The sequence below is a fragment of the Lycorma delicatula genome, chromosome 11 (assembly GCF_047948215.1).
Source record: "Lycorma delicatula isolate Av1 chromosome 11, ASM4794821v1, whole genome shotgun sequence".
Lineage (NCBI taxonomy): Eukaryota > Metazoa > Arthropoda > Insecta > Hemiptera > Fulgoridae > Lycorma > Lycorma delicatula.
In genome coordinates, this window is record NC_134465.1 from 64,719,144 (window position 1) to 64,791,232 (window position 72,089).

The window sequence follows — 72,089 nt, forward strand, 5'->3', positions numbered from 1 at the left end:
TAACCTTTTTACAAGCGAGCGTAGGTTAAGTATGGTTAGATTATATTTATCTTTTCTCTGCAAATACCTACTGATTTGGAAGGAAAAATTGAAACTGGCTGTCGGATTCAGAAAAAAGTACGGAAATGAGTATCCGATAGGTTTTTCGGATGATTTTTTTAACATGTTTAAACGTACGAAATTACTAATATCTAATACGTAACGTAAAAAAACAATTGTAAGGAGAAAATAGAAAATTACCGAAATTACCTAAGCAAATTAAAAAAGAAAAAAATCGAAATCTTTCCATGTATTGAAGAATAAAGTTTCTGTATATGTAAAAGTAATAAATAATAATATATTAAATAGGTTATTACGTAAATGCAGATTGAATTGAGAAACTTCTCTTTTTCTTAAAGTCTGTTAAAAAATAAATCCGATACGAACTATATCTGATATAAATCATTATTTTTTAAAAAGTTTTTTAAACTTTTATTTCAATAAAATCGAATAAAAGACAACCATTTAATTTTAAATGGCGAAATCCTAAACAAATATGTAGGTTTTATGATAAAAATAATTAATAATTTTAAATCTTATAAATGCATCCAGTACCTATCGAATAGGTAAACATTTTTGTTCGTACCTATCCATTAAACTCAAAATGTTTTTATTTAATATCAATTTTGAAATATTATCTTCAATAATGTTTAAGAATTAGTGTAAATTTATTTTAAAATAAATTTAATTATATTTTCCTCTTTCCGTCAACTTTTTGGACTACGTTTTATATTTAGAATCTAATCATTCATCTTCCTTTACTTCCAATACTTTTTAAGGGTTTAATTAGCCTTTTTCTTTTACTAATTTTTTTTTTTTTGAAGCTTCTTCGTAGAAAAACTCTTTAACCGAGATTTTTGAAAACATTTTTCCGATTACTTCCTCATTTTCTAAGTACGAAATTTTATTCTTCTTTTATTTAAGTGTTTCTTAACTTTATCACGATATACGTTTTCAGTTTTTGTTTCTAGATAAGAGTTAAAGATTTTATTAGAAATTTTATTACCTATAAAAATTTATTTTATAAAAGTCAATTTTTTCTTGTACATTATTTTATCTAAGTTTCTTTTATAGCTTTTCTGAGGATGTCTATATATTTCCTTTATAGGACTATTTATATGCTATTTATTATTTTAATTACAAAACTCCTTTTTCATTCTTTTGATTGCCTTTAACTTAATCATCATGAAACATTATTGTAGTACGTAACTCTTTTAGACGCTGGTCAAATTTCTATATTCAAAACCCTTAATCTTGTGTTTTAAAGATATATATTTTTTTTTGTTATATGACAGACAAATTCCAGTTTTTTCACCCGATTTCTTAGCGCTATTTTTTGTTAAAACGTTCCATTCTATAATTTCATGATTAATTTAATAAAAATATTTTTTTTTTTAAATTTCATAACTGCATAATATAGTTACGGAATCCTACATATAATAAATACAAAATATAAATATCCTTTACATATAATAAATTCTTAAATTTCATCTTCTTTAAATTGTAATATTACATCCATTTTTATTAGCTATACTATGAAAAATGGTTTGGTATATATTTCATAAAATCGGTTCAGCCTTTCTAATATTAATGTAGTACAACTAAGTACCTCACAACCTTGTCTTAAAGAAGTATGTATAAATCTCCGCATCAAATATAATTTATATTAAAAAAAAATTTATAATAATTCTTGACAAAGTTTCTTTAGTATTAATAAATTTATTTATTTAATATTTAAGTTTATATATTTTGATAGAAAAAATTTTATAAATTTTTAATAGAATCTTTTGAATACGATGGAGTTGATTTATTCTGCATTTAAATAAAAATATTATTACGTTAAAATATGAAAAAAAAAATTAAAGATATTTTTTTTAGCATCAAATGAAATATATTAGTTTTTACACTAGATTGTATTAAATTAAAAAAAGATTAGTTATTTAAAATTTAAAAAGACCAGAGATAAAATATATTAAAAAGTTATATCTTTTACCTCATCGAACGTTAAAATCTTTTATTTAGTTTTTTAAATATTAAAAACATCTCTAGTTAGTATTATTATATATATTTAATTTTAAAATGTTATATCTTTGATTTACGAAATAAAAAGTCCTTCATTATTTTATCTTTCGTATTGTTTTATTTTTTCCAAATAAATTTATTTATTCTTCTTAAGTAAATCCTAATGATTGATTAATAATTAGAAAATTATTATTTTTAAAACAAATATAAATTAAAAAAAAAAAATACAGAATTTTTTTTCTTAAATTTTATTTATTTTTTTATATGTACATTTAAATAAGAATTAAAATTTTTATTTTTTGATTTACTATCGCATTATAAAATATATTTGATTTGTAGATCGGGATATAAACTTTATTTTACGTTATTCTGTTTTACTGTATTTTCCGTTATTACTTTTGATACAGGCTGTATATGTTTTAGGTTAGACTTTTTCTATATACCGCTATTTTTTTCTTTAATATCTCTGGTATATTATAACAAATGATTATTTCGTTATGTACTAGTTGAAAAATATGAGCTTAAATTTTTATTAAACAAAATGTAAAAAAAAAATCGCATTTTTTTCTCCGGTTTCCCTGGATAACTCAATAACTGTTCATTTAAAAAAAAAGATCGAGAGCGAAAACAGTTTTTTTATTAAATTTCATAACACACACACACACACACACACACACACACACACACACACACACACACACACACACAATATCATCGGTTGAAAATCGAAAAATATATTATTATTAATGCAAAAATAGTAATAACGTCAAAAAAATGTAAAAGAAAAAACAAGATTTATTGGCCGATAAAATTTAGGAATATTATTCGAGTACTTATATTTTTTGCATATGACCTTCAGATTTTGCCTCAAAAAACTTTTTTTATCATAAAGCAACACGTCTAATTTCAACAAAATCGGTCTGACAATTTTTGTAAGCCAGATTAAAAAAAAATTCGATTTTTCCAAATTGTGTAAAGCCTCAAATAAAGTCTCTAGGTACTTGAAAGTTTGATCACATATAAAAGAGCACTCAAACTTTCAAATGTATTTTGAAAATTTTAAACCGGTTAATTAGGAGAGGCTAGGGAATTTTTCAAACTTACTTGGAATTTTAACAAACAAAATTATGTTTTTTTTTTTTTTTCAAATCAGTGTATTTTAAGCTAAAAACGCGAATTATTACTAAATATCGGTCAATTAATTTACCGATAATTTATTCCAAACGTGCGCAATGGCGGTGAACTTTCATCGCTTACATCTCCGGAAATAATTAATGAATCGAAACTTTTTTTTTAAGAAGCGACTTTCCAAGTACTTTTAAGCTGTGTTTTTTAAAAATTAATTTAGATAAAATTGAATAAGATATTCAGATATTCAATTTGTTAAAAGAAAAAAATTGCAGGTATGTTTGAAAAATTCCGTAGGCTCTCCTAATTAACTGATTTAAATTTTTCAAAACGCATTTGAAATGTTGAGTGCTCTTTTATACGTGATTAAATTTCAGGCTCTAGACAATTTGGAAAAATCACATTTTTTTTAATCTGGATTGCAAAATTATTGTATAAAAACTTTCAGATCGATTTTTTTTTTTAATTTGGTGAGTCACTTTATCATATCAAAACGTTCTTTGAGGCAAATTTCTCAAGGTCCTATGTTTAATATAAGTATTCGAAAAAACTTCCACAAATATATTTTTTTTTTTTGTAAAATTTAAAAACAAATTTTTTTTTCTTTTTCTATCTTTTCTCTAAAATGAACGTTATCGAGTTATCTAGGAAAATAGGGGAAAACTGGATATTTTTACGATTTTTATTTTTTTGTTAATATAAATTTAAGCACACCTTTTTCAGCTGGTGCATAAAGAAATAATCATTTCTGATGATATTCCAGAGGTATTAAAGAAAAAATTACCGATCATATAGAAAAATACCAATATCCACATTTTATTACATATACCGTCCGGTTTATTCATCAATTCATTGTGTTGTTTCTTTTAGGAACTAAAATTAAGATAGATCTTAATTTTTGGTTTTCTGATTTTGGATTGGAAAATTTATAATTTTTAATTTGTTTCTCTTCAATTATCCGTTTTTCTTTTAACTATTTTTTAACGTTTGAGAACCAAGTCAAATCAGTTTTTAGAGATCGAATATTTTTTTTGGTTTACTTTAGTATATTCTTAAAAGATATCCGTAATAAGGAACCCCAAATTTGTTTAATTTTTTTTATATATTTCGGAATTATTTTTATTAACCAGGTTTCGTATCCATTTGTTAGCCCTAAAATCTTTATTAAAAATAGTTTTTTTTCCTTTTTTTTAATATTCTTAAGTTTAAAATTTCAATCTGTAAAGGTTTCTGCTTTATTTATTGAGTAATGTCTTATTTTTTGAGTTAATGAAGGAATTTTTTTGGTGTATATTACTATTTATTCCATACGCTTTCCCCTTCCTAATTTTTTTTAATGAATGACCATTATTTCTAAATCATTTTGTTCAGTCATTTAATTTTATTTTTCAACTTTTTGGATTTTTTCAAAATTAGTGTTTAAGGAATTCGCTGTATTTTTTATATTTATACTTAATTTAATTTGTTCTATGTAATCTATTTTCGCTCATAAAATTATATGGTGAATGTCTTTTAATTTATCAAACTAAAGATTCAAAAGTCTAATTAATTTTATTTAAAATAGAATATTCTTTTTTTATATTTTTCAATGAGTTAGTTTCTTATAAATATTTCGGGAGTCTCCATATACGTCATGTAGCTTTCTAATATCGAGGCCTGTAGGGGCAGCCGCGTCCCTTATTCATGACGTGTGAAGGAGATGTAGTCTTACAGGCTACACACTCAGGCCGATCATTCCTGAAAAGTGTGATTAATTGAACCCAACCATCAAAGAACACCGGTAACCACGGTCTAGTATTCAAATCTGAATAAAAGTAACTTATTAGGATTCGAACCTGGGAACTCTCAACTTCTAAATTAGCTGATTTACGATGACGAAGTTTATCATCAACCCAGCAGTTTTTTTTTTTAGTGAATCATCATTTGTTATAATGCAAAATTTTCCCATGATTTATTCCAATTCTTTATTAAGATTTAAAATAAAAAGAATACATTTTTAATGATTTAAGAATATTATTTAATAATTATTAACACCAATCCTGCTTTTTAACCGAGGGTTTTATATATATATATATATATATATATATATATATATATATATATATATATTAAAAAATAATGAATAACAAATTGGTAATTTTTCCGCTTGGAATTCGTAATAACAGAGAGTAAATTGTAACAATTTAAATACCTATAATTTAAAAAATAATTGATATAAGAAAATATGTAATTACTTTTATATTTAGGTTAATTTATTTACATCAGTTATTCAGAACTGAAATTAAGCGGTAAAAATTAAATATGTACAAACATATATATAACTCTTTAGGTTGTTAAAGAAATAAAAACAAACAAATTCAGTGGTATTAATTTATCAGTAATTGTATTACAAAAAACTAACTACATGAAATTCTGTGAAATCATGAAAAAAAAAATTCGTGAAAATTATAATTAATATTTTTTTAATAAATCGATAATTAATCATAGGTATTTCAAAATTTTTCTTGTATATTTTTCTTTCTCAAAAATCTTTCTTTAATTTTTAAAATTTAAATATATTTATTTATAATTGTAAAAGATTTTTATGGTTATTTTATTTTTAAATGGATTATTGCAAAAAAATTTATTTTTAAAGTAAAATTCAATGAACCAATATTTTAAAACTCTGATAAACTATTTTAAATTGGAGAAAAGTGATTTTTATTAACAGAATATAAAAATAATTTAATTGTATTTTTATTTAGATTAATTTTATATTACACGTAAATAATCATATATATTTTTGCTCGTTTATAAAATTTAATTCTAATTAATATTTTCAAATTAATTTTTTTTTTAAGTTTCGCCAAATTAAAAAGTAATTTATAACCTTTTCAATTTAGAACTAACTTCAGAAAGTAAAAACTAAAAAAATATATTGTTTTTAATACTATATTTAAATATTTAAAGCGTTTTATAAGTAAATGTTATTATTTTTATATTTTTTTAAATTATTTATTTAAATAGCTAACTTTTACTTTCCGGCGATAGAAAGTATAATAGTACTGAAATATTTTGTGATCTAATCCACTAATAACTGGATTGCAATCAATACGTTATGACGATTTGTGCAATCAGCATAAACTGTTCTATATCTTGTTTCATTACCACAAAACATCAACTTTATTTGAAATTTAAGGTTTAAAAAACCTTTTTTTAAAACTATTTTCGTATTGTGCAGTCTAATTTATTATTTTTGAAAAGCATCCCTCTAAAATAAATCATTTTCTCGAAGTGTTTAAACGATAAGAATCTAATGTAGCCTCCTTCAGTGCACTGTAGCATATTTTTTAATTCATGTAAAGAAATACTACGTTATATTAAATCGCGTATCTCGAGACACGATTATTTTATACTTTATTAATTCGACGAAATTTTGTAGAATATATATGCAAAAATTCTTTGAAAAATAAATAAAATAAAGTTATAGTTGTTTAATTAAGCTTTAAAAAACTTTGTGGTGGAGCGGTAGCTTTTCAGCCTTTAAATCGGTAGGTTCCGGGTTCAAATCCCGGTCAGAATAGATTTTTTTCTGTTCCATATTTCTTCATACAAGTTTTCGATCTTATACGGTAAATTAATTAACAACTATTACACTAAAATCAATCAATCCTATATTAAAAAATTACGACACAAAAAATTAGGTTTTTTTAATTATTTCTGTAGAATAAACTTATTTCTTAAAAAAATATTCGTATTGTTTTTGAGAAACGGGACCGCTCTTTACAGAGAAAAAAAAAATCTTCCAAATGGGTACGTTTAATTGTAATTTAAGTAAAATAATTTACAAAATCTTTCAGAATTGAATTCTATACAAATTTTTTCTTAAAATTACATTTGCTTCTCAACACAATTTAAACAAAGAAAACTTAGGACAAACCTAAAATTTTTGCTATTCGACTCAATTTCTTCTTTCTTGCACGAAATAAAGGAAGTATTGTGACCGCAAAAAATTTCGGTTTTAGATTTCAACGTAAATATCCATTTTGACCATCCCTGAATCCATTTTGATTAGTTTTGGCGTGAGGTACGTACGTATGTATCACGCATAACTCAAAAATGATTACATGTAATATGTTGACATTTTTGATTTAGGACTGTTGTAACATCTAGTTGGGCACCTCCCCTTTTGATAGTAATCGAATGAACCAAAAGTGTTCAAAAAAAGTCCAAAATCCAAAAAGAATTTGGATTTTGGACTTTTTCTTAACTGCTGTAATAAGCCCTCTTTGAAAGCTTTTCAAAGATATATCATAAGCGGTACTTATTTTCATTGGTTCTAGTGTTATAGCCAAATTAAATTTTAATTAATAAAATATTTCCATCTTACAAGGGAAGGCATTTCGGTTCGAATCTGAGTTCATCTCCTTTTTTTTTACTTGTTATTTTTACTTAAATATATTGATTTATTAATAATTATTAACCTCTGATTGCAAAAAAATTTTTGCAATAAATAATATTTCAATAATCACAATAAAAAAATATCAGAAGCTATTAATGAAATAAAATTTTATGTATTTTTTTATTTTAAAAAATGGGTATTTTTTTACACATAATTATTTAATACCTTTTACACATAATTTAATAGGCGTACAAGGAAGTCATATGTTGTCCACATCAGATTTTTTTTTATTTTTATTTTATAACAATTTTCTTGGAAATAATTTGTTTTCAAATCGTTTGTTTATAGTTTCATCAACGATAATATTCATTAGCGATTTAAATAAAAGTAAACGATCATAAATAATTAATCAATAAACATCTAACATTAGATAACATGAACAAATTAGTAACAAATACTGGAACACCGTCGCTAGATTATTTTCACTACGCACACAGTATTCCGTAAGGGATCTCACGTAATCAATACTGCTAAATTAAGATCTTCATTCCATTATCAGAGAGAAACGACAACAGTCTTTTGATGTATTTCTTTCTGTTGAGTAAACCCCGACATCTGAACCCAAGTTATATTGTCGTCGAATAGACCTGGAACATCGGACAATTTATGTGTACGTGATTTACAGATCAATTTACACTGCAAAGTTCTGTCGATGAAAGTCAAATATATGGGCGGAGCTTGTGTGGCTGATTCTCTGCCGAGGAAGTATGACTTCTGTATGTTGGTCTCTTTCTGATAAAAATTTTCTTGAAGACGTTCTGCCGGATGCTATGTAAGGCCGTGGGAGGATTTAGCAGTCAGAATTTATTCCATTGAGTACGTTGTTTGACACGGACTGTCTTCATGTAGTCGCCTTCATATGTTAATTCTAATCAAATGCTATTTGTGGTCACTTTCCTGGCAGCCTCATCAGCCTGTTCGTTTCTGAGGATTCCGCAGTGGTGAAATTATTGGAGGTGTAGTTTTAGAACATGTTGTTTTTTCAATTTATCATGTATGATTGAACATGAAAATTGACGTGGACACCGTATGATTTCCTTGTACGCCTATAAAACTACATATACTTCTTTTTTTTTTAATAAAAAGTACATACAATTTTATTTCATTAATAACATGATATTTTTTCTTTTTTTTGTTTTACTTAATTAATATTCATCGTAAAATTTTTTTCACAATTAGAGGTTAATAAACCAAAAATTTAAAAAAAGGAGATGAATCGTATTTGAACCGATGTGCCTTCCCCTTGTAAGATCCATACATTTTATTAACTAAAATTCTATTTGGGTATAACTCTGGGACAAATGAAAATAAGTACAACTTATGATATATCGTAGAAAAGCTCTCAATGAGGTCTTATTGTTGCAGTTAATAAAAATTCCAAAATCCAATTTTTTTGGGCATTTTGGACTTTTTTGGACACTTTTGGTCCAGTCGATTGCAATCAAAAGGGATGGTCCACAAATAGATTTTTCAACAGTCCTAAAACCAAAACTTCAACATCCTACAGCTAATCAGTTTTGAGTTATGCGAGATACGTACGTCCAGACATCACGCCGAAACTTGTCAAAATGGATTCAGGGATGGCCAAAATGGATATTTCCGTTGAAATCAGAAAACCGAAATTTTTCGCGATTACAATACTTCTTTGCACGAATAAATCAGTGGTATACAATTTGTTCTTGTAGAATTTTAGATTGTTCAATTTTTAGAGCAAAAATTTAGGTAAAATATTTGACTATTAATTCGAAAAAAAGAATTCCTTTTGATATATACTTATATAAACTTTTATCATTATTTTGATAACAGGAATACATCTATATATTATGGTAGAAATTTTATAGAATATTATTTGAAATTTCTGTAAAATATATTTATATAAAACAATTTTTTAGTGTTTATGTAAAGGATTAGATTTTATAATTTTACACTTTTTAGTATCAAAATTTTAATAAAGATTATTTTTTTAAATATATAAAAATTGTTAATTTATATAAAATTTTACAATTAAAAATTGTCATAAAATGTAAAATGCCTGAGTTCGAATCCCGATCAGGCGTGGCACTTTTCATACGCTACCAATTTTCGCCGGGTTAATAACCTCGGCTGTTGATATCCGTTCTCTCATATAAAAAATAATAATTTGAAATAATTTCTGACTATAATAATTTAGGTACCTAAACAGGTTCCTGTGTGCCTTTTTTATTTAATATATTTGTTAAATTATTATCAAAACTATCAAAAATTTTAAGGTAAGAGGTAAAAGAAACATAAAATTTTAACATAGATATTTTTTATGATATAATGCAAAGTAATAAAAAAATTTAGGAAATTTTTTAACCTTTAAAAAAGTTATAAAAATATAATTTTTTTTATCATGATTGCAAAAATAAATCTCTTGTTTTATCTCCTTTTCTTTAATATCATAATTTAAGTTTTAGAATAGAAATCTAGGCAAAATCTTTGCAAGTTTTTAATTCGAAAATAAAGCTTCTCTTGTATCTACGAATTCTTGAATCTTCTCTTGTAAGCTTCTCTTGTAATTTCCTTTTTATTATTTTGATGAAAAAACGCACTTATACAGCGTAAGTAAAACTACCTTAAACTTCTCTCTATCTTGTGTAGTGAGTGTGTGTGTGGGATTGGATTTTTGGTTAATTGATAAAATTAAAAATGTTATGGATATAAATAAAGTAATGATGTTTGCGATTTGCGGGAACATGCTTCATTATAGTTTCCATAATTATACCTAGTCATGCAAATAAAGAGATTTATTTTTTATTTTAATAACCTGTGAAAAATTAGATTTAATTTTTTATTCAAACTTTTGTAATCTGTTGGCTTTTTTTATTATTAATAAATTTGTATATATATATATATACAAACATATATATATATTACACGCACACGTATATATATATATATATATATATATATATATATATATGTGTGTGTGTGTGTGTGTGTGTGTGTGTGTGTGTAATCTCTTTTAAATATTTCTATAAATAATGAGGAATATTAATAATTAAATTCTTAATATACACGATTTACAACTTTCAACATATCTGACGTGGGCACTACATGACTTCCTTGTACACCTAATAAATTACATATATTTTTTATGTATTTATTATTTTTTTCATTCACTTTTTCTTTTTGTTATTACTGAACTATTATTTATTGTTAACCGTTTTTACAATCACAGGTTAATAAGTATTAATAAATCAATAAATTTAAATTAAAAAAAAAATTAGAAAAAACAGGAAATAAATTCGGATTCTCGCCCTTTCCCCTTGTAAGATCTAAATATTTCATTAATTAAAATTTTAATGGGCTATAACTCTGGAACCAATGAAAATAAGTACCACTTATGATAATATATCGTTGAAAAGCTTTCAATTCCGCCATATACTCCAGTTAAAAAAAAGTCCAAAATCCAAATTGTTTTTTTATTTTGAGCTTTTTTGGACATTTTTGGTCCAGTTGATTGCAATCAAAAGGGGAGGTGCATAACTAGATGTTAACAAAAATCCTAAACACATTCTACGGCTAATCGTTTTTGAGATATGCAAGATACATACGCATGTATGTACGTACAGACGTCACGACGAAACTAATCAAAATAGATTCAGGAATGGTCAAAACGGATGTTTCCGTTGAAATCTGAAAAGCGAAATTTTTCACGATTACTATACTTCCTTCTACTTCATTCAAAACAGTAAAAAGGAGAATTAATTTGATAAAATGATGAATTTAATAAAAAAATTTTCGACCACAAATTAAGTGTAATTTAAAATACGATTCGACTAATTTTCCTAGCCACAACTTCAGATTCTACATCATATCTAAATTTCAATGAAATTGATTTAATAGTTATGTAGAATTTTAATCCCCAATATTTTATACATATGCCGCTCAAATCTTTTCGAACATATTGAGCGTAACTCAAGAACGACTCAACCAATCTTTATAAAGGATTTACATGCATAACCTTAGATATACATATCAAAATTTCCAATGAAATTGATCCAGTAGGTTCAATTGAGTTTTGAGCCACAAAATCTTATACATAAGTCTATAAATAAGAACATCACAATTTATGTGAAAGGTATTTTTGTACTCCTTATTAATGCCCTTTTTTTTGAAAATTCAATTATATCATTCAACAATTAAATAGAAAATTTAACGTAAAATATATCCACCTTCTTATTAAGCCACAGCTTACGGATTTTTTTTTTTACGTAGAAGGAGGAAAGTGCAATCCGCAGTGCTGGGTGTGTAAGATTTCCCCCACTAAAACGGTGACCCGCTGTACCCATCTTCCCCCTTGAGACAAGATGCCCCGATACCCGTCGTGATAACATTACCCTGGGTAAACTGTTTTCTTCACGGGTTTCTCAGGACGGATCCAGGAGTCCCACACCCATCATCGGTAATAAAAGACCCAAGGGTCCCTAAGTACATCCACGTACGGGCTGACCCTTTCCCGCCATTCCCATCTATTCCGCCGATGTTGACTCTGTAGTCACTCTTGATATCTTCAGGACCAGAAACTGGCAATTAACATTTTACTCTTAAAGTATAATTCTTCTAACCTTTTACGATTTTGTCTATTTTTATTTTTATAAAAATGTCGTTTATTGTAAGCATATGAATATTTTTTTTTTTTTTTAATAAAATTTAATTAATGAATAATTAGTTAATTAAATTTTAAAAAAGCCTAAAAAGTAAAAGATAATAAAATTTTTTTAATTAAGTTTCCATTTTATCAACTAATTTTTATTTTATACCATTTTAAAGAGCATTTTATTTACTTATTTATTTTAATTTTGGTTTTTGTCTCTTGAAAGAACAATTTGAATTTCAATATAAAATTAGAAATAAGGGTCTGGAAATGCATTTCATTTTTTAATAATATCTTGCAAAAAATTTCATTCTGTTTTCTGTTTCCAAGGGTGAAAAGAAACCGTACAACAATTTAATACTGGGAACTTAAATTAAAAAATCATCCGATAATTTTTGATCTAAAAATTGAATAAAACGGTCTCAGAACTGTATCTGAAGTAATATTTTGAGAAAACTATAATAAAACACAGAATATTAGGTTTGAAAAAGACAATATTATAGGTTTGACGAGAAATAACTTCGTTGTATTAACAATAAACAAAGAAAAGCTTGTAGAAAAAAAATTAATATAGTGAGGTCAATTAAACGTAAAACAGAGTTTTAGAAATTTTATTTTTATTAAAAGAAATCAGAATAATAAAAAGTAAAACAATCCGAAACGTGGCAGTATAATAGTGTGTTAAAATATTTAACAAATATTATAATCATTTCGAGTGTAATATTGGAATATATCTACAAACAAAATAAATTATCAAAAAATAAATAAAAATAAAAAAGTATTATAAATTATAATTTTATTATAATTGTTCAAAATTTTCTCCTATTTACGTAATATTTCGAAATAGTTTAACTATTGCATCCTTTAACAGAATATAATTATTTTATTATAATTAAATATATTTTATTTTCTTGGAGAATATAGATCAGCAACAATATTAAACAGGAAATTAGGATCATGTCAAAGATGAATTAGTGGTTTTTTTTACAAATTAAGAGTTTTATATTTCATACGTTTTTCAACTAATTCATCTAAACGAAAAAAAACATATTTATGTGCGTACGAATGTATGGCACTGTTATGAATGTATGCCTTTTATCTCAATATTGATCAGATAGATTTTCTTCAAATTTAGCGTAAATTTTTCTACGTATGGAGCATTAATAATAATATTTTTTTTTTAATTAACGGGGTGGAAGCTACCGCAAAAAGGGCAAATCGATTTTTTTCAAAGGAATTTTTGGAAAATTTTATTAAAGCAAATTTTTTGCCTACAACGAGTATATAAAAAAAAAAAGTTAAAAAATTAACTCCCACCTCTTAAAACTGAAATATATGTTTTTATTCTTTTGCTCTATCTCCCTTCAGTTTAATTATTTTTCAACAAGCTATATATACTTCTTATATAGAGCTATCAAGAAATATCTATAATTACTTCCTTGTACGAAATAGGAAGTATTATAATCGCGAAAAATTTAGGTTTTCAAATTTCAACGGAAATATCCATCTTTACCATCCCTGAATCCATTTTGACTAGTTTCGGCGTGACATCTGTACGTATGTTTCTCGCATAACTCAAAAACGATTAGCGATAGGATGTTGCAATTTTGGATTTAAGACTGTTAAAAATCTAGTTGTGCACCTCCCTTTTGATTGCAATCGGCTGGAACAAAAGTGTCCAAAAAACCCCAAAATCCAAAATAATTTGCATTTTGGACTTTATGTTAACTGCAGTAATAAGCCCTTATTGAGAGCTTTTCAACGGTATATCATAAGTGGTACTTATTTTCACTGATTAAAGAGTTATATCCAAATTAAATTTTAATTAATGAAATATTTGGATATTTAAAGGGGAAGGCACATTGGTTCGAATCCGACTTCATATCCTTTTTGTTTTACTCTTTTTTTAATTTAAATATATTGATTTATTATTAATTATTAACCTGTGATTGCAAAATAATTTTTACGATAAATAATTCAATAACAATAAAAAAAAGATATTTATCAGAAGTTATTGATGAAATAAAATTTTATGTACTTTTCATTTTAAAAAAAAGTGTATATGTAATTTAATAGGTGTACAAGGAAGTCAAGGTGGTGTCTACATCAGATTTTTTTTTTTAATTATAGCCTCCTAACCAAAAATGCAGAAAAGTCTTTTTCAAATTTTTTTCTTCATACTTTGGCATTTATTGAACGGGGTGTTAGATCTAGACAAAACTTTAATTAAGTAAATTTGTTAAAGTTAACCTATGTATGAATATCTTTAAAAAAATAGTTTTTAAATGTTTCCCCACCTCTAAAAAATATGTAATATATTATTTATTGGGTTCTAAATTTTTTAATTTTCGTTATTAGTAGCCGGTAAAGTCATGCAATACTTTACCACATATTTTATCTCTTCTTTTGTTTAATGGTTTTTCTTTTTTACTACTTTTATCGAATACTTTCGCTGTGTTTTCTGTTTCTATAAAAGCGTCTTTTTTTAAAATTAATAAAAAGGTATAGTTGAAACTTTAAATTTTAGATACAGAATCTTGCATTTGAATAATTAAAAAAAATAGATTATGCTTAAAACACTTGAGCTTAAAACTAAAACGCGTTTTTAAGCTCAACTTTTCAGAAATCTTAAACATATAAGCTGAATTTTACAATTTCTGTTTCAAAATTCTGAATCAACAACATTTGATTGTATTTTTTATTATTTATTTTAAAAAACCTGCAAAAAATATTCGTTTTATAGATTTTTTATAAATTAAATTTTTCAATTTCATGTTTTTTCCTTCTATTTATTAAATTATTTCTTTAATGCATATCTAAGAATGATATTTCTTGGTGATGATTGTTAAATTATCAAATTGCTTTATGTATTTTTACTTTTAAAAAAATTTAAATTTAAAAAATATATGTTTGTTATTTCAGTTATCCAAAAAAATATTCTATTACTGAGTTGGTTATCTTTAGTATGACTCAGATAGCAAATACCTATCTTTAAAATTAAAAATTTTAATTATATACGTTTCTTTTTTACGAATTCTTAATCTCAAAAGAAAAAGTATTGTAAAACATGAAAATTATTATTATTTTTTAAATAATACGATATATTTTTATTAATACAAAAAGTAAAAAGTAAATGATGAGAAGAACTTCCCAGAAAACATGTTTCAAAATTAGAATTTAGTACTTTACTCAGTGGTGTTGCTAATATGAAATGATTCAACTTGCGTTTATAAGTATTTCCTAGTATTTAGTATAAATTATATGCTAAATATTTCCATATCAAATTTTTAATTAATACATCATATTAGGAAGGTCATTCATAAATTTATTACATAACGCGTTATATTTTTAGAAATTTAAACAAATTTATAAATATATTTATTTGTATATATGAATATGCGTAATTTATATATATATATATATATATATAAATTTATTTAATATTATATAAATTCCGTTGAGGTCTCATTTCATAGCAAAATACATCTAGTTTTGCCTCGCGTAGTTCATTAGTATCGAATTTGGTCACCAGCGCTGTCATCAGTGTTGGTAAAAATGGATATATTTTCTGGTGGATTTCATAGCTACATAGAAGGGAAAGTACGGTGATCAGTTAAAATCGAGTATATCCGGTTTTCACCGAATCTTGAAGAATTGATCTCTAAGGACCCCAGAAAAGCAAAAAATGGCATCGATCGTAATTGGGCATAACCGGTTTTTAGCGTATCTACCTTTTGATACTTAAGGAACCCAAAAAACCGGATGGAAATTTTCCGGATGTATATACGTGTATGTCTGTTCGGTGTCGCACTCTAAATCACCTTATATCTCCAGAACTATTGGACCGATTTTAACCAAACTTACTTAGATTACTTGTATATATAAGCCATTGATGCCATTAAATTTTCAACTTAAAAGGTCAAGCACACCCTTGACTAGAGCGCGCGCTCTAGTTAGAATCATTGAATTAAATAAAGAAAAAATATTATATTTAAATAAAATGATAAATATTTTAAATTGTGTGTATAAGTCGTGCATCAGAAAAATGCCGCGTGGTGGGAAAGTCCTTCAACTATGTTGTCAGTTTTTTTTTTACATATCGGTGTATATAAATCGAACTGAATTTAACTTTTTTTTATCTTTAAAAAATGTTCTGACCTTTAGAGGGAATCCAAAAGATGATAATATATTTCAGATGATTGTATTTGCTTGATGATTTCACTAGATTAGCTTGAAGCTTCTCTGATATAGAAACGGATTTATATAACGTATGAAAAACACCACGCACGCCTAACCGAGATTCGAACCCCGCATCAAGGTTAAAATTAAAGGCTGAGACGCTAATGCTCCGCCACAAAAATGAACAAAAGCAATGATAAATTTTTCGTTTTTATTAAAGTATCTCATAGTAAAATAATTCGGTTTGATTTTGGGTCGAACGAAATCAATTTTATATCGTTTTAAGAGAACTTGTCTTCTGATAAAACACCCAGTAATTTAGATTTATAGAAAACGGAAATGTTATCATTAATAGAAACTCAGTCCAAGAGTTGAACGATTTTCACCTCTACCCGAGACATGCTATGTATTATAAATAAATTTAAGTATTGTTTTCTATATTAATATTTTTTTAATATTTAAAGAGACTTTTTCGTTTATCCCCGATAATATCGAAATTTAGTTAATCAATCATAACGAAATTTTAATTCTAACTTTTTTATGACCCCCAGAATCTTTGCCACATTTCTAACCTCAGCAATTTACTATATAAATCATAAATAAATAAATAACCTGGAATTTCTCGAAATAAATATACTGTCCTTGTTTACATCGATTATTGTCTATGTTAATATCGACTTCTTCAAACAGTTATTCAGTAGTTTACTAAATTTCATGTCGTTGTCAATAAAATACAATCATTTTTAAATTATCATATTATAAATAAAATTAAAGGGAACTTTATTTTTATATGTTCAAAAAAGTATTTATGGTTTGAGGAATATCGATAGAGATATTCCTTGAAGAAGTCGATATCGATATCCAGATTCAGGATATCGATATTGACTTCTTCAGAAAGTTATTGTATTTTACCACGTTTAAGGTCGCTGTCTAATCTAGCAACGACCCGCGAGAACATATTCTCACGCGATCAAAGTAGCACTCTGTAGATTTTGTATCCTGATCCTGAAGATATTCATCAGGATAAGCCATTCAGGATAAAACATTCAGTTTCGTATTAATTTTCATAACGACTTTGTTGGCGAGGTCACAGTTAGGGAAAGAAATTTGTAAGGCTACTAGAATTTATAATCGCAGACTACGTGAATTTACGCCAGAGCGTTCTCAAAGCTTTAAATAACAACGTATACGTTCGGCTCAAAATCGTGTTTAACCTTTGAGAAAATCAGCGTCAAATCAGCTTTTGATTATCATTTTGAAATCGGTTATCTGAATTTGATAGATATTTAAATACATGATTAAAATATATAACCGTTCCAATGCCAAAGAATGGAATAATGAAAATCCTGGACTTTGCTGTACGGAAGCAAAGTAGTTTTTGAAGAACTTAATTAACTTTCTGATTTCATAAAAATCTTGATTTTTGAAATACATTGTTTATTTAAAAATTTTATTTTAAGTGGTAAATATTGTGAATAACTATAATTTTGAGAGCAACAGTTGGCAAAAAGTTATTTTCATTTTTTGTAGTTCTAGTTATATATAACACGGGTGAAACCGCCAAGGGAGATGTTAGCTCAGTGATAATTATGATGTTTTTCCTTTAATAATAAATACAGGTTTTGATATTTTAGATTTTAACTGCTTTCGTTTGATTTACATATATATTTACTAGCTGCAGAGCGTGCCTACGGCTCGCCTCCGCAGCTAGGCCCTCCGGGCGGGTGGCGTTTCCGACTGTTATTATTAGATGTTCAAAATTGATTACCTCGTGTAAATTTTTTTTTTAAATGATGAAAACTGATCAAGGAAAAGCAAAAAAATGGTTCGTCATTATTCAGTTAAGCATCCTTACTCATTAGGAAATAAGTTAATCTAAGTTAATTTAATAGCCGCCCTCCGTGGCGCGAGTGGTAGCGTCTAGGCTTTTCATCCGAAGGTCCCGGGTTCCAATCCCGGTCAGACATGGCGTTTTCACAAGCTACAAAAATTGTCATTCATCTCATCCTCTGAAGTAATATCTAACGGTGGTCACGGAAGTTAAAAATCAAAATCGAAATGGATAATCGATATCGTAATGGATAATCGTATTTTCAGTATCGATTTATTTTCATCGAAAATAATTGTGTTTTAAGATATGCTACGATATAGAATTACGGTAAAAAATTTTATTAATTTATTTTATAATTATTATTACTATTATTATTTATTGTTTATAGAAAAATCACATGGTTTTTTTGACGGACAATATATTCGATCTCATAAGCATGTTATTAGCTAAGGAGGGACGCACACGCAGGTAGACACACATCCAAATGCTCTTTGGTAGTGTAGGATATGGAATGAAATGTTGACGTAAAAGTTTTATTTACAAGAAGAGAAGTTAGCTGATATATCTCCATTAAAAATACTAAATCTCAGATATGTGCTATTTTCTTTTAATTTTGAGTCTATACTCTAAAATAAAAAAAAAATCTTTAAGATATTAGATAGAAATATTAATTCACAATTTCGATTAAATTATGTACTGTTACGTTTCATAAATTATAAATAATTAATTTTATGTATTTTTTTAATTGATAATAGTCTTTATAAAATTAATGTAATTTTTTTTTAGATTTTTTTTTAATGTTAAAGATATATAAATGTTGCAATCGCAGTTTGTTTCAGTTTAATATTTACAGTCTAATTAATTTTACGATATGTTATTTAATTATAATTATATTTCATAAATTATAAGTAAACATTGATTTTTTTTGTAAAAAAATGAAAACATAAATTAATTGTTAATAATTTTTAAAAGAAACATAAGATTAACTGTATTTTAAAAAAATCCCTTTCGGTATGCCGTAAGGCGGAAGTAGATTTCACCGGTGCTAAGTAAGGGATAAAAAACCATTTCCACCTTAAAGTTAAGAAAAGCTTCAAATTTACTCAATACGACAATAGTTGCATGTGAAAACATTTTCACATGTTTAGCATTCGGCAAGCCCCATCTTCTTACAATTCCAGCAACATTTTAGTCATCCCTTGCCGTAAGAGTTGCTCATATCAAAATCTGTTTCAGACAAAAGTTTTAGGTTATGTTTAAAAGATTAACGACCACTTTAAACCGATTCGATACTGTTCCTATTAAGGAGGTATGACTTTTTGTCTTCGAAACCTCATTTTTTCCACCCTCTGGGCCAATGGTTGGGGATACAATAAAAATTTACTTAAATAAATTTTAGGATTTTATTCAAAAAATAGTAAGAACTTTAAACGAATTTTAGTTTTTACTTAATAAAAAAGTTATAGCTATATTTTGTTTTTTTTTTTTTAAAGTCCCTCCCATTTCCATCCCAATGGTCCGATTTTGAAATCGACCTAGATTTTAGGTCGTTATATTTTATGTATCAATTTGAAAGTGATTGACCCAAAATTACGGCAGTTATCGTGTCCACAAGAAAGTGAATATATATATAAATTTATATATAAATCTTTGAACTGACCGTGATTTTGGGGTCTGTGGGATGGGAAACGCGAAGATATGTCGAAATTTTCCGGGAGTAAAATCATGGAATTCATTACAATAAGTAGCTTTCTTTTGAAATCTACCTAAAACATATTAACATGGTTTTTAAACATTAAATAAATGCCTACAGACGGATTTAAAAAATATATACTTTCAATTAAGGGAATATTGTAATATTTTTCCAGTAAAATTAATGATTTACGTATTTTATAAATTAATAAATATTTTTTTATAACAATTTTTTTCGTATAATTCTACAAAATAATTTATTGAAAAAAACAGCCTTTTTTATGATTTCGTTACCGTTTTTTAATAATTAAATGATTAAACCGTTTAAAAGTTTTTATTAATTTTTTAATATATATTTAAAAGGTTTTTTGTTATAATAACAATATAACTCATTCGATTAATTTTTAAATAATACTAATTGAAAATAGTTTTAATCGCCCTAAATTGTCTACATCCCGTTCATCGAATACATAATTATATGTTCAAATTATTTCCAATAATAACCTTCTGAATTGTGATTGATTTTGTGCTTAATTTTCATTTACCTTTAACATCGATGTTTATTTAACGTTATATTATTTCATTTGTTTTTATTTTAAATAATTAATATGGATTTTTAATCAAATCTTGTTTCGTTTATTACTTCTTTGTACAAAGTAAAAAAGTATTGTGATCGCGAAAAATTTCAGTTATCAAATTTCAAAGGAAATATCCATTTTGACTATCCCTGAATGCATTTTGATAGTTTCAGCGTGACGTCTGTGCATACGTACGTATGTGTCTCGCGTAACTCAAAAACGATTAGCCGTAGGGTGTTGAAATTTTGGATTTAGAACTGTCGTAACATCTAGTTGTGCAACTCTCCTTTTGATTGTAATCGACTAGACCAAAAGTGTCCAAAAGAGCACAAAATACAAAAAAAAAAAATTGATTTTTGAATTTTTCTTAAATCCAGAAATAAGCCGTCATTAAGAGCTTTTCAACGATTTATCATGAGTTGTAATTATTTTCATTGGTTCCAGAGTTATAGCAAAATAAAAATTTAATTAATGTAATATTTAGATCTTACAAGGCGAAGGTACATCGGTTCGAATCCGACATCATCTCCTATTTTTAACATTTTTTTTATGAATTTAAATGTATTGGTTTATTAATAATTAGTATCCTCTGATTACAAAAAAAGTTTTACAATAAATAATTATTCAATAATAATAATAATAATAAAAAAATATGAAAAATATCGGAAGTTATAAATGAAAGAAATTTTATGTACTTTTTATTTAAAACAAAAAAATGCGTATATCAAATTTAATAGACGTACAAGGAACTCATGTAGTGTCCACATCAGATTTTTTATTTTTTAATTAAATGTGGATTCTGTGATTCTGCTCTTATGTTAAATATTTAACATGCTTTTCACTTAATCCACCATGCAAATGCTGAAGAAGTTCTTTTTTTATCCTTGGAGTAGCATATTTCCTCATTCCTGACGTGATGAGAAATCTATCATTAAAAAGTTTTTTTCTTTTTTTATTTATTTATTATATTATATAATTATTAAAATACTGTTATACTCTACACGATTGTATCAGATCGATAAAGAATTTCGTGGTTTGGGAATATTTTTATTTATTCATTAATTTATATTTAATCTCCGATTTGATTTTTTTATAAAACCGTCATTAAAAGATGTATATTAATCTTGCACATAACACCAGATGTTTGAATATTTGATGGTAAAAAGAAAACACATTATGAAAAATTTTTGTAATAAATATAATGTTATATAAATTATTAAAAATAATTTAAAAAAAATAAGTATATATATTCAAAAAGAATAAATACTGAGAAAACATTTAAATATTTAAAACTATATGAACATTTCGATTATTAAACAGTCATCAACAGGTTTTTAACGTAATCATCATCAGTAAATACCGTAATAAAATTAAACTTAAATTGAGCGCGCTACATAATTGATCAATATTTAACAAATATAACTGCTTAATTTTTTTACTAACATGTTTCCTCCCCCTCGCCTCATTCCAAAGCCTTTACTTCTACGTGCTATGACTCATATAATAGTGATTTATAAAATGCAAATTAATATTGAAGATTTTTTTTATAAATAAAAGGAATGAAAAAGCTTTTTCAGGAAAAATAAATAAAATTACATGTTAAGTGAGGTATAGTTTTGTAAAAACCACGGTGTACGCTTGATAAATTCAACTGCTAATCTCAGTCTAATCCTACCTTCAATTTATTTATTTCTACACAACATAACTGTGACAGAATAACCTTTTGTTGTATAAACTATGTATTATGATAACTCAAAAATAAAAGTATTTGGTTTTGATAAAGGAAACAGTTGCGTTTCCGCTACACAAATCTTAGAAAATAATCATTGGTAAATATTACTTAAAAGTTTCTCTTTTTTTTAAATTATAATAATTTTTGATTAAAAAAAATTATAAAATATCAATATAAAAACCCCCCCACCCACTAAAGGTTTTGTTGCCGTTGGATTAAACAAAAATTAAAAAAATAGCTTCAACAATGATTGTGTATTTGTAAAATAAATGTAGAATAATTAAAATTAAAAATATTCGATATCAAGGTTTATTTAAATTCAACGATTATTTGCCAAGTTTTTAATGATTAAACACCAGAAGAAAAAGACATAGAATTGAATTGAATGCATACATAAAACCGTATGAATTTCCTAAGCCAAATAGCCAAATGTCTCATTTGTTTTCTCGAATTAAACCTTTAATAGCTTAATTTAGTGAATATTAAAATAATAAATTATTACAAAAGAAAGGATTTAAATACAATCAGTAAAAGATTGAAACAAATTTTAGAAAATCTACTATAACTGAAAACTAGTTTGTTAATTAGATGAACCATATTGACTTAGGACGTCGTATAAGCTTAAAACGGTAACATAAATATTTTTAATCTATTGTAATATTGTTAAAAAGATTGGACCCAGAACTACTATAAGTTACACATATTAACCCATGGGTAAAAAAAGTTGAAGATCCCTGTTGTAGCTAGTTGTAATACAAAGTAAAACGCTTTAAAATTAACATTAAATCTAAATTTAATGTTAAATTAACATTAACTTTAAATCGCTTTTAAATCGCTTAAAATTAACATTTAGGCTGGTTATTCTAATATACTGACGAAAATTGTTTAATGATTGAAATGCGTATTTGAGTAAAAATGTTATTTTTTTATGAACGATTTTTCTGATTTTTAAATAAAAGTAATTTATATATAAAAAAAAAAAAAATAGTACTAGAAAAAAGCTGACAAGAAACTTGTAGGACTTGCCCGGAACGCCATTTTCCGGGAAATTCCTACACTGTGGGTCGTTTTTGATGGACGGCTTACACACACATATACAGACAACTTATTTAAAATATTTATCACTTTATTTAAATATAATAAATATGTTTTCGTTTATTTAATTCAATGATTCTAACTAGATCGCGCGCGCGCATACCCTATTTAATTCGCGTTGGTGTGGCGGTATTAGATGCGACGGTCAGCAATTACTAAACTTATGTAATTTTACAACTTACATAGAACAAATTTCGCTCGCACGATCGGCAGAGTAGTGTAGACGCGAGTCTTAACGCAATAGGTACCTAGTCAACCGGGCGATCGAGTTCGGAACCCATCCAGACCGAGTTACTTTTTTTAACACCTTAAATATTATTCATTTATTTAATTCTACCGCTAACCTGTGACGTCACAAAGTTGTAGAAAACTACAACAGAATTTTTTGAGGTGAAAGTGCGATTTTACAAACTTTTTTTTCAAAATATTATTATTTTTTAATTGTTAACAAATCTGCCTAAGAAAAATATGACGTTAATTAGACGAAATTTCGAGATAGTGAGGGTGACCTTGTTCTACAGCCTCAGTCCCTTGACCTTTTAAATTATAAGTTTAATTGCATCAATGCTCGATATATAGAAGTAATCTGGCCAAGTTTGATCAAAATCTGTCTAGTAGTTCTGGAAATATAAGGTGATTTATAGGTCAACAACGAACACACACACACACACACACACATGTACATACGAACATTAACATCCGGAAAATTTCCATCCGGTTTTTTGAGTTCCTTAGGTGTCAAAACGTCAAGATCCGATGAAAACCGCATATGCCCAAATTGGACCGATTACAATACTTTCCCTTCTAAAATTATAGATCTGCTGTATCCTATTCCCTTGAAACAATCAATGGATGTGTTGAATAATCTATATTCTCTTAAAGTAGAGAAAACCCAATGGCAATTAAGTCTTCCAGTTTTATTCTTCTCTGTAACACCTGCCGATGAATGATAATGAAATTAAATTTTTGAAGCGTTTTAAAAAATTCCATCCCTTTTGATCAGGACTCAAACCCATTACCTTAGAATAAAAGGTTGAGACGGTACAACTCCATCACGGAGACCGACAATTTATTTTTTTTTGTTGTTTCAAAGCTTGTTTACAATCGATTAATTACATAAACCTTAAGTAATTTGGATCGCATCCCAAATCACATGATAAGGAGTTATTCAGCGAAACTCCTTAAAAATTACACTAATAGAAAAACATTTTTGTGCTAAGCAGATACAATTAGCATTTGGTCACTTAATACCATTAGATCAACATAGATATCAATAATATACCGTTATTAGAGAATAAAAAAAATAATAAAAAGACGAACCAATGAATCAAAAGAAAACTACATAAAACAATATTTAATTTAAAATAATAAAATTAAAAAATGAACAGATAATAAATAGTAATTACATCCAAATTAACTATAGACATAATAAGATCTATATGGACACTTAGATGTAAAACGTGAAGTCGGCTAAACTTTCTAATTTCATTCACTCATCTAATAGGTTTACTGCTAAGTGATTTGTGTGATAAGTTACCTGCCGTTCGTACTTTAAACTGAAATATTTTGTATATCCTTCAGCGCGGCTCGAAAATCCTAAATAATCCTGGATCCCATTACTCCTTGTAAACCAAGGTGCCTGTGTTACACATCTAGTTAGCTTATTTTGAAACGGTTGTATGATGTCGACATGGCTTCTGCAAGCTACGCTCTGCAGTTCGATCCCGTAGGCCCAGATAAGGTTTAGAATTTTTGAAATATCAAAAACCATATGGTTTTTCTTTTTCCTTTGTAACAAAAAGAAAGAAGAGTTTATTTATTTTTTATTTATTGTTTTTTCTATCGTTCATCTCTGTGTAACAAGATTGAGTTTCTCCTTTTCATACAGACGTCCTCGGTTCGAATTCCGGTTACCATTTTTTTTCACACTCTACAAAAAATTAATTTCGTTATTCACCATCTGCAGCTGTTAGAGGGTGTCAGCCAGAATAAAATTAAAAAAATCCCTTTCGGCACGTCGGAAGACGGAGGTAAATTTCACCGGTGCTAAGTAGAGGATAAAAAAGATTTCCATCTTAAAGTTAAGAAAAATTTCAGAGTTATTTAAGACGACAATGGTTGCATGTAAAAAAGGTTTCACATGATTAGCATACGACATCTTTTTACAATTCCATTAATATTTTGGTCATCCCTTACCGTAAGGGTTGGTTATATAAAAAATTGTTTCAAACAAAAGATTTATGTAATTTTTATAGGACTAAAGACCATTTTAAACCGATTCGATACTGTCCCTATTAAGGGAAGTATGATTCTTTTTTGTCTTCGAAACCTAATTTTTTTAACCCCCTGGGCCAATTGTTTTTTGTATAAAAAACATTTACTTACATAAATTTTAGGCCCTTACCCAAAGAATAGTAAGAACTTGAAACAAATTCGATATTTTACTTAATAAGAAGGTTATAGCAATATTTTGTTTTTTTGAAAAAGCCTTCCCATTTCCACCCATCTGGTCCGTTTTTGGCCGTTAACGAACTCGATCGAGATTTTGGAACGAGTTATGTTTAAAATACAATTTGAAAGTGATTGGCGGAAAATTACGGGAGTTATCGTGTCCACAAGAAAGTGAAATATATATATAAATTTATATATAAATCTTTGAACTGACCGTGATTTTGGGGTCTGGGGGATTTGAAACGCAGATACGTCGAAATTTTCCGGAAGTCAAATCATGGTACCCATTACAATAGGTAGCTTTCTTATCAAATCTACCTAAAACCGGCATTTAGAGGAATTAGTTTCTGTTTGGTTTTGTCTTCTTGAAGGTAATAATGTAATTCAATACATTTACGATTATCTACTCATTGTTCTGAGGGAACATATTGTAGATAGGTCTACAAATTATCAAAAAAATATTTTGTCATATATATATATATATATATATATATATATATGTATCGATTATCTTTAAATTGATGTATTGACTTAAACAAATAAACAATAATTCGTTGCTTTGTAACTGAACTTTTATTTTTCTATTTACACATTTTCTTACTTTTAAAACATAGAAACGACATTTAAATTTGTTTTTTTAATGTGTCCTTACTTTTTAACAATCAAAAACAATCTTTGTAAATTAGTTTTTCTTCATTTATATCTCACATGATTGCATTAAATTCACACGTGGCTTTTTCCAACTGCAGCCCCCCTCTACCGTGTAAGCCGGTCACTGGTCTATCTGCGCACAGCGCGGTAAATTCCATATTGAAAGTTTGGTTACTTTACCTATATATATATATATATATATATATATATATATATATATATATTTTCAAATAATTTACTTATGATTGATCACAATTTAGAAGTTTTACGTATTTAAATTGTTTTTGTAATTTAATATGTTTTTAATTACGAGCTAAATTTTTAATTTTATTTTGTTTTTTTAATGTTTTTATTTACAGTCGCATCAACAATTATAGTCATTAGCGACTAAAGTAACACTTTCATGTAGTATTATATAAAACAACAAAAATAAAAAATAAAGAAACAGGAACAATAATGAATAAACATAGGCAGGTAACAACAATAAATATAAAATAAAATACATAAATCAGACAAAAATTACTAAATCATATTCTTCATTCCGCTGTTGGAGAGGAACCGCAACAGACGTTTTACACCATCGATCTGGTTTAATAGAAACTATATCCGAACCCAGGTCTAAGTTTTGTCGGATTTCCAAAGATTGGGCAATCAAAGAGCAGATGATGTACGGACCATTTGACCTTGCAAGCCTCACAGATCTTCTGAGGAGAGCCAAACAGATGAACGTGAGTAAGCCTGGTGTGTCCAATCCTTAGCCGAGTTAAAATGACTTGGTCTCTTCTGTTGCTCGGGGAAAGAGGTTTCTCGAGCACATTCTCCCGGATTTTATGTAACGCCGTGGGAAGAATCAGCAGCCAGAATCTATTCCACTGAGCCCGTAATTTTACACGGACTGATCTCATGAAGTCTCTCTCACATGTCGATTGTACTCGGATGCCATTTATTGCAGCTCTCTTGGCAGCCTTATCGGCCCGTTCGTTCAAGAGAATGCCATAATGGCCAGGAACCCATATCAGTACCACAGTCTTATTTATCCTTGAAAGGATATCATGAATAATCTTTTTTTTTTATACCTTGTTAAACACCCCCAACATCCCCAGCCTCCGCCGTTAGGCTATGCGCAGGAATGTCAGAGTGTCGTGGCAGTCGACTGCCCCCTTGTCTTGCCTTTCCATGGCGTCCCGTCGGGGTCCTCTCAGCTTCATCAAGATGCAGTCCCTTCTGGACGACCACTACATCCCTCCACTGAGGGATGTAGGGCTACCCTTCACGGCCCTACACCAGGTTGCCGGCTGCGCCTTTCGCGCAGCCGACAAACCGTCATCATGAATAATCTGGACGATGGATTCAGAACGTCTGCAGCTCAAGATCTCAAGTACACTCCTAGAATCGGTAATTACTAGGAAGCTGTCATTGCTACCGGTTTCGATAACTTTCAAGGCGGAATAAATTGCATAGGCCTCGCAAAAGAAGACAGAAGAACAGGCATTAAGTTTATATAATATCTCGGTGTCAGGGAGTACAATAGGAATGCAAAGTTGGCGGGAGTTTATTTCTCCCTACGTATCGCAGAACCTGGACGGAGTCCCTTGCTGCTGGATGATTATAATCGGGCGTGTTTTTAGAAGGTTTATTTTAAATGACGGGTCTAATTTTTCAAGTTTTGTCTTAGTATTTTGTGTTTTAGGGACGGATTTAATTGCATTCCAATCCGTTATTAAACCAGCGTTATCAAACCCATTTTATGGGCTGACCGCGGAAGGCTAGGCTTATGCAACCTGTCCTCCCGACGTAATTCCCCTTCAGACCGTCCACTGAAGTCCTTTCGGTGCTAACGCTTCATAGGCTAGCAGGAATACGCCACAACGGGGCACTAAAGAGGAAGCAATGCGCCCCCTTTTTCGGAGGAGTCGCAATTGCTGATTTGTGTTAATTTTTATGTAAGGTTTAAAGGAAGGGTTGGATAGAAGCTCTTCATGCACTTCTGTTATGGCTGCCTTTCAGGACGTATCTCTGCTGGGCTCTTTTCCGGACTCCAGTCCGTGATTTTGGGACGAGTAGAGGGTCTTCCTTCTTCTTCATCTTCTTCTTCTCCCTCTTCTTCTTCCGATGACCGGAGTACAATAGAACAGCCACATCAGTCGGGCGAGACATTGCCTCTGTGTAGATGAGAGTGTACCTACTACTGTATTTCTTAGCCATGTTGTTAAATTGGTCTCTTGCAGACTGGAAACCTGTGTCCCGTTTAATTTTATTTTGTTTATCAAGAAACAACAATTATTTCTATTTAAAAGCCTCCTTCAATATATTAATTATTAAAAAAAAAAAAATCTGGATATGATGATGACTTCATCGTCATAAGCTTAAAGCGTAAAATTGAAGAAAAAAATTCAATTATAACGTAAAACATTCAAAACATTCTTTTTATTTACGACACACACACATATATATATATAATTATTTTTAAAATTAAAAAAAAAACTCGTTTACCCTTCACAATAAATTTAATAACAAATAATTTGTTTTATAATTTAAACAACAATTATTATATGTTGCAGATGATTTAAGATTATTTATTTGTAAATAAAAACAAAATATTTTTATATCAATGCGGGCATGTTTCAGTATCATTTGTTACGCAATATAATCATTAAAAGCGTATTATTATATTACAAACAGCTGTATCCTATGTTGGTTCTTAAGATACTACATGATATTTATATAATTTCCCCATTACAGCAAAACTATAAATTCAATAGTTATATTTATCTTAAAATTCTTATTTAACTAAAGATAGTTTAATTGTTATATAAATATATTTTTTAATGAAATCTAACCAAAAAATGATCCATTTATAGAATATTGTTCTACTTTTATTTATTAATTTTTTATTTTAAAATGATGATCTGCTTTTTAAGCCATCCATAAGCCAGTCAAACACAGCGTAGGGCGTGCCTATGGCACACTTCCGCAGCTAGGTCTCTCCGGGCAGGTCGCCCTAACGGACGGCGTTTCGGAATGAGATTATTAGATGTGCAAAATTGATTAACTCTTGTGTAAAAATTTTTTTTTGGAATGATGAAATTGATATAACGAAAGCTAAATCAAAAATTTAACTTTAGTAATCGATAATAACGAATCGGAATTTTCCGCTAGTGATCGGTACATTCCGCTGCCTACTTTTTGATTATAATTCATTGTTTTATGAAGCAAAACAATCCCATAAATAAATAAAAAATATGTAAAATTTTTTTTAAACACCACTCTTAAATTAAACGCAATAAAAGAAAAAAATTATTTTAGGACGGTATCGCAGAATGGATTTGACAAGAAACGTTTGAAGGGATATTTAACCACTGCAAACATTAAATTTTGTAAAAATATATTTATTTGAATTTGTATTTACATTAATACGACCTTTTTTGCTATAGTTGATAACCATAAAATACCATAAACCTTAGATTCATTATATTTGCTGTTTTATAATTAAAAATGTATTCGGGACGATTTTCCAATCCACTTTTTTGTTTCTATTACCATCTGTTCATAGCAGAATCGTATTATTTCCAAATAATACTCAACCGGAAATATAGTATCTTACAATTTACATTTAACAAACAATATGTTTTATTAGTACTGAAATGAAACTGTAATTGTTATTGTTTTTCAGTTAAAGGTAAGATTCGGTGCTAAATTTAAAATAAATGGAATATTGCAAGCAGCAAGACAAAAAATTTTAAGTTTTCATGAATTTAAGAAATAAATAAAAGCTTTTCTTTTAAATTAGCAGCAGAAGTAATCAATATTATAATATTTTTTCTTATCTTACTAACGTTAAATGAATAATGATATTTGTAAATCAAATAATTTGTGATGTAAATATTTTTTTATTTGATTTGTAAATATTTTAGATAACCTATAAAATAGAATATAAATATATCTAGAATATAAAATAAAATTTAACGAATATCGTGTGTTTATAATTGAATATCGAGGTTTTAAAGCTATGTAATATTTCTCAAGTTTCACGTGACATTGATTAATTATACATGAAATGAAAAGAGCAATTCAAACAGTTTTAGCTGTGCGTTAAAACTGCATCCATATCGTTTACAGCTGTTACGAGCTCTAAAGCACACAGATTATGGTTTGCATGCTAACTTCGCAATTGAAATGATGCACCGTGACGCTGAAGACTTTTTTTACCGTGTCGTAATCAGTGACAAATCAACATTTCATGTTAATGAAAAAGTAAATACTTATAATATGCGTATCTGGGGATAAGAAAATCCTCACCAAGTATTGTAGTGTGAACGAGACTCCCCGACAGTTTTCTGTACCGTATCCCGACGTCAAGTTTACGGCTCGTTCTTTTTCGCGGAAACAAGCGTGCTTCGAATAAACTTGATATGCTACAACTAAGCCTTTTTCCTCAATTTCATATGAACCGCAGAACCTTTTTTAGCAACAAGATGGTGCGCCTCCTCGCTGGCGAGGAGGCGCACCATCTCTTCATTCTTTAACCATTCACGTACAATGTTATGTACGTGAATGTAACCATTCACGTACATAACATTGTACGTGCAATGGTTAAAGAATATTTTCCCGATCGCTGGATCGGTCAACGGGAACCAAGTGACAGGGCTTGTTTTCCGTGGCCTACACGTTCGCCCGATCTGAGTCCGTGCGATATTTTATTCTTTGAGGATTTATAAAGGTCAGTGGCGGGTCGTACCTAACACTAGTGGAGGTGCTACTCTAGATAAGATTTTTCTGTGCCTTTTCAAGGTCATGGTTAAAGGTTTGTGTAAAATATTAGAACCGAAAAAAATTAATTAAATATAATAGCTGGAAGCAGATTAATAATCTAATTCTACACTTTATAATACTCAAGAACATGCTACTCAGTTTTTAAGCAAATTGTGCTTAAAAACCGTATTCGGTTTAGCTGAATAAATAATAAAATATCAATACAGATAATATTTTTTAGTATTATTAGATAACTTAATAAAATGTCCGCTTAAAAACACTATAGTCTAAAGGTGCTTAATTTTAATTTCTATGTACACAGAAACAAATAAATAATTCGTTTTTACTAATTAACTTCTCTCAACTATCCAGCGTATCTTTGGACAGATTTGGAATCAAAGAGCCCTTACTTTCTACCATCTTCTGATCATTACTGAAAAAAACAGCTAAACCATTTTAATATTCTTTCCACCGACTAAACTAGAAAAGGAAACGAACAAGGAACGTTTCATACACATGTGGAGAAAAGAAAAATACCTTCCGCCAGCTCGCCATGGTCGGCACTGCGGTAGCGACAGTGCTCTCTCTCTCTCTCTCTCTCTCTCTCTCTCTGTTACTCTCAGCCGCACGTGTTCTTCCTATATGCTCACGCGCAGAACAGCCAAACAGCACGCCGCTGTAATTGTGAAGAACACAGTTCCATACAAAGATTTTTGTATCTTTTTCATAAAATGGGAGCTGGTTACTGATATTAAACTTAAGGATTATACATTGTAAGAGTATAACGAAATAATTGAAGAAAAAAGAACTCATTATATAAATTTGATCGATAATATAAAGTGGAAGTAGGGGGTGCTGCAGTTTCACAGTGCCTATACGCGAGCCGCCAATGATGAAGGTTCAAGTGTATGTACCACCGTTACCGGCTGATCACAGGCATACCTGAGACAGGATAGAACTTAAAAGTACGGGATAAACTTTTCTATCGGCTGGATATGTGCAGCCTGACAAATAGTAGTGGTTAACGCGTCTTCCCAAATCAGCTGATTTGGAAGTCGAGAGTTCCATCGTTCAAGTCCTAGTAAAGCCAGTTATTTTTACACGGATTTGAGTACTAGATCGTGGATACCGGTGTTCTTTGGTGGTTGGGTTTCAATTAACCACACGTCTCAGGAATGGTCGAACTGAGAATGTACAAGACTACACTTCATTTACACTCGTACATATCATCCTCATTCATCCTCTGAAGAATTATCTAAACGGTAGTTCCCGGTGGCTAAACAGGAAAAAGAAAGGAAAGTCTGACAAATAGTACTCACAATGAACACTTATAGAAAAACTACGTGAGTTATTTTTTCATTTCATGTATAATTTATTAATTTACATAAATCTTAATAAATATACATAATTTTAAAACCCCGATATTCATTTTAAAATAAATGGTATTTTACGTTTGTCAAACCGGATTCTTTTTCAAACAAAGATTTAACGAATATTTAAAAATCATTCATGACAATGTAACAATCAATATTTGATAACCAGTTCATAAGTTTTATAAACACTACAACATAACAGAACGAGAAATTTAATAAAGGTAAGACCATAAGGAAACATCAAATTTACTTCTCGATTTTTACCCCTAAAATTTTAGTACGGTTTAATTTAATAGAGGTAGCAGAAAGCAGGACCAAAAGATTCGCGAGCCAAAAATCGCTAACGAACCGTTTTATGACCTATGTTTATATGAATTTTTTTTTTACTTTTGGCTGCAGAATTATCTCCAGAGATATTATCCAGCAATTTGGAATCATCTTATCGATTCCAACAAAAACTTCTGTATGTACATGTACAAATACATACATACATATATATATACATAATACATACATATATATGTATGTATACATATATATATGATACACACACACACACACTTGTTATTAAAAATAATTAACTGGATATAATGTAGTATATATAAAAGTATTTTTTATCTTTTTTTTATGATTTATTCATTAAGACAAAGTTTTTCAACTTAAATATAAAAAGTAACTTAAATGTGAAAAAAATGATAAGAATAATTTATTATGTACTTATTTGTATTTTTTGTTTTTTGTTTTATATTATTTTTTTAATTGGCTTTAACTTGGTTCATTTTTTTTTTTAATTTGATTTATTTTATTTTTTCTTTATTACATATATAAAACATAATTGTTTCATTCTTAAAAATAGGTTAATGGTGAAATTATTGGTAACAATTAAATTCAACTTTCGAAATTTTTTCCATATAATATATATATTTGAATTTTAAAAAAATGGCACTAATTCTAAGAAAATAATAAAATAAACAAATTAATGACTTGAAACTTTTTTATGTTTCCTATTATGTTAAGAAATTCTTTTATATTTATTCTAATAAAAATAATATACTCAAAAAAAAAAACAGGTTATTTTACAATAATGATTGATATTTATTGATTAAATATTCGATGCGTGTTTGTTTACTTATGTGTTACATTTAAGTGCACGTATTTTTACTTTTTTGTCATTATAGTTAAATTATTATTGAATAATCACTATTTCTTCTTCTTTTGAAATAATATTTAAAAAAAAACTTTTTCTTTTGAAAAAAAACTGGATTTATTTTAAATAATAATAATAATAAAAATATTTAGAACGCAATAGAAGAGAGAAGAACAAATTATATAAGTAACCTTTCGTGATTAGAATAAAAAGAACCTTTTAAAAAGAGCCAAACACAAAAATTATGCATCAATGGTGAGATCAGTGATACTGTATGGATATAAAGGCATAACACTTTACCAACCTGAAACCATTAATGAAAATGGAGAGAACACCTAGAACAATTCTAGGAACCAAAAAAACCACAGAAGGATAATACAGACTGAAATTCAACCGAGAACACTGAAAAAAAAAAATGAATATCATAAAAACGATAAGATAAAGATTCTTGGAGTATATATATTGAACGGACAAACAAAACCTAAATAAACAATATTCATTAAACTCTGGAAACAATAGAGTAACCATGTGAACAAACAATAAATGAAGAAAACATTACTGACTATAGAGATCTAAGAATAACAAATAAAAGATAGAAATTTATTCCTACAAACAAGTAAATAAAATTAAAATTGTTAAAAACCCACGACAAAATACGCATAAAGTAAAAAGAAATATTAATTAATAAGACTTAGAAATATTCAAAAGCCGTTTTGAATAATCATACGTACTGCAGCGCCCTATGGTGGCTTATAATCGTAAAACTAATCTAAGAACCTGCTCTGAGGTGATACCTCAAAAAACCGCATTAAAATCGGCCCGATCGTTTATAGAAACGCATCTACTGCAGCGCCCCCTGTTGGTCTACAGCCGTAAAACATATCTAAGATCTTGCTCCGAAATGATACCTATGTAATGCATAAACCGCATCGAATCGGTCCAGTAGTTTTTAAGGAATTATATAATACTCCGTTCCGTCGTAGGTAAAAATATATAAAGTTAAGTTTGAAACTGTGAGGAAGAAAAGAATCAAACCAAGGGAAAATGATAGGAAGAGATTAAACAAGTTGAAAAAATATTGGAAGAAAAGAAAAAGAAACCAGAAGAAATAATATTTGCTTGCTTCGTAGTTTGCCTAACAAAAAAAAAAAAAAAAAAAAATAGTATAATCAAATAAATACATATTTCAAACGAGATGTACATTTTAAAAGACTGTACATACTGAGATGTAGATATTAAAAAGGAATAATTAAAATTATTATTAGTCCAAAATGAAAGTTGAAGTAGTTAACATTCCGCTATCGACTTGGACTACCTAAAATGATATAATGTAGTGTTGTTTGTCAGTAGTTCTATTATATAATAGTTTATTTAATTATTTTTATTACTAAAGAAGAGACATTTATTTTTCTGTAATTACTGGTTATTAATTTAGTTTTTGTTAATTTAAAAAATATATATATATATTTTTTTTAGATTTGTTCATTATAGACCCAGACACAAGTTTTATTTCACCTTATTCTATTCTTTTTCTCATTTTCTAATATTCCTTTACCATTTCATTGTGCCGGTTCCTTTTATTTCTTTTGATCATTGACTTTTAATTCATGGTTTCCTGATTTTTGCTCGGAAACCTTGAAATTTTTGTTTTTTCCTCTTAAAAGATTTTCTTATCTGGTTTCCTTTCCAGAGATATGTTTTTTCTTAAGTCATTTCTGACTTCTGAGAACCAAATTTTTAATTAAAATTTTCTATATATATAAAAAGTGTAATATTTAGTTTAATAATTTATTTATGTGTCCATTCTTGAAAGATTATCTTAAAACATTAACTTTTTTTTTCTTATCAAATTGGAATTTTTTTAAATTTGAGTATTATTTTTTATTTTCAAAGTTTTGCTCTTTTGTGGGTTCTTTAAAATTTCTCATCTCTTTTTTTTCTTTCTTTTAAAGTTCTTTTTAATTTTAAACATTCCGATGGGTAAGGAATTCTCAACTTTATATTATTGTGTTTTAAAGTTTTTTTCTTTTTTTTTTATAAAAAGGATTTTTTGTTGTAACTATTCTATGTTGTACCGGGTTCGAATCCTGGTCAGGCATGGTATTTTCACACACGCTACAAATCATTCATCTCATCCTCCTCTGAAGTAATGCTTAACTGTGGACTCAGAGGTTAAAAAAAAAAAAAAAAAAAAAAAAACTATTTGTCGTTTTCTTCAATTTCCTAATTCATTTATGGTTCACCATATTTTTATGTTTATTACTTACAATTATTACTTTATTATGAATAAATTTATTGTTTTATTGTGATTTTAATTTTATTTTTATTGTATTTTAATTTTGGTTTTGATATAAAATTTAATTAAAATTTTTATTTTTTAATTTTATTTTAATCCTGGTTCTAAATTTCTTTAATTAATTGCTGTTCAAGTTATAAAATTATTAGATATGTCGTAGTTTGAATTATTTTATTTTTTATACGATTTTATTTTAGTCTTATCAACGGTTAAAGCGAGTAGAGTGTAACAGTAAATGTAACAGTAAACGAGTAGTCTTGATCGGACTCACGTCGACCATTCCTGAGATGTGTGGTTAATCAAACCCCAACCACACTTTTTCTTTTGGAAGGAAATTGATAATGTAATTTTGTGTCAGGTCTATTACTGTGAGAAAATTATTACTGAATTTGATACTAACTTACAATACTAGAATTAACGATAAATAAAAAAAATTAATATTTCATCGAATTGGACGTAAAATGGAGGACATGAAAACGCAACATCAATTTTCTACCATAACTCTGCTAATTGTAAACCAATTTTCATAAATGAAATGTCATTTTGTTCAAAATAAAAGACTTAACATTTTAGTAAATAACTAAATTTTGATAAAACTAATATTTATGGAGATATAACGGATTGAAAAATAAACATGACCACCATTTTGCAATTTGCAAAGGTATTTAAGTCCTGATTTTTTTGTTAATTTTACAACTTTATTACCAAGACGCTTACCAAATATTAATGTGATTCGTTTATCCGAACTTGAGATATAATTATTATATTAAAATAACAAAATAGCGGACAGGGGGAGAACGAAGGAGAAATTGCCATTTTTCCAAAATATATTTTTTGTTTATTCTTACAAGCAGAATCCGAAAATGTATAGCCAGCCCACCATTTTAGAAACACCTTTGTATAATTTAATAATTAATTCGTTAAGTGTACAATTCATTTCTATTTAATTTTAAGGTATACCAGATTAAAATTAGTGTCAATTCGGATTTAGCTGATAATTTTATAGCTAATTTAGGTTATTAATTAATACTACTTAAATGTGGTAAGGATTGTGGGTTAGTATCGGTGTAGTGGTTTCGTTCATTAGAAACAACTTTTAGCACGAGTAGGTAAAGATATTATATTACATAATGTGTGTGTGTGTGTGTGTGTGCGTGTAATATCATTATGATTATTGTTCGGTTATTTTCGTTTGTATTCGGAGTCTTCCTTTATTATTTTTCTGTTTTTATAGATCAGTTGCTTTTATAATACGATGAATTATTTATAAATATTCAAATACATTTTATTTTGGTTTAGAGAATACACTTTACATTTCTTGAATTTGATAAAAATGTTTAAAGTCTAACTTTTTCGAGCGGGTAGGGGAAATTTTTGAATTTTTCTTACATGATTTTTTAAAAAAAACGTTAGAAAACAAATAGGGGTTTTGCCAGCATTTTTATTTTAACTTCTACCAGGACTTGTTTAAATTCTGTTATGTAATTTAGTTTAGCCTTTTTTTTTTTTTTTTTTATTGAAATGTTAAAAATTCTCTTTGTCTCTGTTTCTTCATTGATTTTTATCAAGAGTTCATAAAAATAAATTCTTCTTTTCCTCACATTTTATAATTTTTTTGTTTCCTCTGTAGAATTCCCTATTTTTCCTAAGTTTCCAATCATATCCAATTTTTTTATTGAAGGGGATGTTACATATAGATAAAACTTTAGTATATATATATATATGAATATTTTTAGAAAGATTTTTCTTAAAATTTATTCAACACCTCTGAAAAATATATTCTGTTATTTTTGGTTTTTTTTTTTTGCTTCCTTGAACGAAGTAAAGGAAGTATTGTAATCGCAAAAAATTTTGGATTTCAGATTACAAAAGGAAATATCCATTTTGACCATCAATAAATCCATTTACACTAGTTTCGGCGCGACGTATGTACGTGTGTATGTATCTCTAATAACTCAAAAACGATTTTCTAATCGTTTTTAAATAGGATTAAATTTCAAAATAGGATTTTGAAATTTTGGATTTAGGATTGTTGTAACATCTATTTGTGCACCTTCTCTTTTGATTGCAATCGACTGAACCAAGAAAGCCCAAAATCCAAAAAATCTGGATTTTAACTGCAGTAATAAACCCTTATTGAAAGCTTTTCAACGATATATTATAAGTGTTACTTATTTTCATCGGTTCCAGAGTTATAGCCAGATGAAATTTTAATTAATGTAATATTTGGATCTTATAAGGAGAAGGTACATCGGTTCGAATCCGACTTCATCTTCTTTTTTTAATTTTCTTTTTTAATTTAAATAAATTGATATATTAACCTCCGATTGTAAAAAAAAATTACAATAAATAATAATTCAATAATAATAAAAAAAGAAAAAATATCAGAATTTATTTATGAAAAAAAATTTTATTTATTATTAAAAAAATTATTAATTTTATTTTATATTAAAAACAAAAACCGTGTGTATGTAATTTAATAGGCGTAGAAGGAAATCATGTGGTTCTCACATCAGATTTTTTTTGTTGGCTCTAACGCTTTTAAATATTATTAATTTTTTTTTGTATTTTTCTTTATAATTATTTAAAGATTTTTAATTAAAGTACCATTGACACTTGTATTATATTATGAACCCAAAATTTAGAAGTAATTTAACAAATTTAGTAGAACTAAAGTGTTTTTTTTTTATTGTTCATTTTGCTCTTTGATTCTAACCAATCAACACCGTATTCCTCGTTTAAGAGTTATTACAGCAAATTAGAAAACTGATATTTTTATTATGTATACCCAATATTTGATAGACATGTTTTTTCTGAAGTTATAGTAATTTGAAATACGATATAATGGAGAATATCATAATTTCCCTTGTTATTATTTAAACATCTGATGAAAGCAGTTCTTGCTTACTAATTAATAATATTTTTTAATAAAATAGAAAATGTTTTAATTAAACTAATAAAAATATTATTATAAAAACAACATTTATTATATTAATTAATATTAAAAAAAGATAGAAATTGATTTCATTATTAATAATGTAATAAATAAATAGATACATGGCATTAAGAATAGGCAGTTCAGTGAAATTTTATTATAAAAAAAGCCACTTAATAATTTATTTATATATATATATAAATAATGTAAGTTATAGGCAAAGCGTGATTATAAATAATAATAAAAAATAATCCGTCTTTATTTATATTCTGTAGATTAATGAAATTAGTTTCTTTGTTAGAATAGTTTCTGTTACTTTATATTTATTCTTATATGTTTATTTTTAATTTTTATTATTCGTTACTTTTCATAATCATTCAACTAACATTTTATTGATAGAAAGCTTAGAACTATTCTGTTACATACTTTTACAATTGTATAATATATTATTGTTATTTTTAATCATTTATACCCATTAATCTTTTTATTATTGGATCCTTGGATTTATAATAAAAATACTTCCTTTTCGTTCTATCTCTCTCTTACATCTTCTCTCTCAACAATACGAGAAAGTTGTCTTTTATTTATTTATTTATTTTTATTAAGTTGTATTTTATCCGATCTTTGTTCAACTCTTTTATATTATATGTTCTTAATCTGAATAATTCATTTTCATTTTTGTTTCCTTTTATATCAATTTTCTTTTGTTATTCTTATATGTTATTATAAATAATTTTATGAAGTCCAACGATTGAGTAGTACTAACAACTATATTCTTTGTCATTTTTCTATAATAAATAAATCCGTAACAAAAAAAAAACAAAAAAATCCCTTTCGGCACGCCGGACGGCGGAGGTAGATATCACCGGCGCTAAGTAGGAGATAAAAAGATTTCCACCTTAAAGTTAAGAAAAATTTCAAATTTACTCAATACGACAATGGTAGCATGTGAAAACATTTTCACATGTTTAACGTACAAGCATTTTCTTCAATTCCAGGATATTTTGATCATCCCTTGCCGTAAGGATTGGTCATATCAAAAATTGTTTCACACAAACGTTTTAGGTAATGTTTAGAAGAATAACGACCACTTTAAAACGATTCGATACTGTTCCTATTAAGGGTGGTATGATATTTTTTGTCCTCAAAACCCTATTTTTTTGCACCTCCTAGGCCAATGGTTGGTAATATCAAAAAACTTTACCTTATAAGTTTAGGCCTATTCTAAAGAATAGAAGGAAATTTAAAAAAATTTGATATTTTATTAATAGGAAAGTTATAACGATTTTTTTTTTCGAAAAATCCCTCCCATTTCCACCCACATGGTCCGATTTTGCCCATTACCGAATTCAACCAAGATTTTGGGTCGTTATATTTTATGTATCAATTTGAAAGTGACTGGCGGAAAATTACGGCAGTTATTATGTTCACAAGTGAAATATATATATAAACGTTTGATCTGACCGTGGTTTTGGGATCTGGGGGATATAAAACGCAAAGATATGTCAAAATTTTCCGGAAATTTAATCATGGTACCCATTACAGTAGGTAGCTTTCTTATGAAAACTACCTGAAATGGTGCTTCATTAAGTCGTAGAAAGTATATTTGATAATTATATTATAAAAAATATTTGTAAAAAAAAAAAAAAAAATTATATTAAATGCAAGTAATTTTATGTGTTTCAAATATGAAAAATTTGGTGAACTATTTAATTATTTTCCGAATATTAATAAAAAAAATTAAAAGCGTTACATATAATATATATATATATATATGTATATATATATATATATATATATATATATATATATATATATATATTTTAGAGGTGGAGGGTAAATTTTAAGAAAAGTAATTTTAAAAATAATCATATGTAGGATATACTAAACAAATTTGTTTTATTAATTTTTTTTCTAAATGCAATACTTCAATACAGAAAAAAATATTCTAGCACAAAAAAAAATTGGTAATGCTTGGTACTTGGGGAAAAAACAAGGAACTCTACAAAGGAAATAGATGTGATGATGAAAAGGAGAATCTGTTTCTATGAACACTTGATAAAGATCAATGCAGGAAGACAAAGAGAATTTTTATCATTGCAAAAAATAAGGCAAAACTAAATTAGATAATAGAATTAAACAAGATCTGGAAGAAATTAAAATAAAAAAACTGGCAAAAGTACTGCATGACTTTCCCGTCTATTAATAATAAACGTTTAAAGATTTATGTCAAATAACAGAAAAAACAAAATGTATATTTTTTTAGAGTTGTGGAATAAATTTTGAGAAACATTTTTCTAAAAATAAAAAATAAATAAAAAATGTGTTAAATTTAACAAATCTGGTTACCTAAAGTTCTCTAGTTCTCTATTTATCTAATATACCCTTTAGTAAAAGGCTAAAATAAGAAAAATAACATTTTCAAAAAATCTTCTCCGAATTTTAGGTCCGGAGTCTATTTTTTTTTTTTGTCTTCAGTCATTTGACTGGTTTGATGCAGCTCTCCAAGATTCCCTATCTAGTGCTAGTCGTTTCATTTCAGTATACCCTCTACATCCTACATCCCTAACAATTTGTTTTACATATTCCAAACGTGGCCTGCCTACACAATTTTTTCCTTCTATCTGTCCGTCCAATATTAAAGCGACTATTCCAGGATGCCTTAGTATGTGGCCTATAAGTCTGTCTCTCCTTTTAGCTATATTTTTTCCAAATGCTTCTTTCTTCATCTATTTGCCGTAACACCTCTTCATTTGTCATTTTATCCACCCGTCTGATTTTTAACATTCTCCTATAGCACCATGTTTCAAAAGTTTTTAATCTTTTCTTCTCAGATACTCCGATCGTCTAAGTTTCACTTCCATATAAAGCGACACTCCAAACATATACTTTCAAAAATCTTTTCCTGACATTTAAATTATTTTCGTTTCGCTTGTGCTATTCGGCATTTTATATAGCTCCTGCTTCATCCATCTTTAGTAATTCTACTTCCCAAATAACAAAATTCTTCTACCTCCATAATCTTTTCTCCTCCTATTTTCACATTCAGTGGTCCATCTTTGTTATTTCTACTACATTTCATTACTTTCGTTTCGTTCTTGTTTATTTTCATGCGATACTTCTTGCGTAGGACTTTATTTATGCCGTTCATTGTTTCTTCTAGATCCTTTTTACTCTCAGCTAGAATTAATATATCATCAGCAAATCGTAGCAACTTTATCTTTTCACCTTGTACTATTACTCCGAATCTAAATTGTTCTTTAAATCATTAACTGCTAGTTCCATGTAAAGATTAAAAAGCAACGGGGATAGGGAACATCCTTGTCGGACTCCCTTTCTTATTACGGCTTCTTTCTTATGTTCTTCGATTATTACTGTTGCTGTTTGGTTCCCTAATTTTTTTTAAATGTTGAACATTTTATTCCAGTCTACGTTATCGAATGCCTTTTCTAGATCTATAAATGCCAAGTATGTTGGTTTGTTTTTCTTTAATCTTCGTTCCACTATTAATCTGAGACAAAATATAACATTTCGAAAGATTTTTTTGCAAAATATTTAAATTGAAAGAGAAGGGTAGAACAAAAACCATATATTTCAATTTAAAAAGTTCGGGCTGATTTTTTTTTTTTTTTAATTTTTGTAATATTTATATAAAAATATTTCTACACTGTATTTGTATTAGTATAAAGTGTATTTGTTTAAAGATTATTTTATATTTTCTGATATAATTTTATTTAAAATTTGGGAAAAATCTATAGAAAAGACTATCTATAAGAAAAATATCTGATGTGGACATCACATGACTTCCTTGTACGTCTATTAAATTATACATACACATTTTTTTTTTTTAAATTAAAATTACGTAAAATTTTATTTCATTAATAATTCTGATATTTTTTCATAATTTTTTATTGAATTATTATTTATTTTTAATATTTTTTTTTACCATCGGAATTTAATAATTATTAATAAACCAATATATTTAAATTAAAAAAAGGCCTTCTTCCTCTTGTAAGATTCAAATATTTCATTAATAAAAATTTGATTTGGCTATAACTCTGAAACCAGTGAAAATTAGTACCACTTTTTACATATCGTTGATAAGCTCTGAATGGAGACTTATTATTGCTGTTAAGAAAAAAGAAAAAATCCAAAATTTTTGGATTTTGGGCAATTTTTTGATACTTTTGGTTCAGTGGATTGCAATCATAAGGGGAGCTGCACAAATAGATGTTACAACAGTCCTAAATCCAAAATTTCAACATCCTACGGCTAATAGTTTTTGAGTTTTGCGAGATACATACGTACGTACGTACAGACGTCACGCTGAAACTAGTCAAAATGAATTCAGGGATGGTCAAAACGAATAATTCCATTGAAATCTGAGAACCGAAATTTTTCGCGATCATTTCCTTTACTTCGTACAAGAAAGTAAAAATCCGCTTACAAAATATCAAATGACAATTATCTTACTTGTTGGTGAAAGTAGTCGTTTTAGTAAAAGAATTATAATCCTGAACAAGCACTGTGAATCACTGACCAGTTTGTTTACGTCTAACAAAGTCAACCTTGAGAGACTGAGACCAAAAGCCTTATGTAAAAACATGGCTCTGAAAACACCTGACTGCATACCATAATCGGACGAGACAATCAAAACCAACCACTTTGAAAGTCGCTAAGTTTTTGTACTCAAAATTGGCCTACTTAAAAAACTAAAAGATATTTTGCACTCTGGTGTTTTAATTATTAAATGTTAATTTTTTTAAATATTTATGCTATAGATGTTTTGCGGATATTAAAATTATTTGATTTGTTTCATAAACCTCACATAAATTTTAATTCATCAATACAATAATGTAATTTGCTAAAAAAACTAAAAAAAAATCAGTTTTTCTGCAATTACTCGGTAACTAATTTAATTACAGACGTCGTTGCGGTCTTATAACACTCATTACATCAGTCCCCAGATAAAGGCAGCATGCACCGAATACACTCACTCAATTTTGAAAGGAGTTTTAAGAGAATAAAGCGTTTTCAGTATTCAATGACATTCAAACCGAGAATTACGATACAGAATTCGTATGAATCTTAAAACGCTTAACATGTCAAGGGCCATCAAATAAGCCCATACCGATTTCGATCACTCGATTGCTAAAATGGTTTTGAGGGAATGCAAATTAAATTAATTTAAATTAATAAATAAGAAAGGACGTGTATATATGCAGTCCATTTTCTTTACTACTGAACCATTTTATTAAAAAAAAAAAAAAGGCTATTTCGTTTTCGGTTAGCATTTTGCATGACCATCAACAAGGCAAGGACAAATTCAGAACCGAGTAGGAATCTGCCTAACGTAACCAGTTTTTAGGCATGGATAGTTCTACCTTGCTCCGTCTCTTTTTCTGTTTAGCCTCCGGAACCAACTTACGGTATTACTTCGGAGGATGATATGTATGAATGTAAATGTAGTCTTGTACAGTCTCAGGTATACCATTCCTGAGATCCCCAAAAAACACCGGTATCCACGTATTCAAATCCGTACAAAAGTAACTGCCTTTACAAGGATTTCAACCTTAGGATTCTACATTGTCCTATCACGCGTAAAATCTTTTATGCAATGTGAAAGTGGTGAATACCTAAGGGTTGACCCACAACTAAAATTGTTCCCTTAATATGTTATTAAGAACGTACGAACCGACAAAAATTATAATCTAAATTATAAAAAACATAACCTAAAACGTCCTTGCTTTTTTTCCACCCTATCCACTGGTTTTTTATCTACAACAAAGCAAAGCACAGCCCAGGGGGTTTTTTACTCAAAGTCAAACGGGCCTCCCCATCTGCCGACCATAATTCTAGTCCTACAGGTCAGACCGCCGGTTAGATCTTTTCATTGCCTGCCTCTTACCCTTAGGTCGGGGTATCCAAGCCCAACTATTTCGTTCCTGGACCTCACCCTAGAAGCCGGGACTTGGTCTTAACCCCAATGCCTCTAGTGAGATCATTCTGTTTAGGGCACTCACACCGGGTTGTAGTTTTTTTCGCGAAGGGAAAGGTTCTTGCTTTTGAATATCACTAGGCTAACGGCTACAAAATAAACCGCCAAAAATTAATTCACGACCAAAAGTTAAAAAAACATGGAGAAGTTATATTTTGCTTCTTATCAATGAAACATCGAAATGAACGTGCGCATTTCTCATAACAGTGTCATGTAACCATATACTTCTGGCTGTGGCCCATATTCTTGCGGTCTACTATAATAAAAAATCTAACGTTCTGGTACTGCGAAATTTATGATTGCAGCCCTGGTTTTATATATATATATATATATGTGTGTGTGTGTGTGTGTTTGTGTCACAGATTAATATGCCAAATAACCGTGAAAATTGTTTAAAATATTTTTATAATTTATTAATTAACGAGCCTTCAGTAAGAAATATAATTTGTTTACATCAAAAATTAATTTAAATGTCAGGAAAAGATTTTTGAAAGTATATGTTTGGAGTGTCGCTTTATATGGAAGTGAAATATAGACGATCGGAGTATCTGAGAAGAAAAGATTAGAAGCTTTTGAAATGCGGTGCTATAGGAGAATGTTAAAAATCAGATGGGTGGATAAAGTGACAAATGAAGAGGTATTCCGGCAAATAGATGAAGAAAGAAGCATTTAGAAAAATATAGTTAAAAGAAGAGACAGACTTATAGGCCACATACTAAGGCATCCTGGAATAGTCGCTTTAATATTGGAAGGACAGGCAGAAGGAAAAAATTGTGTAGGCAGGCCACGTTTGGAATATGTAAAACAAATTGTTAGAGATGTAGGATGTAGAGGGTATACTGAAATGAAACGACTAGCACTAGATAGGGAATCTTGGAGAGCTGCATCAAACCAGTCAAATGACTGAAGACAAAAAAATTATTAATGAAAACTTTAAAAAATAATATTTTTCATTTTAAAATGAAAATAGATCTTGAATGTTGAAGTATGAGGCCAGAATGGTGGTAAAATGTCACCTTATGTTAATAATTTATGGCTTACTCTGTTAAATGTATATGTCTATTTAATAGTATATATGTGTATGTATTTGTGTACCTTTAATACGATGTGGTTGGGACAACTCGATGAACGTTTCCTCCATTTTAGTGGTACCCCATGTAATATGCCCGCATCCGTATTTAGAAATTTAGTTTTATATTACGTTACAAATGAATAAGCTTTTAAAAAAATGCTAGCTTTTGGTAATTAGCATATATATATATATATATATATATATATATATATATATATATATTTTTTTTTATATGTATTTTAATTAAAGATATAATAAATTAATTTGAAAATACCCTTATAAAATAGGCGAAAGTGGTCAGTGGAATTAAAAACTAAAAACTTTAATGTCCTTGAACCAACATCTAACATTTTGAAACGAAAACATGCTACAATAAAATCGACGATCAAATCCAGTTAATTATTTATCGAAATCGCTTCTATAATATTAGATGTACTTGTGTCAACACCGAGTATGGAAAATATATTTATAAGAGAAACATGTATGAAATCGATCGGAAAATGTGTAGCTAAATATAAAACTAGAAAAACTTTTAGTGATTTTGTATTTTTAATGTTTTTCATAGCTTTTAAATAGTTTTAAACTGGAAAACTTGGGTTTTTAATTTTTAATGCTATATAGATCATTGAAATTTGTAATTTTAATTGTTTTTACGGCAGGTTATATGTAATATTAGCCTTCAAATTATTATGAAGTCCGAATTTCCGTGATTCTGGAACGGAAATTATTTGGTGTTTTAATATACTATAATACCATACGAGAATTTTACATTGACTGTCCAATATAAAGAATTCTTATAAAAAGGATTAAATTCTTTTATAGATTTAAGTTTTTTTTGTTTTTTTTTTTAATTCATATAATGCACAAAGATAGATAAAAAGTAAACAAAATAACTTTCTCTGAAAGTAAAGATGTTTATTATCAAATAAAATCCTTAAAGTGAGCAGTGTAAAGGGATGTTTCGGACTTATTATATATTTATTTCGGTGGGCATGGAATGCTAATGTGCAATATTCTTCTTTTTTTTGAAAGGGCGAAAAATGTATCACGTTTTCATCACCCAGAATATAAAAGAAAACAAACAACTAAAACTACACCAAAAAGAAAAAAATTAAACAAACAAACAGAGTAAAATTAACATCACAGCTAAAATATCACTTAAAAAACTAATATCACAATCGTAAATTTGAAATAACATATGTTATATGTATTTTAAATAAACGTAAACATAAAAAATGGTGGAGTGTAAACAGCCTCTTCTCGGTAACAGAAAAATTAAAGAACTAATAAAAATAACCTAACAATTATTTTTTTTTTGTCTTCAGTCATTTGATTTGTTTGATGCAGCTCTCCAAGATTCCCTATCTAAAGCTAGTCGTTTTATTTCGGTATACATCCTACATCCCTAACAATTTGTTTTACATATTCCAAACGTTGCCTGCCCGCACAAATTTTCCCTCTACCTGTCCCTCCAGTATTAAAGCGATTATTCCAGGATGCCTTAATATGTGGCCTATAAGTCTGTTTCTTCTTTTAACCATATTTTTCCAAATGCTTCTTTCATCATAAATTTGCCGTAACACCTCTTAATTTGTCACTTATCCATCCATCTGATTTTTAACATTCTCCTGTAGCACCACATTTCAAAAGCTTCTAATCTTTTCTTCTTAGGTAATCCGACCGTTCAAGTTTCACTTCCATATAAAGCTACGTTCCAAACATATACTTTCAAAAATCTTTTCCTGACGTTTAAATTAATTTTTGATGTAAACAAATTATATTTCTGACTGAAGGCTCGTTTTGCCTGTGCTAATCGGATTTTATATCGCACCTGCTTTGTCCATCTTTAGTAATTCTATTTCCCAAATAACAAAATTCTTCTACCTCTATAATCTTTTCTCTTCCTATTTTTATATTCAGTGGTCCATCTTCGTTATTTCTAATACATTTCATTACTTTCGTCTAACGATTATATGAAAACAAAAACAATATGGTTATAACAATATTAAATTGTGTGTAGAATACTGATCCTACGTAGAAATAACAATATCCGATGTAATAAATTTTTATCATTAACTAGGATTTGGCGAATGTTCTTTGATAATTTAAATTCACGACGTTTTTGCAATATAAGGTCGCATGATATATGTAGTCCACAAGGATGTGATCCACAATCAGCAGCAGTAGCATCGTATGCATATTGGCGCATTTTCTACTGATATCAGTATAGCCGTGTTTAGCTCTCATATGTCCTAACGGCAATCGTCAGAGGACCACTTCCTCCTGGCCAAATTTTCCGCATAAAGAGTCCCGTGGAATCAGAGTATCTTTGATAAATCGAAATTTATTATCTACTATATCAGTGCAGTCAGTTTTCTACTTTACAAGGATAATGTGTTTTACACAGTTTATAAAGTCCGTTGTAGTAACACGAGTGGTGAAGGACGGTTGACGATATGCGTCTTCAGCATGCGGAATATGCACGTTCATTGTACGGAATTCCCACGTGGCTAGGGATCCAGGAGAAGCTCATTTGTGTGTTAAGGGGGTTCAACTCAGCGATTGCATCATAGATTTTAGTGACGACAACATTTCTAGAACAGAAATCTTGTAAAAATTGGAGAGCACTACACGAGCCACTGCAGATAAGGATTTCGAGGTATTTTGAGTTAATGAAATTCAAAGTAAAGAGACTTGTAATATTAGGTAGACCGAACTTGTAGGTTGTCATTAATAATAGACGCACATCCAGCGGTATCATTTTCATTTGATCCACCTGTGCGTACTACTGCGTCTGGGTTTTTCTTACCGAGAAATTTATAAAATATTTCCTAAAAAGCAATAGGTGTTGTTGGTTTTTATTTTCTTGTACACCTTGTACGAAATACAAGGAAGTATTGTGATCACAAAAAGTGTCGGTTTTCAGATTTTGACCCTCCCTGAATTCATTTTGACTTATTTCGGCGTGACGTCTGCACGTACCTATGTATTTCTCATAACTCAAAAACGATTAGCCGTAGAATGTTGAAATTTTGGATTTAGAACTATTGTAACATTTAGTTGTACACCTCTTCTTTTGATTGCAATCGACTGGATCAAAAGTGTCCAAAAAAAACCGAAAATCCTAACAAATTTGGATTTTGGACTTTTTCTTAGCTGCAGTAATAAGCACTCATTGAGAAATTTTCAACGATGTATCATAAGTGGTACTTATTTTCATTGATTTCAGAGTTATAACCAAACCCACCGGGTTGGTCTAGTGGTGAACGCGTTTTCCCAAATCAGCTGATTTGGAAATCGAAGAGTTCCAGCGTTCAAGTCCTAGTAAAGCCAGCTATTTTTACACGGACTTGAATACTAGATCGTGGATACCGGTGTTCTTTGGTGGTTAGGTTTCAATTAACCACACATCTCAGGTATGGTCGAACTGAGAATGTACAAGACTACACTTCATTTACACTCATACATATCATCCGCATTCATCCTCTGAAGTATTATCTAAACGGTAGTTACCGGATGCTAAACAGGAAAAAGAAAGAAAGAATTACAGCCAAATAAAAGTTTAATTAATGAAATATTTGGATGTTACAAGGGGAAGACACATCGGTTTGAATCAGACTTAATTTCCTTCTTTTTTTTGTTAAATTTTTTATTTTAATATAAATATATTGATTCATTAATAATTATTAACCTCTGATTGTAAGAATGATTTTACAATAAATAATTATTCAATAATAACAATAAAAAAAAAATTAGAAGTTATTAGTGAAATAAAATTTTATGTACTTTTAAAAATGTGTATATGTATAGGCGTACAAGTAAGTCATGTGGTGTCCACATCAGTTTTTTATTCTTTAGATTTATTTTTCATCATCTGTTTTTAGTGTTATACATTTTGAGTTACAAATTTTTTTAAATTAAAAAAACCACATTAATTTTTTTTATTTTCGATAAAAACGTAATTTTTATTACAAAATAAAATTTTCTAATATTTTGAAAATAAATTATTATTTTCCATAATATTAGGTTATTATAGTAATTTTGTTTATTTAAGATCAAGCATTGGGAGAGGGTAAAATAATAAATGTTTTATGGAAGCACGTGAAAAAAAGTACCTAGACAGACGAAGATTTGAACCCGGAACATTATTATCTAAGATATTTTATAAATTATGTAATAGTATGTTATTTAATATTATTATTATTATTATAACTATTAATTTTGTTTTGTTTATGAAAAATATAACATTAAATATAGTTTAAATCAAATCAATTCAGTGTAGCCTTACATCATTTATAAAAAGGAAGTAGTAAAATGTTATATAGTACGTATGAGATTGATATCTTCTTTTGATAACGTCAATTAAAAACCTCTACAATACGTTGGGTTAAAAAATCATGAAAAATATTACTATTAAAAAAAAAAAAAAGAAAAATAATAGAACAGGTTTTTTTTTGTCATTAATAAAGTGGAAAGATTGGTGGTACTTAAAATTTCGTAAACTATTTCCATATTTTATCTTAAAACTTTATACGCGGTTGATGTTTTTTTCTCTTTATTTTGTTTTTTCATCGAGAAAGATTTATCTCTTTGAATTCTTTATTTTATATTTTATATAAAACTTGCATCAATATTTTGATAATGTATTGCATAAATTAAAATACCAATTAATTATATACCAAACAACAACGAATCAAAAGGTTGTGTTACAAGATAAGAAAAGTGATAATTTTTAAAATTTAAAATTTCCAAAACACTAAATCTTAAATATATATACTGCTTAAATCAATATTAAAAAAACAAAACCAACAGCTTATTTTATCAAGTTAGAAATAAATATCCCAAGGTAAATAATTATCTTTAAAATTATTTATTATTTTAAAAATATCGATATCATATTAATCTAGATTTTATTTCTATAATTATTTATATTTAAATTAGTTTTTTGTTTTTAAAAGAATAAAGATTTCTTATTAATAGAAAATTCTGTTTTCTTATTTTATCTAGCTTTTTCATTTAATAATAATTAATATCTTTCACTTTAATCTGTTTTTCTTGGTGGTCTCTTTGATGAGTTCTTTCTATTATTAAATGTATGTTTTAGAAATGTACATTCCAGATAGTTGTTAAAAATAAATGACTATAGATTATAAAGGACGATAAATTTACGTTGATTTTCAGTTATAACTTATTTAAGAAAATGATTTTTAAAAAATTGATCTTTCTCTCTTCTTAATAACTGTGTTTTTTTTACATATTAATATATCTTAATTTTTAAAATCACGAATTAATAAGCGATGACTCCAATAAAACAAGAAAATTAATTTTTACTTAGACTGAGGATAACGTATAGTAATATTTTGTTTTAATTTCTCTTTCTTTTAGGCTTTTCTTTTCTGATCTTCCAATATATTTTTTTCATGTTCTTGCTTTGTTTTGTGCCTTCTTTCTTCTGTTCAGACGTAATTGATTTTTTTTTATCCTTCCTTGTAACTATTGAAATCTTCTACCTGTTTATAAATGGTTTTTATCCGCGGACCCGAATCGCGAACCAAGTACTTGAGTATAAAAGTCATTACACAAATAGCACACTGGAACACGTGATATTCCAGTGCCAGCGGTGAGACGAGGAATGCCGCGACTGTACTGCCGCAACTGGACATCTCGAGGTGTGGACCATCGTTGGAACGATGTTACACAGTTCGGTGGACTTCGACACTGTGACGGGTTTTGTGTCGGGAATACTGCAAATGAAATATCGGGATGCGAGGGGGTGAGCGACAGCTCCGTACGGAGCTACCGTTCGCCCGTGCTTGCACGGATGGATGGTGGTGATGAAGTGCGGGGACTCTTGAGCCTAAAGACTGAGTCTCGGCGAGGCCGTCCCTCGCGGGTGTCCCCATTAGAGGCGAAGGACAAAGGACGAAGTCCTGGTTGCTGGGTGATGGATGCCAGGAAGGGAATAGCCAGGCCTTGCGTTTCCCTCATCTGGCGGCTAGAGGCAAAGGCACCTCTCGGAACCGAGTTCATGCTTAATTGGGGGGTCTGGTTTCGGGTGACAGGGGTAAAAAAAAAAACAGCACCCTGCACCATAGATTAGGGTATTTTATAACAAAACATCATTTTCCTGTGTTAAATAAATAAATATTAGTGTAGATAATATTTTTATAATACGAAACTTACTTACTTACTTACTTACTGCTAAACGCTACAGGCAGATGTAAACCCTGGCCTCCCAAACATAGCTCCACCATCTATCTACCTCGATCCTCTGCCTGGCTTATCCAACTGAAAAAGTCAAGCATCCTCAAGTCACATCACCCATCCATCTATTCCGTGTTCTTCCATTTCTTCTTCTATTGTATATCGTTTCCCTGTATGGATATACAGGGAGAGGAGAGGATGGCAATGAATCCTCATTGCCATCCTCTCCTCTCACATCTGTATATTATATTGAAGTTCTTTTTATCAATTTGTCCGCTAGCATCTTATTTCCTGACCCGCCACCACGTCCGTCCTGCAACGAATCAGCTTCAACGCCACCTCCCTCATCCTCCGCGATGTCAACATCGTTCTTATATTCCATGTCGCTACTCTCTATTTCATATCTTTACCTCTTTACCGTACTCCCTCATTCATATTCATATTCGTACGCTGTTTAATTCTTCATAAGTTCTGCCTCTATTCTGAGAATCCCGCTAAATCCCATCAGGGCTATGAACGGGGGATGTGTGGCGACCGGAATCGTCTTAAGGCGGGTGTCTTACTCTAAGGGATTGGGATGTACATTCCGAGGCTTGTTTCCTGGTTTCATAGCAATAAATTCTTTACACGGTAGGGATGTGAATCCGACGTAATATCCCCAATATGTATTACCAGGGTACGTTAGTTTGGAGTTCCCTTTTGCTAAAAATCCTTCTATTACAGCTCACAAAGTACATCCTACCCTAGATTTTCTTCGGGTTTACTCATTGGGCTCTTCCGTCCTCCCCGCTGTTGGGAATTTCTTCCTCAACACTTCATTCTCCATAAAATCAAACAATAAAAAAATAACCAATAAACAGTCAATAAAATAATAACAAACAAGTAATCAAGCGAAAAAAAAAGAACTAAACAAGAATAACATCACTAGATTTGGGGATAGTAACTACAAACTGTCATTCAATAGCCCCTATGTCAAGAATACGAAGACGTTTCAACCTTCGGACGTTCCCACTTTTATCAAAGAGAATGATCGCTAAGTGGTTGACGAGATTTTCTAAACGTTGGTATCACTGCGCTGTGTCACAAACTTATGAACCATCGGAAGCTCTATTCTTTAATTTCATCATTCCGCGTGATCCATGGCGCCTCTGCAGTTGTTTTCGTTACTTTGTTTTGGAAGCATTGTATGATACTTACATTACTGTCCATTGCTGTCCATCACAACTTCACGCGATTAGTCCAGATTGGTAGTAAGTTCTGTAAATCAGAATTTTGTTTGACAACATGAGGTGTGAGTTTCTCCGTAGCAGCCAAAGCAATTCCCTATACTTCGCGTTCAGTTGTTTTTTCTTTTCATCCTCAAGTCAAACATGTTTCAGGTCAAACGCCGGTCTAAGTGAACTCGTAGGTACCGCACACTCTCTGTTTTGGGATCAAGATACCATCCGTGTTCACGCCGAGTCAGTGACTCCTTTTCATGACGAATGTGACGCGTTTCGATTTATCCTGATTGTCTTTAATCCCTCATTTTTTCTTTGCCATGCGCAGACAAGTTCCAGTGCTGTTTGCAGCCCTCGCGAAGCTAGTTCAGGATCTTCGTTAACGACAAGGATAGCAGAGTCATCGGCAAATGTGGCGACGTTGCAACCTTCCAGGGTTGGAAGGTTCACAGTGAATATTGAATATAACATAGGACCTAGTACACAGCTTGACGGACACCCGACCTAACATCGAAGAGTTTCGATAATAATTGTTACATCTTACCTGAGTGAAATGTCCCTCAAGATAATTCCATTGAACAAGGTGGTAGGGTTGAGGAAGTTTTAATTTTAATTTATAGATCGAGCAAGGAAACTGTATCTTGTCAAAGACCTGTTGAATATCTAATAACGCCTCCGAGCAGAATTTTCTTCACTCCTTCACTGATGACCTTGATGATTTTGCAGGAATATTGGATGGTAGAGAAACCATACCTGAACCAGAATTACCTCCTCGCCCTCCAGAACTGGCCTAAGCCTGCGAAGTAACAGTTTTTCAAATAATTTAGATACGACCGGAAAGAAGCTACTCGGCCTGTAAAGAGAAGCTTCGTAGGCAGGCTTCCGTGGTTTCAAGATCATTATCACCTGAAATAGCTTTCACGTACTATTAGCCTCAATGTTGGATTCGATTCAGGCTAATTGCTCAAGTTTGACCGAAAATAAAATGCTGTTTTTACAACGGTAATACACCTGGGGTTGGTGTTCTATAAACCCTTGACCGACGCTTAAAAATGCTTCTACATGTACCACATTCACCGGTTTGGTTCGCAGCGATTACTTCCTTTTCTAAACTTGAATTATCGGCTTACTGGTAGAAGATTTAGTTCCAACTATGAGGTTAAAGCTGAAACGACCTCTTCTAACCCTAGTTGAACAAATCGCATAATACTTAGGTATTAAAAAGTCAGTCTAAATGTATCGAACTGCACAGTAAGTACGTTGGAAAAAAATTCTAAAAAATCTTATGTTTTCTGTGTAACCTTCCAAACGGCTCTGTAAAATAATTCCAAAAGTTTTTGTTAATAGAAATATCATACTGTCGAGTTACATTTTCCCTCAATGTAATAAAATTAAAAATTAGAACACGTGTAAAAATAAATAAATGAATGATTTATAAATAAAGCCTATAAAAATCTAATTATTCTGGTGTAGTAATTTAACTCGATTATCCGAACAACCAGTTCGGATTAATGAGGTATAAATATACACATAGGTATATATTACTCTAAAAAAATTTAATTAAAAATCAATTTTATTTCCTTTCCTTCTTTCTTCTTAATAAATTATACGTTTAATTAATATGACTTCTAAATTACTTCTTTGCTTTTTTTTTGTTTCGTAAAAGTGACCCTTAATATTTTCTCACAGTCCACATTAAAATAAGAAAACAATGAGTACAATAATAATAGTAATACTAAAATAAAGAAGCCATTTAGTTATATATATAAATGAGTAAAGAACTAAAACTGGTTTGATTTGTTGTTTATATGTATAGCTTATATATATATATATATATATATATATATATATCTTTCTCTACTAAACGAAACTCTCTAAAAACTTTATATTAAGTCTTTCATCTCTGTCATTTTATTTGTTTCAGCGAGTATATCTATATTTTATCTCTTTCTTTTAACACTCATGAGCCCCTTTTTACGTTCACACGCACTTATACGTAAAAAATTTGTTTTATGAGTATTTTTTTTTATATACAAATTTTTGACCTTTTTATTCAACATTTGTATTAGTCAACATTCCACAATTATTTTCTTTTTCTTCTTTTATTAGTATTTTTTTTTTCTATTAGTTGTTTATATTTGTATAAATTTTTTTTCCTAATAATCTTGTGTATATAATTGACAGCATCTCTGTCCACTGTTCCCATGAAAAAACAAAAAACAAAAAGATTCGAGAACTTCCTGATGTCCTAGAATGTTGAAATTTTTTATAAAACTTTTTTTGCCGTAAATTTAACCTTTTCGAATGTAGATTTAAAACGAAAAAATTGGGAATATTTGAGAAAGTTAAAAAAATATTAAATTTATTAAAAAAGAATATCAGGTTTATTTTAAAACATAAAAAGGAGGATTCACGGCGAATGTAATAAAATTTCAGGACGTGATCTACTAGTGAAAATAAGGAAGAAAATTCAAATAAACATAGGTTCGTTAGTTAGTGTCGGCTGATGAAATATTTCTCCGCTTTCATAAAGTTTAAGTCAGACTGGAATTCTTAAGCCACCGGGTTAGTCTATCGGTAAACGCGTCTTCCCAAATCAGCTGATTTGGAAGTTGAGAATTCCAGCGTTCCAAGTCCTAGTAAAGTCGGCTATTTTTACACGGATTTGAATAATGGATCGTGGATACCAGTGTTCTTTGGCGGTTGGGTTTCAATTAACCTCACATCTCAGAAATGGTCGAACTGAGACTCTACAAGAATACATTTCATTTACACTCATACATATCATCCTCTGAAGTATTATCTGAACGGTAATTACCGGAGGCTAAACAGGAAAAATAAAGAGAAAAAAACTGGAATTATTGAGGACAAAATTAAGGGGTAAATGTAGTAGCGTTTCTAATGAAATATGACCTAAATTTTTTAAAAATATAGGTCTCAGTACTGTATTTTTAGTAGTTTCTCTAGAAATTTTTGGTAAAAGATAATAAATTGGTGATCAAAAAACACACTATTTTAAGTTTGACCTTTTTTTAAATTTATCAGGCAACGAAAGACATTTTCAGCAGTTTACTTATTTATAAGTTTGTATTTGTTTTTTTACTGAACTATTTAACTTTTTTGTGATATAATATTAAATGTTTTCTTTAATTTAATGCTTAGGTAAATTGTGCCACATTTTAAACCGTTTTTTTTTTTTAATAAAATTCGAAATTTTTACGTACATATTTTTTTTCCGTGGATTTTATTTGTGAATGTATGTGAAAAAAATTATATATATGTATTTTTTCGACTTTTAACATTCCACGCCTCTGACACGTAGAATATTATTTTTTGATTTTCTGGTGACCTCATCCTTAGTAATCCCCACCCGGAGATCCGAACGGGGGACCATTTTACCTCCGGAATATTTTACCAAGGAAGGCGCCTCCATAATTGTTATATGAAAATGCAGAGAGCTACATTTTCTTGGAAAAAAATCAGCTGTAATTTTCCATCGCTTTCAGCTGCGCATTACTCAGAGGATTGAGTGATGTTGATATGGACATTTAAGTCGTCCTGACCTACCCCCTTAACAACTGCTGAAAGTGCTAGTTCCCTCTTTCAGGAATCATTCCTTAGTCTGAGTACCTAAGAATAAAAGATTAGAAACTTTTGAAATATGGTACTGTAGAGAATGTTAAAAATCAGATGGATGGATAAAGTGAAAAATGAAGAAGTGTTGCGGCAAATCGATGAAGAAAGAAGCAATTGGGAAAATATAGTTAAAAGAAGAGACAGACTTATAGGCCACATATTAAGGCATCCTTGAATTGTCGCTTTAATATTGGAGGGACAGGTAGAAGGAAAAAATTGTGCAGGCAGGCAACGTTTGGAATATGTAAAACAAATTGTTAAAGATGTAGGATGTAGGGGATATACCGAAATGAAACGACTAGCACTAGATAGGTTAGCACTAGATAGCTCCTGGAGAGCTGGGTAAAACCAGTCAAATGACTGAAGACAAAAATATTATATATATTGGCTTTAGATAGAAGATTTGTTTTATGGAAGAAAACCTACATGATCATATTTTAATATAAAACAAAATATGATTTTATCTACATATACAAAAAAAAAGGTTTTTTTTTAAAATACATGTGTATACCGGGTGTTTCAAAAATAGGCGGACAAAATTCTACAGTGGTTTTCTTATATTAAAATAAAGAAAAAGGCTCCGATACACATGGGACCGGAAATGCTTTGTTTTCCCACTAACCGCCCTTTTTTTTCCACTAAATTTTTATCTCGAGAATGATTTGTCTAATCACGTTGAAATTTGGTTCGGTACTTACTAAGAAAAAGACCGATTACTAAAAAAATAAACAACCTTATCTAATAATATTTTTCAAAATTCCGGCTATTTAAATTGTTTAAATTCATTAAGTAATGCGAAAACGATCAATTTTATTAAAAAACGACGAGTCAAAAATGTTTTCTTTTTTAATTTTAAACAAACTAGCACACTTGGTTTTTGTTTACTTCCTTCATAAAATAACAAAGCATTTTACTAAAAATTAATACATAATTTGAACAGAAAATACAATGGTAATCATTAATAGGAAGAAGTTAAGAAAGATAAATATTTTGAAAAATAAATAGTATTTTTTTTTTAAACATGAAACAACAAGCTCACAGTAGGCACCTAAAAGATCCACAAACAGAAAGAAAAAAATCACAACAGGTGCTCGAAATGACCTTCATTTTTTATGTAATGCACGATACAACACGCCTTTACATTGAGTGGTGTACTCGTTGAAAAATCCCAGGTAAATTCCCTATGATGTTACACGATTCCGTAATTCTTTGTCGATGAGTTTACATCAACGATTTTTTAAAAAATATTTTAATGTAAGAAAACCACTAAAGAAGTTTGCCGGCCTGTTTTAGAAACACTGTACATATGTACAGTATTTATTAAGTGACTATTTAAGGAGATCAGCCCTGTAGAAATAAGCGGAATATATTTGCATAATTGTGTGTAAACCTCATGTAAGTGTGTAAATAAATGTGTTTTTGTATAAAGATGAATTTCATTAATTACTTGGCTTGAATGAATAGTTAAACATCTCTTAAAGTTAAATTATAGTCTGACAGATGAAAAATTCATCTAAATTTAGACCGCTATAATTTTTTTAATAAATCATATAAAAAATGTAACATTTATAAAATCAAGCTTTCGTTTCTACATTAATTAATTTTGAACCGTATGTGTATCTCGAATAAATCAAAAACGATAAGCCGTAGAATGTTGAAGTTTTAGATTTAGGACTGTTGTAACATGTAGTTGTGCACCTACTCTTTTGATTACAATCGACTGAACCAAAAGTGTCAAAAAAAACCCCTAATCCAAAAAAAAAATGGAAAATTATAATTTAGGATCGTATTATTTTTGGATTCTCTAGTTTAATTTCTATTTAATTATTCTAGAATTTATGTTTCATTTTATCTACATTAAAGTTAACTACAGAGTGACTGAAAAATAGACCCTCACAAGAACAACATATACACTGAGGCATACATGTCCGATCTTTAATAAATTGCAAAAAATCCTTATCTTTTAGTTCATTACTCCTCTTATATTATCGGAAAATATTCGGAGTTGATCATCATTTCGTTTATTTGTTTTTTTTGTCAATCGTTTAATCGCTCTTTGGTTGATAATTTGTGTACACGCTCTGTAGTTTTCAAATTTTCTCTCTTTATATTTATAATCTTTTCTTAATGTTTTTTTATTTTTTCTTTGTTGCAACATTTTTTTCCTCTTTATTTTTTTAAATTTTTTTATTTGCTACATTTTACATTTTCTTCCTTTTTATTATTATTTTTTTTTTTTGGTTTTAACATTCTGATCAAGCAATACGAGTAAAGGGACTTTTACTCTATGATAATATTTCATGTAAGATTGTTGAGTTAATAATTTTATAAATATTTGATGTTAATAAAAAGTAATATTTCAGCAATTGTGTAACTGTCCATTTTATTAAAGATTGGAGGAAAGTATCTCACTTTCAAATTAAATATTTTTAAACGAAATGCAGCAAAAAATTTGTATATATGTAATTTAATAGGCGTACAAGGAAGTCATGTGGTGTCCACATCAGATTTTTATTAATGTAAAATTACTAAATTAAACGAAAGTTAAAAATCGTTAAGAAAAATTTATTATTAGGTAATAGCATTAATTTGTTTTTTATATAATAAATATTTTATAATAATTTTACTATTAAACGAAAATTTTCCTTTTATAACTTCGACTTTTAATTTACAATTTATAAAAGTTGTCATTCGTCAGACAAATTAATATATCATATACATTTTCAAAATGTATTGAAATTTCTTTAATATTACAAGTAAATTTATAAAAAAAAAAAAAACAAAAAAAACTGACAACAAATTTATTATACTTTCCTGGAACTGGTTATTTATTCTTATATAATTAAAAAATGATGTTACTTGAAAATAAACCAAAATAAGTATATAAAATTCAAAAAATCAATATTTTTAAAATCTTGATCAGCTCCCCTACCCACAGTATTGCCCTGAGAGTTTTTTTTTTTTGTAATTTTTACTACTACAGGATCCGGCATATAAACCTGACGATTTTTGAGAGGTAATAATTAAACTGTGTTTTGTACTATTAAAACATTAAATATATCAAATGAAAGATCAATTTTTGCAATTATAGTGAATTACTTACATAATTTTTTTTTTATTTGAATATTATGTCGTTCAAATGTTTTCCATTACTCTTCACACACTCACTTAACCTCATTCTAAAATTTGACATTGGTCGCTCAATCATCACTTGTGGAACCGCTTCAGTTTCTCGTTGAATGGCCTCCTTGGGTTCTGCAATTGACTGCGGTCGACTACTGAAGACTTTATGTTTGAGATACCCCCGCAGAAAAAAATCATAAACAGCCAGATGAGGTGAACGCGATGGCCAAGGAATGTCGCCAAATCGGGAAATCAAACGTCCAGGAAAGGTTTCTCGCAGAACATCCATTGCGATTCTCGCCATATGGGCGGTGGCACCGTTCTGTTGAAACCAAATTTCATGTCCTTGAAAGTCATTCGGTTTTGGTCACAAAAATTCATTCAACATGTTTACGTATCGATGAGGTGTTACTCTGCGATTTAACACCTCAAAAAATACGGGCCGATTATGCCAAACTTTGAAACCGCACACCACCACACTGTAACATAATTACTGTGAAGTGGTTTTTTCAAGAATTTGCCGTGGATTATGCGAAGCCCAATAACGGTAATTTTGTTTATTCAAAAATCCTGACAGATGAAAATGCGCCTCGTCACTTAAAAGAATAACGGCATCCTGGTGGACATTTTCGAGGATGACCTCGCAAGCTGCTTTGCGAGACGCCCAATCATTTGCATTAAGTTGCTGCACTAACTTCATCTTATACGGATGAAATTTCAGGTCGGCATGAAGAATTCCACTTACACTTCGATCAGAAATGGCTAGCACAGCACCATGTCTCGCTGCTGAACGTCGTGGAGACCGCGTAACAGCTAACCTTGCAGCGTTAATGTCTTCAGGCGTTCTCACAGTCCGTTTTCGTACTGTTGGTTACATTTTTAAAGTAGACGATGTGTTCCTAAAATTCTTCACCCGTAACAATATCGTATTTCTACTGGGAACAGACGCGTGTCGATTTAAATTGAAATGTCTGCGAAATAAATGCTGTGTTACAATAACCGAGTCATTATTTTTAAAATAGGCTTCAATAAAAAACGCTCGTTGTTCACCCGACCACAACGTACTGACTACTGAAATAGCATGAATAGATCTGTCGATGTACAACAGTCCCGCCTTCTCATTGACAGTGATGCCAACATAACAATTACTACAAAATCGTCAGATTTATATGCCGGACCCTGTATTATGCGTAGAAATGCATAAAATAAATAATGGTTAAAATATATGCAATAAATAAAAAAGAACATTATAGATTTTTGGTGAAGGGGTAATTTTAGAGCAAAACTTTTTAAAACAAAAGTGAGATAAGCATAAACTTAATATAAAGTGGGAATTTTTGCAAAATTTTTAGAAAATATACTACAAAAAACTATTTTATTCTACCCTTTTGAAGATACTGAACCGAAAATTTTACCTACAAATCGTCTCATATATATACGAATTTCTTTAAAACATTTCATCAAAGTCGGTTTATCCAGTAAAAGGTTGTTAATTTTATTCAGCATGGCCCGTTGGTGCAAATAATATAAAAATATATTAATTTTAATTCCACTTACCAACTAATGTAATTAATTATTATGTTCTAGCGCTTTCGGGAGCTACATCAAATAATCTTAAATAAAAAAAAATTCTAATAAAATAATCTTAATCTCCATCAAATTAATACATGTGAAGCAAATAATTATATACAAGTTTATCAGATGTTCATGAAGATGGAAAAATAACTTCCGAAAACGCTAGAATATAATAATTATACATATTAAGCGGAATTATAATTTATATATTTTTAAAAGTTGTTAAGCTTCAAATACGCTAACTCACGTACAAAAGTACGTACAAACATTACCCTACTGGGTCATGAAACTGCAAGAAATTAAAAAAAAATCCATACCCGTTTTGATTGATTAAAATACTTTTCTTCTTTCAGCATAGCTCTAGAACTATGATGCCAGGAAAGTAAAAAAAGAACCGATTTAATTATATAATGAAATGAATTATTGTTTAATAATTATGGTTAAAGTTAAATTCGTTAAAAGCATATGTATATATATATATATATATTTATCACAAGTAGATTTATAATGTTAAAGTCATGAGAGGAACAGATACTGGATCGGACCATTACTTAAAGTTAAAATAAAATTCACCCCACATAAAAAGAAAAAATCCCAACCTAAAACCAAAAGAGCTTATGATCCACATAAATTAATAAACAATGCCATCTTTGAGGAAACAACTAAAAAAATCAAATTAACTAATAAGATGATAAAGGACAAATAAAATGATTAAATCCCAAAAATTAACTTGGTCAACATACAACAAAAAATGCCTTTCGACTAAAACAAAACTTAAACATTATAAAATTGTAGTTCAACCAGAAGTCACCTACGGAAGCGAGACCCTTTTCAAAATCACTCAGAAAACCCGAATTGATAAAATTCTGAAAATAGAGAGGAGAATTGTGAGAACGTGTATCAATAAAAAACACCAAAAAGAAGGCCGATGGTGGATTGTGCCAAATCAGGTGGTGTATCGATAAATAGAGCCTGTTACTGATACTATGCGGAAAAAAAGAATCTCTTTCTTTGGTCATCTCATAAGGACACCGGAAACAAGACTGTCAGGAAATATCATTGAAAAGCTCTGGTTCCAAAAGCTAGAAGTAGGATGAATCAAAGAAATTAGAGAAAATATGAAAGAATTGGGAATTTCCCTGACTGACCTACAGAATAAAACTGGAAAAATTACAAAGCTAAAAGACAAAAACATTAGATTTAAACAAAAGACAGACAAACGACAAAATACAACGAAGAGGGTGTTTGCAGATGAAGAAAAGAAAGCAAAATCTGAACGGATGAAGAAATACTGGGCAGCTCGGAAGAATAAAATAACACGCTTTTCTCAGAAAAGTTCTAACTAAAATTGACTTAACTGGTCTCATGTTGGCCGTAAAAGCATATTAATAATAATAATAATAATATTTATATATATATATATATATATTTTTTTTTATCTTTAAATAGTTCATAATTGCTCTCTGTACGTTAAGTTTTACCTATATATATATATTTAAATTTTGAAATTTTTTTTCAGCCAATTTGCCAAATATAGAATTAAAGAAACATTCTTACTTTTTTTTTTACTTTTTCCCTTTACAATAGAGCGCTTTCGTGCTCTAACATATATATGATTCTATAATATATAATCATATCTATATGATTCTATCATATATCATATATAATCATATCCAGGTTTCACTTTACTTTGATCTGAAGGTACCTATAATTTTTTCTCAGTTAAAGAGGTTTTCAATTTACCTAGTTTCCCAAACAGCCAAATTTAAAATAACCGTTGTCTCATTTACAGAGGGCCCCACTAAGAGAGGTCGAAATAAACCTTTTTTTCATTTATATAGGTAAAAATGTTTTCGATAAAAATGCATATTTTATGTGTATAATGTAAATGTAGAACCTTTTATTCGTTTTATGAATTTTAAGCAATACAAAGATAAACGATAGAAAATTTATGGTTTGAATAAATTTGTTAATTTAGTTTATATTTTAGTGCTACTTGCCGTTTTATTAAATATTATAAATCTGATCAAATATGTCTGGATTACTAATATTTGAAATTTCATAATAATTATGTAATGTCTCTAATGATTTTTCTGCGTCACGCTTTGACACTCTTTCTAAATATTCCTCAGAACTCTCCTCTTCTTGTTCTTCTTCTATTTCCAAAGAGGAGAAAGAGCATACAGAAACAATGCACATCTTCAGTTACTCCTCCGAAACGAATTCATCACCGATACGTAGAAAAGCCTCAAAAATTGGCGGCTGGTTATTTTCGTTGCTACTAGCAATCTGGTCCTATTCTTCAAGTTTCATACCACAGTTCTCTTCCTCCACTTGTAAGCCTTCACGTTCAATTTCCGTCACCTTCAGTTCACTGAGAACGAATTTTCTCCTCGTTTTGAATTATTCTGTAGAGGGTAGACTTCAGTACATTAAGCTCCGCACACAGATCCACTATCGACGCGAGTTTCCACTATCATAAACTGAAAATAGCTTTAGTTTATCAGCGGCTGTCAATGAATTAAACTTTCGTTTTGACATTTTGAGCACCTGTTTATCATAGAAAACCTTAGAGGAATGTAAAACTAAATGCGTTCGGAAGAAATTCGAATAAGTTTGTAAACAAAGTGTTCAAACTAATATTCAGAATGGTAAATTATTAATAATTGTCTTAGTTATACAGGTTGTTAAGCTAAACGGTCCGTTATAGAGGTAAAGCCGGACTCCGTGGTACGAATGGTAGCATGTCGGCCTTTCATCCGGAGGTCCCGGGTTCTGATCTCGGTCAGGCATGACATTTTCACACGCTACTTTTTATTCATATCATCCTCTGAAGTAATACGTAACGGTGGTCCCGGAGGTTAAAAAAAAATTATAGACGTAAAAATCTAAAAATTTCAAAACCGAAATCTCAGATAAAGGGGTTTAATTATTCGATGCAAAAAAGTCGGGATCTAATTGTGAATGTTAATAGTAGAGATTTCTCACTTAACCAGGTTTCACTGTATATATATATATATATATATTGAACGTAACTTCTATTAAAACATCTTTATATTTTAGTTGTTTAACATTTATTAAAATATTCCTTTTTATTCCATCTTTCTTTCTGAAATCTTTAACATCTTAAGTGATAACTACTCTAAATTTGACATCGTAACTGACTTATTACATTATATAAACGTCTTAAGATTAAATCAGTTTGAAAAACAAAACAAAAAAAACAATAATTAGTTAATAATAATTAATAATATACATATATAAGTGCTGTATCATATATTATCTATATATTAGTTTATATAATACATATGAATGTGTACGCGCGTACAGTGTATATGTATGTATGTATGTAGCCTACTTGCTATGTCGGTTCTACCTTAGTGGCAGTAGTAGATGTAATATTACGCAGTAATCGGTAGCTCTGTTACAGGTGATTAGAAAGTGGATGACAACTTCACGGCTGTAAGATAGATATAGCTCATGCTTTTAAAACTTCTTTCACACACACACACACACACACACACACACAGGCACGCACGCACGGACGCACACACACACACATAAATGTACCGGTACAAGAGAATGGTAGATTATAATTATTATAATCATTTATAGATAGAAGTGTAGAAAAATATATTTAAAATAAGATAACATTATCGTAACACACATACACACACACACACACACACACACACACACACACACACACACACACACATATTTTTATAAAATAGTGGTAGCTGTAACCCGGAGTTATTAGTCGCGTTGTTGCTATTATTATTATTTTGTTAAACCAGTTTTTTTATATAATGACCTAACACTTTTTATACAGATTTTATTCCATAAATATAATACGATAAAAATTAATACGCAGCAGAAGCTGTAGAATATACATATATATATATATATATATATATATATATAACTTACTTTTTATATTATAGGATTTTTATTTAAAATTTTGTTAAGGATAGTTGTATGATAAAGTATATGTGATAAATTTTTTTATTACAGATTATATCTTTTATTACTTTATATTGAAAGAATAAAAGAAAAAAAAACATAATTAAGAAAAAAATGATTTGGGCGTTACGGAATCAAGTATTTTCAAAAAATAAAAAAATAATTTTCAACGAACGACCAGTTCGTTATTGTATTAAATACGAATATCTATATTGAATTCAATATGTGTGAACACTTTTTGTCTCGAAATTTTGATTTTGATTTCGGATTCGAATTAAATATCGTAAGAGGATTACAAAAATACACAACTCGCGACGGCCGTCGGGTTCACCTCAAAACGGCCCCCAAAATTAAAATTTTATAATAATCATTATGCAGTAACGGTGGTAAGCTATCAAAGTCGGTTCAAACGCATTAATGTAAAGTTTACTAAAATGCATAAAATATATATATATATCAATCGTTTAAAATCAAGTCTAAGATCACAAAACAGCAAAAAAATTAATTTTCTAATAATTGAAAGATAATAAAATAAGTCATAAGACCGCCAAAATTCAAGATAAATAAATCATATTTATTTATTAGGTAGGACCCCAATTGAGATTTAATAAACTCATTTGGGCCACCTGCAGATTTAAAAAAATAATAATAATGTAGAATTAGAAAAATGTTAAATTTTTTAGTGGTAATTGATACTGAAAAAGAACCGACGTCATAAAGGACTATAAATTATAATTAACATAATATATGAGTTGTGACCTTATCGACCACAAAATAATGATCACGTGACCTAAGGAAACTTTAAAACATAAAAATAATCCCTTAAAGACTAATGTAAACTTAATATACAATAACTAGCTTATTAAGTCTTGAAAATTATTAGTAAGAGTTTTCCTTCGGAAAAGTCATTCTAGATTTTTCATTGATAACGGTTTTTTTTTTAATAAAGATTTAAAAACTTTACGTATGAATTCTAGCCTGTGATAAAAAAGAAAAAAATTTCTTACGGCTCACTGGAAGGCGGAAGTAGATTTCACCCGTGCTAAGTAGAGGATAAAAAAGATTTCCACCTTAAAGTTAAGAAAAACTTTAAATTTACTCAATACGACAATGGTTAAATGTGAAAAAAAATTACGACAAGCCCCATTTTCTTACAATTCCAGAAATATTTTGGTCATCCCTTGCCATAACGGTTGGTCATATCAAAAATTCTTTCTAACAAAAGTTTTCGGTAATGTTTAGAGGACTACCGACCACTTTAAATCGATTCGATGCTGTGTTTATTAAGGGAGATATGATTTTTTTTTGTCTTCGAAACTCCATTTTTTTATCCCCCCTAGCCAATGGTTGGTGATATCAAAAAATTTTACTTATATACGGTTTAGGCTTTTATCCAAAAAATAGTAGGAATTTTAACGAATTCGATATTTTACTTAATACGAAAGTTATAGAGATATTTTGTTTTTTTCGAAAAAGCCTTTTCCCCTTTCCATCCGCATAATACGATTTTGCCCATAAACGAACTCGACCGAGATTTTGGGTCGTTATATTTTATGTATCAATTTGAAAGTGATTGCGCAAAATTACGGCAGTTATCGTGTCCAGAAGAAAGTGAAGTATATATATATATATATATAAACTTTTGAACTGACGGTGATTTTTGGGGTCTGGGTAATGTAGAACGCGAAGATATCTAGAAATTTTTCGGAAGTCGAATCATGGTACCCATTAAAATAAGTAGCTTTCTTATGAAATCCACCTAAAATCCAGTAAATCACAGGAAAAAGTTGTGCAAATTTCCAGGCTTCTCCCTTGGCAGATCAAATACACCACTCGGTGTTTTTCAATGGTTTTCTCATTTTCAAAATTCTGTACAGATCAAATTTAGTAATTGAAATTTTATATACTTCCCTTTATCCAATCGAGCTGAAATTTTGCAAACATCTTTCGGTTATGATTACAATATAATACAGCGTGTTTAATATCGTTCTGAATCCAATCCAAGATATTTTACAATATTACAAACGGATATTTCGGTAATTTAGAATTTGTTGTGGCAGCGAAACGATTTTGTTACGATAACAAAATGGATTAGTTTTTTTTTTTTTTTTTGTTTAACTCTGGAACCATCGTTAGGCATTGATTCAAAGGATGAGATGAAGTATTTGTAGCGTATATGAAATTGCCATGCCTTACCGGGTTTCGAACCCGGGACCTCCAAATGAAAGGCCGAGACGCTACCACAGGATTTGATATTAAAACCTTACGGATTTGTTGATTACCGAGTTGATTTTTAGCGGGCGAGAGTTGATTTTTTTACTTTATTTTTTACGCAGCCTTAGTAGAGTTAGATAGAATGAGAAAAATGAATGAACTGATGACATTCAAATGAACAACTGCGGGTGGGAGACTAAAAAGTAATATAATAAATTACTTAAAAATACTTGTTTAAATAACGTATTGAGCGCTAATAAAATATTACTGAAGAATTCTAATAGGTGTTCTGTGAGAATTCATAAAGATAAAAATGTGAGCATCAAGTAAAATGAATAGAGAAAATAATATTTTATGACCGCACAATGGTTTTCTTTTTACAAATGTTGAAAATTATTTTGATTATCTTATAATCGCTGAAAAATTATTTTCTACTTTTTAGAGAAATTTCGGTTTAAAAGAAAACCATTGTTTTAATTTTTTTTTAATTTATTTATTTATATATTAATGACTTTTTCTATTATTTTTACATAAAATCGATCAAATAAATTATGATTTACAAATAGAAAACGATTTTAGAAATCTGTTTCTACAGTGTTCTTATAGGTTAAATCTTCGTATATTTCCCCATATAAGGAAATATTTTAACTAAATCTTGCGTGTTAATATAGAATCTGTTTAATAACCTTAGGGAAAAACCAATAAAATTAAAAATCTTTTACCGTACCACTTGTCTGTAAAGCAATAAATTGGAAATTATACATTCTAACAATTTTATACCTGTTTTCATTAATAAATTTTGCGTGAACTTTAATAATTTTAACCAAATCGCAAAAAGGTAACTGTAAACCATTAAACAAAAAAGTTCACATATATTTATAATGATAGAAAATAATGTCCATTAATGAAAAATCGATATTTTTCACTAATAGAGTGTTTACCAACCGATTCGAGTGAAGGAGGTGTTGTCATTTTATTAAAAAAATAAAAGGCCTTTTACAATTTTTTTTTTATGTTATGAAATATTCAGTAATGCTAATAATTAAAAATATTAAAATTAAAAAATCGTAATAGGCGCATATTTTGTAATTGTAATAAGGGAAAAATATTCAAACCTACTTGTAAGGATTCTGTTTATTTATACAGAATTTCCGACGAAGAAACGGTTAAAATGTAGGATATGTTCTACTTATGAAAATAATGAAAAAAGTTCTTATATACATATCTCTGGAAACGCTTTGTTTTACAGTTACGACTAGCGAAAGATTTCGCTCAGATCTCATCTCTTCTTATAAAGAAAAGCCCTACTGTAATTTTTGGGACCATATTAAATAGTATGTTTGGTGGTTTCTTATATAATTTAAGCTAGGAAATAGGATAAAACAGGTCCCAGAACTGTAATTCCAGTAATTTTTAAATTATCCAATTTAAAAAAACAAAATCCGGTGTCATAAAAAAATTTTTTATTAGGTTTGTAGTACAATAGGTTTGTTAAATGATTAATAAATGCGAAAAATTTAGTAATAAACCTTAGAGAAAATTTAATTCTGAGAGAATTAATGTAAATATAGTGGATAAAAAGTAAATAAGTACTTTTAAAAATTGTTTTTTTATTAAAGAAACACAGATGAAAAATAGATAGAAAATCGTATTAATTTTTCTACACTTAACACACATTCTCTTTAAAGAATCCTTTTAAGCGATCTATTTAAACATTCTTCGGTATATCAGCATTTACGAACGAAAGGATCATTTTCAACCTTTTTGTTTTATTTTGAATGCCAACTAAATTATCTTGTTAATGATGAACATCTTGCGATTCAACTTATTCAGCGAAGCCCAGGTATTAACACAAAGCGAATTTCATGTCACACTGTTTTGTCAAAAAGTGTGGTGCATCCTACGGAAAGAAAAACTTTATCTTTTCTGCCTGCAAAAGGTTCAATGTTTGCTTTAAAAAATAAATGTTTCGCGAGCCAAACTCGCTAACGAACAGTTTTCTGATCTATGTTTATATGAACAATTTTTTTTATTTTTGGTTGAAGAATTATTTCAGTTAAAGATTGCCGTGCAATCTGGAATCACTCTGTATATACTTTCTTTAAGACATCATGAAACCTTCGTCACTATTTTGCGCGATTTATTTAAATTGTTTGATGATTCTCTCGTTCTCTATTTAGCCTCCGGAACCACTGTAAGATATTACTTCACAATATGAATGAGGATGATACGAGGTGTGTGAGAAAAGTAATAAGACTGACTTTTTACTTACCAAAGTTTTAATTTTTTTCAAACAACAATATTATCCCCTTCAAAATAGTTCCCTTAGGCAGATATACACCGGCGGAGTCGTTGTTCTCACTCCTGGTAGCACCGCTGGAAGGCTTCAACTGGTAGGGCTTTTAACTGATCGGTCACATTCTTTTGAATGTTCTCCAGAGTTCCAAAATGACGTACTTTTAGGACATGTTACAATTTCGGGAAAAGGAAAAAGTCACAAGGACTCAAATCAGACAAGAAATCGGGGTTGAGGAACCGTAGGAATGCGTTTTGAGGCCAAAAATTCCGTGATGGAAATGGCCGTCTGATACTGGGCATTGTCAAGAAATTATCACAAACCTTTCGCATGTCCAAATCGTCTGTCAAAATTTGATGTACGGTGAAAGCGTTTAAATTTAACTGTTCACTCATCATCCTTATTGTTAAACGACGGTCTGAACTCACAAGAACCCTCACACGCTCAACGTTTTCGTCAGATTTTGAAGTTGAAGGTCTCCCTGAGCGAGGTTGGTCTCCAACGTGTTCTCGGTGTTCCAAAAATGATTGTGCCAGCGGAAAACTTGTGCTGTTGATAAGAAACGTTTCCCGTAGGCCTGTTTCAACTTTTCAAAGGTCACACTCGCGGATTCCACAAGTTTAACTCAAAACTTGATCGCACAACGTCGCTCTAAATTCCGATGCTCCATTTTCGTAACACAACTTCACTGATGGCGCTGTCAAAAATAATGTGTTGGTTGAACGGAGTTGAAACTCGTACTAAGCACGTGAAAGGGATGAACAAACCGGTCTAGCACAGACCGATAGATACAGTGTTGCCAGATCGCTCGCAGTGTTACCAATCTCAATACTTTTCTCACGCATCTCGTATGTATGAATGAAAATGAAGTGGAGTCTTGTACAGGTCTCAGGTTGATCATTCCTGAGACGTTAATTAAATCCCAACCATCAAAGAACATCGGTATCCACGATCTAGTATTCAAATCCGTATAAAATGCCTTTACTAGAATTTGAACCTTAGAACTCTTGACTTCGAAATCAGCTGATTTGCGATGGGGAATTTAACCACTAGACCAACCCGGTAGATTTTTAATATTATTTTTTTTAAACCTCCAGTACAACCGTTAGGTATTGGCTTCAGAGGATGAATTGAATGACAATTCTCGTAACGTGTGAAATTGTCATGCCTGATCGGGATTCAAACCCGGAACCTCCGGATGAAAGGCGGAGACGCAACCTCTCGCGCCACGGAGGGGGCATCCCGGTGGGTTTAAATTGTTTGATTCTTAATAAAATATGAACCAGCCATTCTCTATTTATAGTAACCATCACACACACACACACACACACACACACACACACACACCCAAACTTAAGTAAAAAATAAAAGAAATATCGTAGTTATTTATAAGAAAAACAAAATAAAAATCAATTTAATTTGAATTTGAATTTTATTAAGAATTATGTTTTTTAATGATTTGTGATATTTAAAGTATAAATATCTAAGTAACAAATCACGAAATATAAAAACTTACTTTGGAAAATCACAAATTTTACTAAATTATAAGTTATATAAAACAATATTAAATAAATATAAACATATAAGCCATTAAACATTATACCAAAAATTTACATGTTACACATCTTTATAAAAATTTCACATAAATTATTATTTAAATCTGTTTGTCAGTCACCCACACTCTTTCTCATCTCTTAAACAGAAAACATTTGTGGGCAGAGAGATGGTCTTCTAAAAATGATAATGATATTCTCTTTAAGTGGTCACCTGTTAATTTGATTACATGTATTTTTCTTTTTAATGATGTCTATAAATTATTGTTCTT